Source organism: Chenopodium quinoa, unplaced genomic scaffold (genome assembly GCF_001683475.1).
Source record: "Chenopodium quinoa cultivar QQ74 unplaced genomic scaffold, ASM168347v1, whole genome shotgun sequence".
Taxonomy (NCBI): domain Eukaryota; kingdom Viridiplantae; phylum Streptophyta; class Magnoliopsida; order Caryophyllales; family Amaranthaceae; genus Chenopodium; species Chenopodium quinoa.
Window position 1 is genome coordinate 3199553 of NW_018742577.1, and position 71146 is coordinate 3270698.

At 36.1% G+C, this 71146-nt stretch overlaps 8 protein-coding genes and 1 long non-coding RNA gene across 10 annotated transcripts in view; 4 read left to right on the forward strand and 5 right to left on the reverse strand.

Moving 5' to 3' along the window:
• The first annotated feature begins 14164 nt into the window (after nucleotides 1–14164).
• On the forward strand, nucleotides 14165–15465 carry LOC110720994. The gene is made up of 2 exons (XR_002511380.1): nucleotides 14165–14317; nucleotides 15042–15465. It is a non-coding gene; the product is annotated as an uncharacterized LOC110720994 (long non-coding RNA).
• Nucleotides 15466–25738: 10273 nt separating this feature from the next.
• LOC110720995 lies at nucleotides 25739–27443 on the forward strand. 2 transcript variants are annotated; one of them, XM_021900116.1, is made up of 2 exons: nucleotides 25739–25990; nucleotides 26895–27443. In XM_021900116.1, exons 1-2 carry the CDS (start codon nucleotides 25918–25920, stop codon nucleotides 27290–27292), a joined length of 471 nt encoding a protein of 156 aa, XP_021755808.1. In that variant the 5' UTR covers nucleotides 25739–25917; the 3' UTR covers nucleotides 27293–27443. The 2 variants fall into 2 exon arrangements, with proteins under 2 accessions (XP_021755808.1, XP_021755809.1); XM_021900117.1 differs by having other exon boundaries at nucleotides 25779–25990; nucleotides 26898–27443.
• Nucleotides 27444–28425: 982 nt separating this feature from the next.
• LOC110720763 lies at nucleotides 28426–29885 on the forward strand. Its single transcript, XM_021899805.1, has 2 exons — nucleotides 28426–28608; nucleotides 29087–29885. Exons 1-2 carry the CDS (start codon nucleotides 28542–28544, stop codon nucleotides 29641–29643), a joined length of 624 nt encoding a protein of 207 aa, XP_021755497.1. The 5' UTR covers nucleotides 28426–28541; the 3' UTR covers nucleotides 29644–29885.
• A 605-nt stretch (nucleotides 29886–30490) lies between these two features.
• Nucleotides 30491–32032, reverse strand: LOC110720765. Its single transcript, XM_021899806.1, has 2 exons — nucleotides 31909–32032; nucleotides 30491–31167 (listed from the first exon to the last, which is right to left on the reverse strand). The coding sequence occupies exons 1-2, from the start codon at nucleotides 31976–31978 to the stop codon at nucleotides 30761–30763; spliced, it is 477 nt and encodes a 158-aa protein (XP_021755498.1). The 5' UTR covers nucleotides 31979–32032; the 3' UTR covers nucleotides 30491–30760.
• Nucleotides 32033–38644: 6612 nt separating this feature from the next.
• LOC110720782 lies at nucleotides 38645–39347 on the reverse strand. The gene is made up of 2 exons (XM_021899819.1): nucleotides 39015–39347; nucleotides 38645–38884 (listed from the first exon to the last, which is right to left on the reverse strand). The coding sequence occupies exons 1-2, from the start codon at nucleotides 39345–39347 to the stop codon at nucleotides 38645–38647; spliced, it is 573 nt and encodes a 190-aa protein (XP_021755511.1).
• Nucleotides 39348–42036: 2689 nt separating this feature from the next.
• On the reverse strand, nucleotides 42037–42930 carry LOC110720766. The gene is made up of 2 exons (XM_021899807.1): nucleotides 42823–42930; nucleotides 42037–42625 (listed from the first exon to the last, which is right to left on the reverse strand). The coding sequence occupies exons 1-2, from the start codon at nucleotides 42896–42898 to the stop codon at nucleotides 42234–42236; spliced, it is 468 nt and encodes a 155-aa protein (XP_021755499.1). The 5' UTR covers nucleotides 42899–42930; the 3' UTR covers nucleotides 42037–42233.
• A 14044-nt stretch (nucleotides 42931–56974) lies between these two features.
• LOC110720783 (putative disease resistance protein RGA3) lies at nucleotides 56975–59599 on the reverse strand. Its single transcript, XM_021899820.1, has one exon. It carries the CDS (start codon nucleotides 59597–59599, stop codon nucleotides 56975–56977), a length of 2625 nt encoding a protein of 874 aa, XP_021755512.1.
• A 1763-nt stretch (nucleotides 59600–61362) lies between these two features.
• LOC110720996 (probable serine/threonine-protein kinase PBL23) lies at nucleotides 61363–64797 on the forward strand. The gene is made up of 5 exons (XM_021900118.1): nucleotides 61363–61943; nucleotides 62117–62298; nucleotides 62385–62574; nucleotides 62699–63090; nucleotides 63811–64797. Exons 1-5 carry the CDS (start codon nucleotides 61706–61708, stop codon nucleotides 64111–64113), a joined length of 1305 nt encoding a protein of 434 aa, XP_021755810.1. The 5' UTR covers nucleotides 61363–61705; the 3' UTR covers nucleotides 64114–64797.
• Nucleotides 64798–65160: 363 nt separating this feature from the next.
• Nucleotides 65161–71146, reverse strand: part of LOC110720998 (microtubule-associated protein TORTIFOLIA1-like) — a 7180-nt gene continuing 1194 nt past the window's right edge. The window contains exons 2-6 of the mRNA XM_021900119.1: nucleotides 70250–70441; nucleotides 68478–68571; nucleotides 67736–68337; nucleotides 66805–67656; nucleotides 65161–65601 (exon numbers count right to left, since the gene is read on the reverse strand). Coding sequence (XP_021755811.1) covers nucleotides 65404–65601; nucleotides 66805–67656; nucleotides 67736–68337; nucleotides 68478–68571; nucleotides 70250–70441 — 1938 coding nt within the window. The 3' untranslated portion in view covers nucleotides 65161–65403. The remainder of the gene's footprint in view (nucleotides 65602–66804; nucleotides 67657–67735; nucleotides 68338–68477; nucleotides 68572–70249; nucleotides 70442–71146) is intronic.

Consider the following 71146-nt stretch of genomic DNA (forward strand, 5'->3'; position numbering starts at 1 on the left):
ATTTGCCCCTCACAAGGGTGACGTGGCGTGCCACGTGGTGCCTGTGACACATGTCACTCTGGACTGGGGGAACGGTTTTTAACTGTTCACCTTCTGGGAAAATTACGAGGATGCCCCTATTTTTTACTTCTCTATAAATAGCGTCTTACCCCACCTCCCCCCTCATCTTTGACCCTTCTGAAAAAGTCTAGAGAGAAAAAGAGAGAAGATTGTAGAGAGAGAGACTTTAATTATCGTCTGCATTTGCCTTCACAAAATTTCCGTCTGCTTTTTCCGCTTGACAAAGCCGGTCACAGCTTGAGACTTCTTTGTTCCAGCAATCAACAAGGTAACCGTCTCTCCTTTTCCCAGCTCTTTCAAGCTTTTTATCGTTTGTATATATTGCATTGAATAATGGATTCACCCACAACACACACGGCACAGTCTAGGACAGTAGTCAGCCGGTCTGCTGGTACGGCTGAGTCTGGGACTGGGGGTGCCGTCTATAGGTGTTTGGACCACCCTTGCTCTTCCCCAAATCCGACCGTCCCTGTGCAGGATAATTTGGCTCGGACGATACGGACGACACTTAACCCAGATTATAGGTCAGACGGCTCAGCTGAGGCGACGACTGATAGAGAATATGACTATTCTCCGGGTGTACCCAGCACTCCGAGTGACGACATTTTGGAAGATTCTGATCAAGGAGACGGCGATAAGGCCGTTCAACGATCTGACTCAGAGGCGTCGAGCTCACTGCAGGCGGATGTCGAAAGTGAGGAGTGACCGTCTATGAACAACCCAACGGAGGCGCTTATGTCCTCCAGGGATAGAATCACCTTAGAAGCAAGCTTTCCCGCCTTTGTAGATAAATGCCCAATGGGGGATAGGTGGGAAATAATTGTGCCGTCTAGGAGGACGATATTGAACATGCCGACAATTATTTCGACTGCTATAAGGCGGCATTCAAAGCCGATCTCCGCTTCCCTCTTCATGACGCAATCAAAGCCATCTTAAGGGGCTATGAGATTGGCGTATAGCAACTCACACCCAATTCTTGGGTGAACATCCTTTGCTATATCGCCGCCTGCGAGATGCAGAACCTAACGCCCAGCTGGGAGGCGTTTGCACACATGCACTACTTAAGCCGTGCCCCAGGTGGCTGGAGGGCATGGTATACTTTGACCACGCATCCGAAGTACATGATGACACTGGATAAACCATCTAAGTGGAGCAACTGGAAGAGCAAGTTCTACTTGGTTTCCTCCCCATCCAGACGTCAAAACCATCTCCTCCGCCGGTATAATAAGAAGCCGACTCTCTTGGGAAAGAAGTGCGCCCTTTCGCATATCCCTGAGGAGGCTTGGTCACAAATAATAGAGCCGGAATTTTTTAAAACAACCACCATGCCTCTGGAAGACAGCACAAAAATAATTGTACCCAAAAATTGGGTACCCCATCTGGATTGGCTCAAAGATGAGGCTTTCCTCTCCGCCTGTGGTCTTAGTACCACGTTTGAGAGACGTACGTTGACTATTTAACTGGCACTTTGATGCCGCCTCTAGGGTTTTGTGATTTGTTTTGTATTTAACCAACCGGTTCCCTTTTGCAGAAAAAGCTCTAAAAATGGTGGACTCTGCAAGGACGCCTACCAGGTCAGCAGCCCAAATCCGGAAGGATCAACTTGAGAAGAAAAGGGCCCAGCTGGCGGCCAAGAATGATGGGGTAAGCTCCGATTGTATCCTTTAACTTGTGTAAATTTTATTGTCATCAGACGGCTTTTAACCGGCTGACCCCTGTGTTCCACTTTCAGAGTGGAAGCAAAAACATTCCACGATCCATCTCCAAGATGCTCAAACGGAAGGCGGACGAACCCGCCAAGACTCTTCTAAAGTCAAGAAAGCCCAGCCAACCCAAACGGCATCTTCCTCGCCGCGTGGGCAAGACCGACCAACCTCAGGAGGCAAAAGCCTAAAAGGTCTTGGCCCGGACGCCGACTTGGTCGGCAAAGAGCCGGGCGTCCCTGAGACGCCGAAGAGTGGCGTGCCACTCGACGCTGCATCCAGTTCTGCAGCGGCTGGGGGTGGCGAGACCCCTCAGCCAGTACCTCAAGGTATGACTAACCGCCTTGAACTCCCATGGCCGCTTGAGCATATGCGAGTCAAATCTCAGGTTACCCAATCAGGGGATTCATCTAGCAGCTGGCACAATACAGGTGCCGCTTATGCTGCTATTTTACCACATCCTTCTATTGGTGCAGATGCCTATCCAAGATGGTCGGACCTCCAGCAGTACTCTAGGCGGATGCTGAGGTGCCTCACCCGGTCAATGAAGGAATTGATTCCTGGGGTGCATCAGGTCAACATGGACCGCATCTTCGCTTGCTAGCTGAGGTAACTTAGCTTTTTTCAAATGTTTTTTTTTTTTTTTTTTTTTTTTTTTGGTATGTCAGCTAAATTATCTTTTCGCCGGCTGAGTTTTGCAGGCAATGCTGAGAGTGGACGGGCTCAAAGCCCCGTTTAAAAGAAAGCAGGAGAAGGTAAGAGACGTCAATAAACGGGCGACTGATGCCATTAACTCTGCTCAATATCGAACTACTCTAAATGATATTAAGACTAAAGCCAAAGAGATGAAACATGAGGAGCTGGTTAAGGAGCTCACGACTGCTGTGGAGACGGCCAACAATAGGGTGTCTGACCTTGAGCTTGAGCTTAAAAATGCCCAGTCAGATCTTAAGGCACTTGAGCGGGTCGACCAAGAAAATACCCATCTTCGGGCAGACGCCGGCCGGCTCAAGGATGAGATGGTCCAGATGCCGATTGATCATAAGGCTGAGCTGGTGGCTGAGCAAGAGCGGCTGGTGGATGAGATTGAACGAGATTGCGAGGCACGTATAAAAATAGCATGGAATCTCATCCACCCGGTCTACGACTGGGAGTTCTTTAACCTAAGGTACAAGTATGCAAATGATGTATATGAAGCCCAGTCCCTCGGTCTAAAGGCGCCACTCTGTTTAATGAATGGGCCGGCATCAAGCCGTCTGATGAGGAGCAGGAGGATGAGGAGCTCGATGAGCTTGAGGAAGACCCAGTGCCGGTTAACATTGACCAAGTTCAACCAAGGCAACCTGAAGGCGAGCTCCCCTCTGGCCAGGACCAGTTGGTGCCTCCACCTCAACAAAAGCAAAATTAAGCTTCTCTTCGGCCATGAGTCGTCTATGTTTCCGGCCTACGAGGCGAGTGTTTGAATGTATTTCCAACAATCTTATTTCATTTTTCCGGATGTGGATCCGGTATGACAGTCTTTTTCTCCCGGTCTTTTTATGCCAGGAGCTTTTAATGAAATAGCCGACTGGGTCGGTTTTGACCAATTCTTGGCAAAAAAATTTTACTTTTGCTATATGTATATGCTTGCAACTTTAGCAAACTTATTAATTGCACATGACACTTAACAAACTGGCTGCCTCTTGCCCTTGGACGGCTGTGTGGTTGGTTTCATGGTAGATTGATTGACTGGGAGTAGGGGTGTTAAAAAAAAAACCCGACCCGATTGTCCCGTCCCAAATTCCCGATGACCCGCAAAATACCCGACAGGAAATTTTCAAAATTTTCTGTTTTTTTCGAGCCGGGTACCTGTCCCGTTAAAATATTACTTTCGTGGGCCGGGACATGGGACAAATTGTGCTACTTGCGGGTACCTGAATACCCGGTAAAAAAAAAAAAAGTATGAGTCTTCTGCGCGTATTTGATTAAGGCCCAGCCCACTTAACACTTTAACAGTTAGAAACTTAGACTTAGGTTCCAATAAGGCAAACTCCCAAAAAACGCAGTCACCTTTCACCTGCTTCCCCAATTCTCTCTCTCCTAGGGCTTGGTCTTTCCTCCATTGAAGCAGCTTTGGTGGTTTTGTTCCTCATTGAAGCAGCGTTGTGGACCTTGTGGTACGGTTTCGTTCCTCCATTGAAGCAGCTTTGTGGATCCATCCTCAAACTTCATCAGGTTAGTTTAATTTGTACTATTTTTGTGGTATTTTTGAAGTTTTTTTCATGGTATTTAGTTTAGTTGATATTAATCTAATTATTTTCTTTAACATCAATTGCTAGATCTAAATCATTTCGTGGTCCTGCTCATTTTCATCGGTTCACAACAATCTTCTCACCACCTCATGTTAGTTTATTGTAATTTCTGTTCATTATAATTTCTGTTCATTATAGTATTCTGTTTTTGTTTGATATTTTTTTTACTTCTTGAAATCTAATTAATCTGTTTTCGATTTTAATTTTGTTCTTTTTTATTCTATTTTCATTTTTTTTAATTTTGTTTTCAGTTTTTATATATTTTGTCAACATTTGAGGATGATTCTGATGACTTGATGATTCTGTCAACATTTTCTGGTTTCATCTTCATTTTCATTTTTTTTTTATTTTGATATTTTCTGTTTTCATCTAAACAAGTCATAAATTGTCAAATTTCAAATTCATTTGTTCTGTCACATGACGAGAGTACTTGTTTTTATTTATATTATTCTGTTTTTGTATTCTGTTTTCATATGTGAAATTCTATTATCATTTTGTTATTCTGTTTTTGCTTTATAATAATTTACATCATATGAATATATGATTACTTAATACTTTATTATACTGTTTTCTTTTTTTAACTAGAAAATGTCAACATTTGAGGATGATTCTGATAACTTGATGGAGACAAATTCAAGTCAACCAGTTGAAACACAAGATTCTGATGAGGCAGAGGTTTTGGAGAAGGCCCAAAAACATGGCCTAAGAAGAGAGCAGGGAAGAAACCAAAAGCTGAAAAAGAAGGAGGTAAAAGAAAAAAAACCTCTAATGCTTGGGAACACTTTAAAGTAATTAAAACTGACCCAAACCATGCAAAATGTCTTTATTGTGGGGCAATAATTGGTTGTGATCCAAAGAATGGAACTAATGGCATGAATCGACACATTGATAGGTGTAAAAAAATCTTCGTTTTACAAAGATAAATCTCAAACTATCTTAGATTTTGAGTCTAGGACAAAAATTAATACTTATGGGAGTGTCCAAACTGTTAATGTTCCTAAATTGTGGAGATTTAATCATGATGAGATTAGAAAAGCACTTGCTAAGATGTTAATTGTAGATGAGTTGCCTTTTGCTTTTGTTAAACGTGAAGGTTTTCGTCAGTTTTGTAAAGTTGCTATTCCTGAATTTGTTCCTCCCTCGCGTGCTACCATTACAAGGGATTGTTATGGTCTTTTTATGGAGCAAAGGAAAAAGTTAAAGAATTTTTTCAACAATTTGTCTTCTAGAGTATGTCTTACTACAAATACATGGACTTCGGGTCAAAACTTGTCATATATGTGTCTTACTGCTCATTTAATTGATGATGATTGGAAATTGCATAAAAGAATCATTAACTTTTGTCCTGTTGTCGGTCATTCTGGGGAGCTTACTGGTAAATCTGTTGAAAAATGTTTGTTAGAATGGAATTTGAAGAGGGTTATGACTGTAACAGTTGACAATGCTAGCTCAAATGATTTGGCTATAAAATACTTGAAAAAAATCTTTAATCTTTGGGATGGGTGTGTGTTGAATTCTGAGTTTTTGCATATGAGATGTGCCGCACACATTTTGAATTTGGTTGTTAAAGATGGCTTAAAAGATGTGAATTTTTCTGTTTTAAAAGTCCGAGTTGCCATGAAATATGTGAGGTCTTCTCCTTCTAGGCTTCAGAAGTTCAAGTCTTGTGTTGAAGAAGAGAACATCACTTGTAAAGGTCTTGTTTGTTTAGATATTGAAACAAGATGGAATTCCACCTATTTGATGCTTAAGACTGCTTTAGTGTTTAGGAAAGCCTTTAAGAATATGAAAACAAAGTTCTCTCCTTACACTAAAGAGCTTATGAAGCAACCGGTGGGGGGTGCTCCCGATGATGATGATTGGAATAAAATTCAAAGTTTCTTGCCTTTTCTTGAAATTTTTTATAATGCTACTTTGGAATTGTCCGGATCCCGTTATGTGACGGGAAATACTTTTGTGGAAGAGATTTATGATATTGGGTACACCATTTATGACTATGCTAGTGATCCGAATGATGATGTTAAGAATATGGCAAAACAAATGAAATTGAAATTTGACAAGTATTGGGCAAATGTTCATAATATTAATATCTTGATGTTCATTGTATTGATTCTTGATCCAAGGAATAAGTTGAAGTATACGGAGCATATTGTGCGTAATTCTTATGATGTTAGCAATTCCTATATTTTGTGTCAATGTATTCAAGATACATTAAATTCATTATATGATTATTATGCACAAAAAGTGGGGTCATCTTCTACAAATATTGCCTCTACTAGTCAAAGTGAAAAGGGTGGGAAAGAACAAAAAAAAGGGTTCTAACAATGTATCTCGATTGAGGGATAGTTTTGTAAGGGAGATTAGAAATGATTCATCTTACAAAGGAATGACCGAATTAGAAAAGTATTTAGGGGATAAACTAGAGCCTAGTGATGAGGATTTTGATATTTTGGCATGGTGGAGTGCACAAGGAAAAACATATCCAATACTTATGACTATGGCTCGTGATATTCTTGCTATTTCGGTTTCTTCTGTTGCTTCGGAGTCCGCTTTTAGCACGGGAGGACGTGTTCTAGATTCCTTTCGCACTTCTTTGAGCACAAAAATGGTAGAAGGTCTTGTTTGTGGCCAAGATTGGATGCGTAGTTCTAATGTCCCTATTACTATAGAGGAAAGCTTGCTTGAATTGAAAATATGGAAGAAGAAGGTGATTTTATAACTTTATATATTACTTTATTTTACTACTTTACTATATATAATATATGTGATATGTAATTATTTTATTGCATTATTTGTGTTTTGTAGGAATGAAAGACTTGGTTTTGGAGTAACCGACGATTGTTATTGATGAGACAATGGAAATGTCGGATCTCACAAGTGATTGAATGTTATGTAACATAGGCTGTTAATTATTAACTTAAATTTAAACATGAGTTTCTCTTGTTGTAATCTGTATTAGCAAAGATCCTTTGATTTGAGACTTTATGGTGTCTTCTGAACTAGACATGTATTCAGATTTCACACATGTTCTACTGTGAGTGCTGTCCATTGGTGTCTTCTGGACATAAATTAAAAAATTGCAGGTACTTACTTTACAAGTTTGTAGGATATACCGATTTACATTATACAGGCAGTTGGGCATAGGAGTTGTATTGTTTGCTGTTTAGTGTTTACAGCAGGTTTTTTAATAAAAAATAACAGCAGGTTTTTTAAAAAAAAAAATTACAGCAGTGTTTTTTTTAATAAATTACAGCAGTTTTTTTTTTAAAAAAACTACAGCAGTTTTTTTTTTTTTTTTAAAAAAAAAGATACAACAGCATTATTATTAAATAACATCAGATTTCCCTTAAAAAAATATAGCAGATTTTAGGTATAAACTTATTCAAAAAAATAAATAAATAGAATCCGGGTACCCGTGTCCCGTCTCGGATAATCCTGGTACCCGTGTCCCGTCCCGGAGAATGAGGGATGGGATGATGACAGCTTTAGATTCGTTCAGAGTCGGACGACCTAAAATCATATTATAGGCAGTCAGCTCTTCTATGACTAGGAACCGAACGACCATGTGGCACCCCTCTCCCTTCTCTCCCAGCCGGATGGGTAGATCAATCCGTCTGACTGGGTGCACAACTCCACCCCAAAAGCCAACCAAGGGGTGAATGACCTTGTGCATGCTGTCGGGCATGTACTTTAGCTTGGACATGCACTTGTACATGATGATGTCAGACGAGCTACCAGTATCAATGAGGATCCGGCCAACCTTCTGGTTGGCCACCTTGCATTCAATGACTATGGGGTCATCATGTGGCCGGCGGACTTTGCCCCTGTCCTTTTCAGTGATGACGACCTCAGGGAATGTGTCGGTAGACGCTTGGCCCTCATCAACGGAGCTGACATCCACCTGTCTGACATAGTCCTTGGTGCCCCTGATGGCGACCCCCCACCCGCAAAGCTGCCTGCTATGGTGTAGATCAGCTCCTTGTCAGTGTCCGAACTACTAGTAGGCTTTGCTGGCTTTTTTTACGGCTGTCTGGGGTCCGTCTTCAGGGTCACCTTAGACTTGAGGATGTAAGATTTCAGCACCCCCTTATCAGCCAATCTATCCAATATCCGTTTGAGGCTATAGCAGTCGTTGGTGTCATGGCCAATATCCTCATGGAAGTGGCAGTACTTGTCTTTATTCCGGTTTTTGGCCGGACCTTTCATTGCTGTGGACTTCCCAATAGTCACCCGGTCTTTTATCTCCACGAGGATGGAGTAGCAGTCTTTGTTAAACTCGTACTTTGGGACGTACGGTTTAAATTCTTTCTTTTTCTTCTGGGACGGCTGATCAGAATCGTCAACCGCGTAGATTTCTTTTCTCTTCTTGCTCTCTTCAGCTTTGTAAGCCAGCTGTTCTAGCCGACTCCCTTTTTATTTATCAAACTTTCTGGAGTCCGACTGTTTGCTGGTGGAGCAGAGCTCGGTCGCTTGTATATAGGCTTCCTCCTCCATCAGCGGTTCTTGAAGCGTGGAGATTCTCTTCCGGACAAGGTCGAACTTGAAGGCCGACCCGTCTTTCAGACCCTTGAAGAAGTCTGTGTAAGCAACATCGTCAGAAAGTCCTTAGATCTGGATTCTCACCAGATTGAACCGCCTGAAATATGAGCGGAGCCCTCCCTGTCACCCTATTCTACCGCGCCCAAGTCAAGACTTGTCTTTTTGGGGGTATGTTCATACAAAAGCTTGAGGCAAACAAGAATGCAAGCGTTCTAAAGTTGTTGATGCACCCATCAGGCAAGTTGCCGAACCACTACTAGGCAATGCCCTTTAGTGTAGCTGGGAAGCACCTGCACCATGCGGCATCATCCAACCCCTGCAAGTACATAAGGTGGGTGTATGCCAACAGGTGGTCTTCTGGGTTGGTGGTACCATCATAAGTACCCACCATGACATTCTTAACCTTGGCCGGCTGTATCGCCTCGGTTATCTCCGTGGAGAATGCAGAAGGTTGTTCCCCAAGTTTTAGCAACTAGAGCTGCCAGTCCAGTGGCTGGACGTTATATGCCGCCTGACCCCCAAAAAGGTCAGGCTACATGTAAGGTTGGGCATACAGCCTGTATGGCTTCTGGGGCACATACGGGGCCAAGTCAATTGTTTCGGGGTTTTTTGATGTCCTGCAGGAGAGTTACAATTCCAAGACCGACCTCTGTACCGGCAAAACAACGGAGACTCCAGTGGGTGGGAGTTCTGCCTCCGACGATCAAGTTAGAATGTGTTTGAGGAGTAAAGTGCGGAAAGTAAAGGGTCTATCTTGGATTCCAAGAGAGTATCTGCAATGTGTAATTTCTTAGTTCGAGGTGTCAAGTGCCTGACTTTCTCTGATTGTGAGTTAATGTGAATGTGAATTAATTGTGTTCCCGAGGGAAAACATCTCCCTTTTATAGGGTGTTGAAAAACGTGCCCAGTACTAGGTTTTAGTAAACCTAGGACTGAATGGGCTTTGCTTAGGAATTTGGGCCGTTAGAGGCCAGTTTCCTGGTTGGCTACCTGTCTGCCACGTGTCGTGATCTGATTGGTCCACCTTGGACCTCTCGCGAGGTGACACATGGCGGACTCTGGTTGGTCCACGTGGATGACACGTGGCAGAGCTTGGTTAGTCCACGTGGTGGGGAAAAATCCCCTAATCACCAATCATCTGTGGACCTGTATGAACGGACGGACCGGCTGACAGGCTCTCTTGACCAGATTTAGAATACCTCATCAAGGTATTCTTGAAGCTGTCTGGGAAAGTCGATGTTGAAGCCGACTCAGACAGTTGTTGATTTTTCTTTTGCTCGATGTAAAGGCGAGCATCAGAAAATGTCCTCTTGGTGCCATCCGGCTGAACATGCCGAATGACCTACCTCTTTTCTTTCTCGGGGAAGCGGAACTTGGCCAGATCAATCAAGGGCCGAGTTACCTCCTTTGTTTTAGGATGCGGAGTTGGCTCTCGGTCCCTAACGCACTTGTTCTTCTCAGAATGAGAAGGCTTCTTGGCCGACTGACCCTTGTTGGGACCAACCATCCTCTTGGAGATCAGGTCCTTCATCTCTCCCTTGAAACTTGTCATGAATTTCATGAACTCATCTCGGGTGATGTGAGTAGACTGTCCTGCCGCCTGGGGTTGGCCGGATGGCTTACTCGGTCCTGCCTCACCATCGCCTCGTTCCTTGTTGTCTTTGCAACGGATGCGCCTTGTATTGAGGGATCCATCTGCGACCGTATATGTTTCGACCTCTGGTTTTGTGTCATGGTCTGAATAGACCTCAGCCGTAGGCTACTTATTCTCAGGAAGCGGTACAGTCTCTTGAGAAACCATCTTAGAGGTACTCTCCCCACAGACGGCGCCAAATGTTTCGGGGGTTTTTGTCCCTCGGGAGAGTTATGTCACCAAGACTGGATTCCGAGCACCTGTACCTGCAAAACAACGGAGACTCCGGTTGGGTGGAGTTCCGCCTCCGACGATCAAGTTAGAACGTGTACGGAGAAAGTGAAAAGATGCGGAAAGTAAAGTGAGATCTTCTCGGATTCCGAGGCCAGGTGTTTTTTTTCTGATGTGAGAGAATTGATTGTGTTGTAATAATTGAATGTGTCCCCAAATGGGATAAGTCTCCTCTATTTATAGAGTCATTGGTAAATGTGCCCTTGCCTAGGTCAGAATGACCTAGGTTTGTTGGGTTGCGCCGTTTTGCGGCTTTCTCGAGAATTGGGCCCTGAAGGCCTTCTTTTTCCCTTGCTGATTAGGAGTGCCACGTGTCAACTGGTGAGTGGCCTTTATTGAACATTCCCTGAGTTGACACGTGTCCCATTCTGATTGGGCCACGTGATATGGGTATTTTTACCCAAATCACCCGCATTTAATTTAAAATCCTATATGAACTACCTACCCTCACAATTAGCTTATTAGTCATTTCACATAATCAATCAGCTTTAAGCAACCAATTATTTACCAAACACTTTTATATAATCAGCTAATAAAAGAAGTTAGTCAAATCAGTTAATACAATCAACTAGTCAAAATCAACTAACTCATTCAATTTCAGCTTTCAGCTTTTATCAAACACGGCCTTTATTTCCTTGTTCATATAAGAATTTAATATAAAATCCTCACTTTAATATGATGGATTAAAGAGAGTGACAATTTATTTTCCATTTTTGTGGGAGGTTCAAATTCACTTAAAATTTCACTTTTCTCATTTTTTTTTTTCATCACAAATCAGTGGCGGATCTTGATTGAAAATATTAGAGGGGCCGAGATTTAAATCTTTTACCTCTCGCTTAAAACTAACATTATGTCCCAATATTTTATAAGTAAATATAGGTTATTTAAATTCATTAACTAATTAATTACAATAATTTACGAGGGGCCGGGCTCGAATGGCCCCGGTGGAAGGTCCCCCTCTGTCACAAACCAAAACATGCATAATTAGATAGTCAAATTACTTCCTTTGTCGTACGAGTACAAAGTTTGTCACAGCACAAAAACTGTAAATGGTTATATGGTGATTGGGGTCTTAGGGAGAGGAAGAGGAAAATAAAAAGATGGCTAGAAGTTTATATATATATATATATATTTTGACAATAGCAAGAAGTCGATATTCAATGCAGATTAAGTAACTTTGTTACGATGAACAACAACTCAATTAATTAATGCTAAGGGAATCAGGAAGTAAATTGAGAAAGTGAATTTTAATGTGAGAGAAACCATTAAAATATTAAAGATTCTAATTTTACATTGAATAGTTCAATTTTTCACAACAAATCAAAAATAAAAGAGGAAAAAAAGGAACAAAGTCATTAATGTGGCAATTGGGAAACTAAGAGAGAATATTGATTAAACATTAAAATCATGCATGGAAAAATTAAAATGGTGGAAATTGTATAACAAATAATCTATAGTATAAAAACAATACTCCGTAATAAATTTTGGCACATTCATCAAATAGATAAAGGAAAATTATGAACTTATTTAGATCCCGTTTAAAAAAAAATATATATTTATACTACCGAGTAATATATATGCAAAGATTTCAAGTGGGGATAAAATATTTAATTTATTTAGATCCCGTTTAATTTAATGTAAAACATTTTATGTGAAAAATTAGTTTTATTTTGATTGAAAATATTTTACACCAAACCAGAACTTAATTTAAAATAGGAATTTGGAAGGAGTATTGTTTTAGCTAAAGAACAAAGAGTAAGAGTGTAAGACTGCGGCGATGCGAAATCTACTTCGAATCCAAATCCTGCTACATACGTCATGGATTACGTTTAATTTGTCACGAAACTAAGGATTCAAAGCGCTTTTAGTAATTTATACTTCAGCTTGTTTGTTTTGAGAAAAATACTGAGTTTATCATCAAGTGTCAAAATTATAAATAAATTAATAACTTTTCATTAAATTAGGATCTCTTACTTGTTGATAATTATTACGAAAATGTCATGCTATTTATACATTTTTATTAATTTATCTATATATGTACCGCTTGATAAATCTACGAAGTATTTTGTTCATCAACGTGATAAATTGGGCAATTTCATTTGTTTTTATTGTATACTTCGTATTTATTAACATGCAACTTTCAAAAGTTCAAATGGTGAAGTGTGAACCTCTAAACAATACGTTAAACTCTTCAAATATATACTTCCTTCATTTTTTTTAGTTGCATTATCACTTTTGCAAATTGTGAACTCCGCTTAGGTAATTTTTGGAGTTGAGAGAGACATTAAAAAAAAAAAAAAAAAAAAACCATGTGATAGGAGAGATTATTAATTAAAAGATAAGTGATGCAACTAATTTAAAACTTACTTTTTCAAATAGTGATACAACTAAAAATAAAGAAATTGAAGAATTATTATACATTAAGGGAGCCTTTGGTATGGCTAATGGAAATGGAGTGGAAAGGAGACAAATAAGTGAGAGGAAATGAATCATTTAACTCTTACCTTTCCATTTGTTTGGTTTAATCATGAAAAGGAATCACTTAAACCTATCTTCCTTTATTTTTGTTTGAGGAGAGTAAGGGTAATTGTTACATTAGGTTTTAGAGAGGTAACAAAGGAATTACCATTACTCTTATTGTTAAACAAATAAGAGTAATGGTAATTGTTACCCAAACCTTTCAACCAAACACTTGGTGACGGTAATGGTTTATTTGAATCCGTTTTCAATAAAAAAACACTCCAACCAAAGATGCTCTAATACACAACTTTCTTTTAGCTAATGGTTATATAAATGGGTCACTCTTGATTTTAAATTGATTTAGGGTGTATTTATGTGTTAAATCATTCGGATTCATTAAGGTATTTATTAGTTAGTATCATTCATAACTTTCTTTTAGCTAATGGTTCGTTATATCAAAGTCATGCATGATTCATATCCTTATTTTTAGATTTGATTTTTGAAATTAAGAATAATATATTATACAGCAATAGCTTTGCGATTAACTTTAACATGAAGTTGTGGATTAAAATGTTATACAAACCATATTTTTAACATATATAGTTAAGAAAGCTTTTTTAATATATTATTATAGATTACATATGTGTTGAGGAATGTACTATATATACGAGTAAAAATGCAAAAGTAGTAGGAAAATCCGGTTAATCTACTATACCAATTGAAAATTATGAAAAGATAATAGATTAGTGATGGGCTTTGGAACTACAATTAACAAATAATTTAACATAGACGTAAAGCGAAAGAAATGCATAAATGTTGAACAAAAAGAAGGAAAAAAAATGGTCAATAAAAGTGGCTCATCTGATCTTTAGCTTAAGAAATAAAATAAATTGACACTATTCATTGTATATTTAGTACGAACATCCCCAGGACGTTAGATAAACATTTAAAATATTATCTAAAGTGGTATTAATTTGGAAATGCTTGATAAAATCACGCGTCGATCGGTGTAATTAATGTTCATTTTAATTTAATCTTACTACTTTTAGACTTATCCAACGCTTCCGGGACGTTCGTTACCTTTTCTCATATATTTATAATTTATAATATAATGTGATCACGGAAACTAATATACTATAATAAGTTGATCATCTTGCACTTCCTAGCTTTTATCTATAAATTGAAGTGTTGACTATGAAATGAGATTATAATTTTCATTGTTCATATTCTGTCAACTAGATATATAAGCTTAATTTGTACTGTATCAAAGTTCATAAAAATGGCGAAGATGTCCACCACTTTCTTCATCACAACCATTATGTTGGCAGTTTTTCTATCAGGTAAGTTTGTACTTTCTAGTTACAACTACGAGTAATAATAAGTCAATAACTAGATATTGTACATGTTTTTTTACACTATTTCTTTTATTTTATTTAACCGTAATTCATCGCATATTTCATTGAGAAGGTATACATAAAAGAATAAATGATGCGATTGGGTTAGGTTGATGTGATTATATAGTGGCAAAATTCTTAATTCGGACATTTACTTAAAATTCAAAGCTCGTGTGGATCCAAGAATAGGGCCTAATCCAAGTCTTGGCCCATTTCATGATTTGATAAATAAAATGGATTTTGCTAACGAATGTTCCTAAAGTGTTTAGATTGGCATTTAAAATATTTTTTAAAATGGTATTAATTTGGAAATACATGTTAAAATATCGCATCGATTGATATAATTATTGTTTATTTTAATTTAATAATTTAATTTTAATTATCTTATTCAATGTCCCGCGTTCGTTAACTTTAATAAAATAAGCATGTGTAACTTTATTAAAGTTCAAATCTTAACAATAACCTCCTTTTTCACCTTCGTTCCTTTGGGTTATCATCTCTACAAGTGTCTATAATCTTAGCACCAATTAAGCAACGTACGTGTGTATATTGTTGACTTATTATTAGTTGATGTAATTATGATTATTGACTCAAATACATTAGAAATAAATGCTCTTGTATACGTAATTTTCTTTTTTTGATGCATTGTGTGATGTTCATCATGTTACAGCTCCAACATTGGCCCAAGTTGAAGAGAGTAACGTTGGTTCATGTAAGGTTGCTGGTGAATTTTGTGGAGGATTCGCCGGATTCGCTTGCTGCAAAGGATTAACCTGCGTTCTTGAAGGCAGTTTCCCAGATGCCGGAGGAGTTTGCAAGCGGAAATATTAGCACAATCGTTGAGTTTTCTAATGATCAAGCAGCTTCTCATCTTCTTATTAAGCGATTTTAATAACCAAAATGTTATACGTTCTTTCCTTTCCTTCTGAGTTCAGTTTGATGTAATTCATTTTACTGTTGGTTACATCATTTATCAATATATAAATAAACTACTACGAGTACTATATGTGATATGATGTGTGGAGGTATGTCTAATTTCATTCCATTATGGTGTACTATGATTGTAATAAATTCATTTCATTATTTAATATAAACTATAGTGATCTAGGACTCAATTACCCACGAATCTTAATGACCCCAGTCAATATGTGAACTAACTTAGCACTTAGCAGTTTAGTATTGGGGTGTTACCTAAGACCTGATATCAAATTCATCCAGGTCTATACCATTTGCTCATGGTCGATATCTTCTGAGTTCTGACCATTATTAATACCTCCAAATCTGTAACACAAATATTTGATCTATCAATAAAAAATTAAAAAAAAAAAAAAAAAAAAACTTGTGTATGGTCACTAACCTTCACTTGTTTGCCATTCTTTATCCTTTCCTAAGTAAAATAATTAATTTCAATTCGCTTTCTAGCAAATCCCAAACTTCATAACAGTCACTCCGGACTAAAAATTACTCCCTTGTTACCATTTATTTGCCCCATTTACCAAAAAAGGGTGTACCTTAAAAATTACACTCCATACCTATGTCCATAGAGCCCACAACTCTACTCTCACAAAATTAATTTAGGTCTCACCATTTTTTTCTCTTATCAACTTTACCCAACTAAAACTTAAAAAAGCACAAAATGAGTATGGGGCAAACATTTAAGGACGAAGGGAGTACTATTGAGAAAATAATTAAGAAAGAGTAATCCAACCAATTACTCCAATCCCTTGACTCATGTGTAAGGAACTTCTTTTGGGGGTCCAATTCTGAAACCAAGAAACTTCCAATGGTTGCATACTTGCATGGAAGAAAATCTGTGCCCCTAGGGATCTTGGAGGCTTGGGAATTAGGAACAACTCCATAGTGAATTCCATTTCCATGGCTAAACTATGCTGGAAGATGCACTCTTGTGACAATCTTGCTTCCAAGATCATTTACCATAAGTATGTGGCTAATAGACACTTTCTAAATAATTTCAAACAGGGCTCCCATATATGGCAAGACATGGGGAAGGCATGGGACTTATTTCATGAGTCTGCTGCCTGGGTTGTGGGGTATAATCCCACTCTCTTCTTCTGGTTTGATTCTTGGTGTTCCCTTATAGGCCTCTTAGGCTTCTAATTCAAGGCCCTCTCTCTCCCTCTGAGGAGAGTCTTTGTGTAGGACAAGTTCTAAAGCAGGGCAAGTGGGACCTTTTCTGCTATCTCTATCCATCTCCCCATCTCTATCAGCAAGATTCTTCATGCTATCAAAGTCTTTCCCACCTCTCAGGATGAACTTATATGTGCTAATGTAAGTGGGGACTCCTTTTAAGCTTTAGCTATGTATAGGAAGGTTTGGCTATCTCAAAACCCCATGGCCACTTCTAATAGTATCTGGGATGTTATCTGGCTGCCGAAATACCTCCAACTTAAAGGTCAAAACCTTCCTTTGGCAAGCATGCCATAATGCTTACCTAATAGGGAATCTATTCATAGAAGAGGGATGCCCTCCCCTCCCTCCTGCCCTTTCTGTCAAACAGTTGAGGAGTCCATACTCCATGTCTTGATCTTCTGCCCTAGAGCTACTGAAGTATGGGATACTCTAGGCCACCCCCTCTTCAATTTTTCCCGGCCTATTAACTCTTGACCATCTCCCTTGGTATGTTGTGTTTGATTGCTTTCTCATGTTAGTCTATTTGGAAAAGCAGAAATGCTTGGGTTTTTAATCAAAAGAATACCCCCCTCCCTGATGTTATTAAAGCTGTTAACTGGTTCTCTATTGAGTTCTACTATGCTCAATCCTTCCCCTTGCCTAAGGACCCCTTACACAAACTTGTCCAACCCTTCCAAAACTCTCAGCTTATAATCAGAGTAGATGCATCCTTTAATCCTAACTCCCTAGCTGTGGGAGTGGCTGCTATCTGCTACACTTCTTCTCAGGAGTGGAAAGGAGGCTTCATCATGAAATCAGTAATGGAGGATGCTAATTCTGCTGAGGTGTTGGTTTTGTTAGTAGCCTTAGCTTGGATCAGACAGAAGCAATGGAGTGATGTCACTGTGATCACTGACTCAAGAACAGTTGTTACTAACCTTGATGATAAGCAAAAAATCAGAGATAAGTACTTTAACCAGTCTAATGCTTGCAGGGAATTCATATCAGAGAACAGGGTGAAGAATTTTTAATGTCTCCTAAGATAAGCAGTGCAGCAGGCCCATCTCATGGCACTCCAAGCTAGTCAGGTGTCTAGAGGAAATGACGTGCTTTGGAATCTGGCAGCCAACCCCTTCAATGACTTCAATGACTGTAATAGTGCTAGTATGAGCAACTTTAGGAACTTGTTGTTTGAATCATTTATGTTTGATTGTAACTCTAATGGGCTCCTTATGTCGTATAACAATTACTGTATTTTGTTTCCTAACCTCTTGGGAGAGGGCTAGTTAATCTATTTGAACCTCTTTAACCAAAAAATTAAAAAAGAGATATGTTGAATTATTCTTTAATATAAGAAGAAAAAAAAACACTCATATGACTAGAAGATTCGGAGTATAACTTTAATAACTCCCTTCGTAAAAAGGGAAAATTGTTCTGTTTACCCTTGAGGTTTTAAAAAATGCACCGTGTACCCTTGAAAACTATCAAATATACCATGTACCCCTAAGGTTTGCAAAAAAATGCACCAAATACCCCTAGACTCATAACAAATGGTAAATTTGTAAGTTTGAGATCCCCTAAGCATCAAATTCTAATAAATTATTATAGTGTAATGCTAACGTAATGCTAAACCATTTAATTATCAAGTAACTTAGTTAATAAATCAAATTATAACACCCAAAAGTTTAGGATGTATAATATCGATGGAGTTTAAATTTGGATGTAATTTTTGCTTTTAGTCGATTTTGCTGCATAAATATAAAGTACTATAAGGGAGTCAGTGTGTGGGCATGATTTTAGTTCGATAAGTCAATAATACGTGCATTTGTTAGATAATGAGGGTATTTGGTGCATTTTTTTTTACAAACATCAAGGGTATACGGTGCATTTGAAAGTCTTCAGGGGTACACGGTGCATTTTTTAAAACCTCAAGGGTACACTGAACAATTTCCCAAAAATAAAAACCTCGATCAGTGCATGAATTAGAGTTGTCAAAATAGAAGGGTTGTGCGAGGGTAGCAAGACTAGCTTAGGTTAAGTTGCAGAGCCACATAAGAGAAGATAGATAAGGTGGTCCTAATAAATAGCCAAATTAGATTTTTATATGCCGTGAATAGCCAAATTTCTTTGATTGTTTAATTAAAACTCGATTTAAATAATTTTTTTGAATTCATATGCAATTATGCATTGGATCGGACTTTAAAAGTCGTGAAGCAGCCAAAAAAACAAAGTCAATGAAGTTAGGCCGAAGATTAGATAAGAACATTCAACAAAGTCAGGTTTAAGATAAGCAAACGTATACCAAACCTTTTTTCTTCGTTGCTAAATTACATGTCATTGAATCGCATATCATGTCTATATAATTTACTTCGACTTTGAAAAAAAACAGTTACGCACTACTAAACTAGTAGTCTAGTACTAGTATAATGTTTATGTACCTATCATGCATAAGACTTATCTTTCCAGCTCATTGCTTGTTTATATTAATATTGACAATGTAACATACACCTTATTGTATGTACGTAATTGATCCATTTATATTTCATATTCAAATAAATCAATTCAACTACTACTAGTATGTTGATAAGTATTAGGTGACTCGTACTTCGTAGCTTTGTCCGCCCGATCGGGCGGACATTGCCCGGTCTGACCGGGCGGTGGGGGTTGGATACGTTGAAGCATTCGTATGGAGTTTTCTTCTCGCGCCCGATCGGGCAGACCTTGCCCGGTCTGACCGGGCGGAGAAGGAAAAATGCGGAGACGCGGATTTTACGATTTAAAGTTATCTTTTATGTTATCTTTTTGCCCAAGTATCTTTTATTTTAGGGATTAATATAAAACCTCCCTAATATTAGTATAAGGGTTAAGGGAGAGAGTGTGAGAGCCGTTCTTGAGAAATACAAGAATCATCTTTGTAATCTTTGCAGTTTATAGTGAAATCATTCGATCTCGGTGCCCGTGGACGTAGCTATCACATCGATAGTGAACCACGTAAATTCTTGGTGTTGTTCTTATTGTTTGCATTGAATTTCTTTATTGTTTTCTTGTTTGTTTTCGACCTTTGCTTCCGCTGTCGCACAACAATTGGTATCAGAGCTCAGGTTCAATCCTTGGAGGGTTTCTTGAAGATAACAATGGCAGGAGATTCAACAATAAGAATTGAGAAGTTTACCGGGAAAAATAGTTTCGGGCTATGGCAAATTAAGATGAAGGCTCTGTTAAAACAACAGCAGATATGGCGTCCGTTGGCTCCAAAGAGTACTACTTCGGAGTCAGAAGATGGACCGACTGACCCGCAGTTAGAAGTTATGGAAGAGAAGGCACACTCTACCATATTACTTAGTCTTGATGATCAAATCATCACGGAGGTGGCTGATCAGGAAACGGTGGCTGGATTGTGGCTGAAGCTGGAGTCATTGTATATGACTAAGTCGTTGACCAACAAATTATTACTGAAACAGCGGTTGTTTAGCCTCCGGATGCAGTCAGGTACTTCCTTACGGGAACATCTAGAAAAACTTAACTCTATTTTGCTTGATTTACGTAATTTAGATGTTAAAATTGATGATGAGGATGCTGCGTTGATTTTACTTGTATCTCTACCGTCTAGCTTTGAGAATTTTGTAGAGTCTTTTGTTGTTGGTAAGGATTCTATAACCTTAGAAGAAGTGAAGGCAGCACTTCATACTAGGGAACTCAGAATGAAAGCTACGAGTGATAATGGGGATAATGGTAGTGGGTTGTTTGTTAAGTCCGGAAAGTCTAAAAAGAATAAGGGGTTTAACAAGGGGAACAATGCTGGGTCGGGTGCTGGAAACGGCAAGGATGGATCTAGTAAAACTACTACTAAAACATGTTATTACTGTAAAGAACCGGGTCACTTTAGGAATAATTGTCCGGTGAGGAAAAACAAGTCCCAGGCTGCTGTAGTTGAAGAGAAACCGAATGAGAGCTATAATTCAGAGGAAGATTTAGCATTAGTCAGTTCTGCTAGGTCTGATGATTTATCTGATAACTGGGTTCTAGATTCGGGGTGTTCGTTCCATATGTGTCCACGTCGAGATTGGTTTGATACATATGAACCTCGCAATGGGGGTATGGTTATAGTCGGTAACAATGCTCCATGTAAGGTCACAGGTATTGGTTCCATGAGGTTGAGGACTGTTGATGGGCGGAGGTTAACTTTGACTAATGTACGGCATGTTCCTGCTTTAGGAAAGAATCTGATTTCATTGGGTACCCTGGATGACTTGGGGTACAATGGTGTGTTTTCAGATGGGGAGTTGTGTATTTTCAGAGGTTCTGAGTTGGTACTTAAGGGTATCAAAAGGAACACCCTCTATGTTTTTGAGGGTGTTACACTGCCTAGTTCTGCGGTTTGCGCATCTGTATCTCACCAGGAGATGACTAAGATTTGGCACATGAGGCTTGGTCATATGGGGGAGAAGGGGATGCAGCTATTGTCCAAGAGGGGTCTTCTATCCGGGGTCAAGGTTGCCAACCTTGAATTTTGTGAGCATTGTGTGTTTGGTAAGAAACACAGGTCAAAGTTCAGCAAGGGTGCTCACATTACTGATGCAGTGCTCGATTACATCCATTCAGATTGCTGGGGTCCATCTAGAGTTGAAGGTATGGGAGGTTACCACTATTTTGTGTCATTTGTTGATGACAAGTCCCGATACACATGGCTTAGGTTGCTTAAGTCAAAGGATGAGGCCTTCAAAGTTTTCAAGCAATGGAAAGCTTTGGTGGAAAATCGACAAGGAAGGAAGATCAAGAAGCTACGAACGGACAATGGGCTAGAGTTTTGCAAAGACGAGTTTAATCAGTTCTGTGCAGATGAGGGTATAGGTCGGCATCATACTGTCAGGAAGACACCACAGCAGAACGGTGTAGCAGAACGGGTTAATCAGACACTGCTAGAGAGAGTTCGATGCATGCTCTCTAATGCAGGGCTTGGGAGGAGGTACTGGAGTGAAGCTGTGTTAACAGCTTGTTATGTCATTAATAGGGGTCCTCATTCTGGAATTGATTCCAAAATTCCGTTTGAGATCTGGAGTGGTAAGTTGCCTAATTTTTCGAATTTGAAGTTTTTTGGTTGTGTTGCTTATTATCATGTTATTGAGGGTAAGCTGGATCCACGAGCCAAGAAGGGGTGTTTTGTTGGGTACGGGGATGGTGTGAAGGGGTTTAGAATTTTTTCACCTTCGGAGGGTCGGGTCATTCTTAGTAGGGATGTTACTTTCGATGAAAACACCATGTATTCAATTAAAAATGCAGAGATTTCAGATTTGAGAAGGGAAGGAGACAATTTATTACAGACAGATGGGGTACTTGAGGTACATCAGTCTACCATTGCTGATTTACCTCGGGTACAATATATTGATGATGATGCTGATGTTCCAGTGCCGGGTACTCCTGAACCTGAGATTACTCCTACTCATTCTAACTCTGGGGATGAGGTGGAGCAATCTAATCAGGGGTCATCTAGTCAACCTGACACCATTCTTGAGATGCCTAAACGAGTTATCAAGAAGCCTGTTAGATTGATTGAAGAGATGGAGGGAAGAAATTGCTGTGTTGATGCGATGACAGGTTATGCATTGAGTGTAGCTGATGATGTAGAGTCATTTGAACCTGCCACATATAAACAAGCAATTAGTTGTAGTGAGTCTGCGCAATGGCTTGCCGCAATGGGTGAAGAGATGCAGTCTCTTTACAAGAACAGAGTGTGGGAACTGGTAAAGGTACCGGAAGGGAGGAAGCTTGTGGGTTGTAAATGGATTTACAAGAAGAAAGAAGGGTTGTCGGAAACTGAGCAAATACGTTTTAAGGCTAGGCTAGTTGCTAAGGGGTTCAGTCAGGTAGAAGGGGTTGATTTTGTTGAGATATTCTCACCTGTGGTTCGACATACTTCTATCCGTGTGTTATTGTCAATTGTAGCACATTTTGATCTTGAGCTGGAGCAGTTGGATGTTAAAACGGCTTTCCTTCATGGCGATTTGGAGGAGGAGATTCTGATGAAGCAGCCCGAAGGATTCGAAGTTCCTGGAAAGGAACACTATGCCTGCAGATTGCTAAAGTCATTGTATGGACTTAAGCAATCCCCCGACAGTGGTACAAAAGGTTTGATTCTTTTATGGTTTCACAAGGTTTTGACAGGAATTCATATGATTGCTGTGTGTATCATAGTAAGCTGGATAATGGTTCCATGATTTATCTTTTGTTATATGTTGATGACATGTTGGTTGCCACAAAGAATAAATCTGATATTGCTAGATTAAAGGAGATGCTTAACTCGGAGTTTGACATGAAAGACTTGGGTGCAGCTAGGAAGATTTTGGGTATGGAGATCTACAGGGATCGGGCTAGAGGTAAGCTTTTCTTGACTCAGAAAAGCTACATTGAAAAGATTTTGCCTCGTTTTGGGATGGAAAAATCGAAGCCTATAAGTACGCCAACTACTGTTAGTTGTAAGTTGTCTTTGTCTATGTCACCTCAATCAGAGGAGGAGTTGTCTTATATGTCTAGAGTTCCATATGCAAACGCGGTTGGTTGTTTGATGTATGCTATGGTCTGTACTAGGCCGGATATTGCGCATGCTGTTAGTGTTGTAAGCAGGTTTATGGCTCGACCTGGGAGGGAACACTGGCAAGGGGTGAAAAGGATTTTTCGCTACCTGAGAGGGACAACTGATATTGGTCTTGTGTACGGGAATGGTAGGGAATGCTTGGTCACTGGGTACAGTGATTCTGATTATGCAGCTGATGTGGATACCAGGAGGTCTGTGACTGGTTATGTGTTCACTTTGGGTGGTTCTGTGGTTAGTTGGAAGTCTACATTGCAGTCATCAGTTACGTTGTCAACTACTGAAGCTGAGTATATGGCTTTAACTTCTGCAGCTAAGGAGTCTATTTGGCTCAAAGGCCTAGTAGGTGAACTGGGTATTGCACAGGATTGTGCTACAGTGTATTGTGATAGTCTAAGTGCGATTTGCTTAGCTAAAGATCAAGTACACCATGATCGGACGAAGCACATTGATGTCAGGTATCATTTCTTGCGTACTGACAAGAGGATTAAGGTGAAGAAGATTGGGACTGCTGACAACCCGGCTGATTTCTTCACTAAGCCTGTTCCGTTTAGCAAGTTTAAACATTGCTTAGACTTGCTAAATATTTATTACTACGTGATGTAGTAGGCCCTGAGGGGCGAAGTTGGGGAGCTCCTGGTGTAGGTGTGTTGGCCTTAAGGTGGAGCTTGCCCGGGGCTTGTGATGCAGGTGGAGCATTATGAGTTGTTATACTTGGAGACGAGTATGTGATGGGTCTTGGTTGAAGACTTATCGGGATGTATGGCTTATGCATGAGTCTTGCATCGGGTTTGGCTTGAGATGTTTTTCCACTATGTCTTGATGGGGTCGTTTGCTGACTACGAGTTCTCGTCAAGGTGGAGATTGTTGATAAGTATTAGGTGACTCGTACTTCGTAGCTTTGTCCGCCCGATCGGGCGGACATTGCCCGGTCTGACCGGGCGGTGGGGGTTGGATACGTTGAAGCATTCGTATGGAGTTTTCTTCTCGCGCCCGATCGGGCAGACCTTGCCCGGTCTGACCGGGCGGAGAAGGAAAAATGCGGAGACGCGGATTTTACGATTTAAAGTTATCTTTTATGTTATCTTTTTGCCCAAGTATCTTTTATTTTAGGGATTAATATAAAACCTCCCTAATATTAGTATAAGGGTTAAGGGAGAGAGTGTGAGAGCCGTTCTTGAGAAATACAAGAATCATCTTTGTAATCTTTGCAGTTTATAGTGAAATCATTCGATCTCGGTGCCCGTGGACGTAGCTATCACATCGATAGTGAACCACGTAAATTCTTGGTGTTGTTCTTATTGTTTGCATTGAATTTCTTTATTGTTTTCTTGTTTGTTTTCGACCTTTGCTTCCGCTGTCGCACAACATAGTATGTATATACCTCAAATTTATGCTTATTCTCAATAAAATCTCCTAATCAAATTTTATAATTGCACAAATGGCGAAAACTACACCTACCTTCATAATTTTAACCATTGTGTTTGTGTTAGCAATTTTACTAAATATTTCAGCTCCTACAGTTGCAGTTGTTGAAGAATGTAAGAAGGCTGAAGAATTTTGCGGAGGCATCGCCGGATTTGAATGTTGCGAAGGATTAGACTGCATACTCGATGGCGACGAGTATGAATCTGATGCAGGTGGAGTATGTAAGCCACAAGCACATCATGTCGCCGGAATTTAATGCTGTAAAAGGGCTTGAATGTGTGCTCGATGGTAATTTTCCTGATGCAGGTGGAAAATGTAACAAGGGGAGTCTTTACCAATAAAAATAATATTTAACTGGCCAAATATAATTAAACTATACTACATTGGATGTGTTTCTCATGTATGATTTGATGATGTAATTTTAAGTTGCATAATCTATAATTAAAGTCTGTAATTGTTGATGTAATTTATACTCAATCAATAAATTTAATCAATCAATAGACATCTATTGATTTCAAAGTTTAATCAATGAACTATCAGCTCTTCAATTCCCTTTTGTTTATCTATTTTTAATAGGTTATTATTCCGTGCATATTTTTAATAGACATCAATGACTTTTAAAGCAAGCTTAAATCATTGATGTATATAAGATGAGCACTTTATAATCTAGATATCGTTCAGATTAATTCAATATATTTTCATCATATTAAATTGATCTTAATGTAAACTTCCATTATTATATCAACTCTTCATATATTGAGCATGCATCTTACTAAACGTGTGGTTTACTTGTAGTCTCGAGTCAGTTGAGAGCTAGTCTCCTTTTTCCACTTTGTCAAAAAAAAAAAAAAAAAAAAAAAATGTCTTCATATAAAAGTATAATTATTCATTGCATAGCTTGTTAAAGATATATATGATCACAAATACGTACACATAAACGAGAACTTCGCCCCACATTAGCCGTAAGTGCTAAGATAGGCCTTAAAAAGAAATCATTTTTTAAATTAAACTCAAAAATAAATCCCATTCCGATGATGAATGCAGCTAGGCATTAGGATCCAGTGTGCACTCCGAAAATCATAAAAATACCAAGTTGAAGAACAAATCTGCATGCTAATAAAATCGTGATGCGGAAAATATGCAAAGTCAATGAACGTAGGCCAAGATTAGATGGGTAACATTTAATTTTGATTCGATCATATTATAGAATATCATATCTTAGTCATATTTATACAGCTACTAGCTCATAGATTAATTTAAAATGACCGACAATGTAATGCCGTGACTACTTTATTATCATATTATAAATGTTAAATGTAATACATATAGTCCATAAACTGTATATATGCTTTTCTTCTCATCATAGTTCTGCCAAAATTATTGTCAACATCACAAAGTAATGTTAATGACGAGAGTTTCTTCACCCACATTCATCTTGATACCTATACTACTGGCTTTGCTCACCTTATCAGGTAAATTTATTTGCATTTGTTCTTTCTTAAGCTTCCTTAAATTTATTTCTTAGCTATTTGCACTAGTAATGATTTCCTTTCCCATTTCAAATTAGAGCTGATCAAGAGTAGTCTGACTCAAAAACACACACGAATTTAATAAGGATTTTTGGGCCTGACTTTTGGCCCAGCATCTTTTAGTCAGGCCATTCTTGAGAAAATTATTGGGCCTTTTAAGATATCCCAAAATAACTTTTGGTTTAATTTCAACCCATTCCTAGATAGCCTCAAAGCCTATTCTATTTAATCGGCCCAAAATCTAATGAAGGTTTAGCGCGAAATATTTAACTAACACAAGCCCAACTCAATGCCTGGACTCAAATTGGGCCATATTTTGTTCAAATGCATTGAATGGGATATAACCTTTAGATGGAGTTCAACTCGTTTCATGATCACCTTTACCCTTAAATATATAGAAGAAAACTCCAACAACTACCTAGTTTTTCACTAAAGTTAATAATATTAATTTTTCACAAAAGCTACTCCAACCACTAAACTCTACTCCCACCTTTACATTGCCAAACGCTCCTATTTTTTTACTAAGTAATGGCTTGAATAAATCAAATCACTAAAAACTACTCAAAAGCTATTGCTGAATACGCCTATATAAATTAAAGTACTTGTTTTTTTTTTTTTTATGATATTAAATTCCTTTTTCAAATTAAAATGAATATTCCGTATGAAATATTGGGTTTGGAATAAAAATGAACATGCTTTACGTGCATATATATTCATGGTAACTTTTTGCACACTTTTATTATCAAGAAGCATTATCTAGTAAGTTGTGAGATTAAAAATTTCATGTAATAAATTCTCTAACGTACTTATGTTAAACTTGTTCCTTTCATACGTAACGTGGCCCTAGCAGCAACAGCTGAAACAAGAACATGTAAGAAGGCTAACGAGTTTTGTGGAGGCATCGCCGGATTTCAATGTTGCGAAGGACTGCAGTGCAACCTCGAGGGTGACTTCCCGGACGCAGGTGGCAAATGCAAGCCAACGATTACAACATGTAACAAGTGTGGCCAATTTTGCGGAGGCATAGCCGCGTTTCAATGTTGTGAAGGATTAGATTGCGTACTCGATGGTGATTATCCGGATGCCGGTGGAGTTTGCAGGAAACCGAAACAAAGATCATGTCACAAGGCTGGACAATTTTGCGACGGCTTCACCGGAGTGCAATGCTGTAAAGGATTTATTTGTTTACTTGACAATGTTAATAATCCGGATGTTGGTGGTAAATGTAAGCGTGTTCACCACTAATAATAGACCAAATAAAATTAATTAATTGCATTTGTTGTAATGTGCTGCTCATGTATTACTAGTTTCACATCTTGTAACACTCTTTTTGTGATTTTTTTATGGCTTTATACATGAATTTTATAATAAGGTGATGATCATCATTAGTTGTATCTATTTCAGGCAAATATTTTAGAGATCGTTTAGACAAATGTGCTAGACACGTAGTAATAAAGATATGAATATGCAAGCTAAGTTATTAGAGAATATTCAAGATTATATCTTATCAAAATCTTGGCCACGCCTACAAGATTTAGTCAATTCGGCACTATATGTTTATTTATTTATTTATTTATTTATTTATTTATTTTATTACCCCAATTAGACTGGAAACACATGTTGTTGCATAACTTAGACTAATAATATTAGAATTTTTTTTGAAATAAACTAAAAATATATTAAATTATCTATAAGTATAAATTATAAAAGATGAGATCTAAAAACAATGAATGAAGGCATTGTAACAAGTACATGCATATGATCACATTTATCCTTATCTTTAAAGTATCAATATTTGTCAAAGTGGATAATGTGAATATTGCAAAAGGCAAAATTTATATGTTGTTTGAACAAATCTGGAGGAAATAGCTAGTGTATTAATTAATTTATATTGTTTACTCCATATAATGTAAGATCCAATCCAGTTCTAGCCTTTGATCAATAATTAATTTATTAGTTATGTTTGGTTGAAAATTTTTATATACACTTCGGTGTAAGGTAAATCAAAGTGTATTTTGCTAATTTTTTCTTTAAGCTTATTTTTAATCATAAAATAAGCAAAATGAGCAAAGATTGACTTTGGGTTCACCTAACTCTATGTGCACCCAGGTTAAAAAAAAAAAAAAAAAAAGTTCTCATGTTTGGTTCATTGAGATGGACACATTTTTTTTTTTTAAGTAATAACATTATTTACGCTCACGGAGTAATACTTTTGCAAACAAATACGAAGTATATATTAATATCCTAAGCTGTAGGCATGACAATTCTATTACTTCGTATACTTGAGTTTTGGATGCATACAAAATTAGTAAAATACAAAGATAAAAAAACCTAAAATTCGTGCAAATCAGTAATACTTAAGCAAAATCTTTTATTAAGCTAGGACAAAATATAGGAATGGTCAATCAGTAATCTTTATAAACAGCTCTTAGGCTTCTTCAGAAAAATACATTTTCTGATCATAAACTTTTTTCTACCTCCAAACTTTAAGCAAATGGAAATAAATTTCTCCAATAAAGTAGTCTTTGTAATTGCATTGTCTGTCATCCTAACATTATCGAGTAAGTTCTAATCCTAGCAACATTTTAATTAATAATCCTTTTTTTTTCAAATTTTTTGAAACAAAAAGTTTCAAATTCTTATTTTTTCTCCAATTACTTTTAGTAGCGTTGATTAAAATTTAGCAATAAGCATATACTTACATTTGACCACTTGCGGCGATTTATATGTATGACAAAATAAAAAGAAGCATGCATAATTTTGTTATATTGGTCCGTATAATTTCATAAAATCAATATTTATCAACTTGACTTTATGAAAATATACGGACCCAGAGATACGGACCAATCTATATCAATTTCATAAAATCAATATAGATTGGTCCGTATCACCTGTGACAATTACTTGTACAATATTTACTAATTTGTAATTAGAGATATGAAAATTTTAAATTATATAATGGTAAGCGTGAAATTTAGAACATTATTGTAGCTTGAATTAGAGTAAATAATGTTCAATTTTATTGTTGCTTAACTTCAGGTTCGATAAGGGCAGTAGAGGTCGACAAAACCCGAGCTTCGGTAGGGCAAAGAACATGCCGGACTGTTCAACAATCTTGCGGAGGAATGTCAGCATATCAATGCTGTGAAGGACTAGAATGCATTTTCAACGGTGACTATCCAGGTGCAACAGGAACGTGTATGCGACGAACATGTAAGACCGTTCAACAATATTGTGGTGGCACCTCAGGGTATCAATGTTGTGAAGGACTACGATGTGAACTCGACGGTGATTATCCAGGAGCAGGTGGAGTTTGTAGGCCGCGAAAACCATGTCGAAGGACTTATCAACTTTGCGGAGGCATCAATAGATTGAAATGTTGCGAAGGATTAAGATGTGTAATTGATGACGATTATCCGGAAGTTGGCGGAGTTTGTATGCCAGGAAGAAAATGTCAAAGTGATTATGAATCTTGCGGTGGTAGCACTGGACTTCAATGTTGCGAAAGGTACGCGTGTGTTTATGATGCGAGTAGCTACGCCGGTGATGGTGGTGTTTGTGTTCCAACTTACAAGCAGAGTTCTTCGTCGAAATGATGATATTATTACTTATTAGTCCATTCATGTGGATGGCTCTCTCATTTTCTTGAGCTATAATTGTGTTAATTTGAGTTGCATATGTGTATTTTTTTTGTTGAGTGTTTGATTTCTTGTATTAATTTTTATTGTATTGATTGAGTTTAATAAATAATACGGAGTTTTATAAAGAAATTTATATGTTATGTGTTTGGGTACAAAATGATTTTTATGCCACTAAACTTCAAGCCAACGTACACACTCTAATTACTACCCCACAGGTATAAAATGCCAAATGAACATCCTCTCGATGTATCCACAAATTACTTAGCATTTATTATACTTGCATAGCACTATATACTCTCATTAATATTTTCTATACGTATTGATTTTGACATCGAATGACCTTTCTTAAGTACACTCTTTGAGGCCAGCTAATTAACGTTTTATTCTGTGTAGGTATTCTCGGCCCAATTCACCAATTGGACCAAACTTGTCTTTAACCCAGTACTAAAAGTCTTAGTCTAGATCATATTGTTTTTTTCCCCAGAACACAATGTATGAATATACCATATAATTAGTTGTAACTTTTTCAATTTACCCCTTGTTTTGTTTAAAATATAAAAATAACTGATACTTTGTCTCTTTCATTGCACAATTTTTAGTTTCACCTTGCTAACGCACATAACAAGTGTGAAAATGCATTCTAACCCGTGAAACATCACGTACATAAGACTGAATTAAAGGGATCTCACAGGTGACTAAGAGTATTGAAATATAATTCATGCCTAAACAATACATGTTCCATAATGCATATTGATGAAGGAAACAGAGAATTAATCAATTAAACACACTTTATTAGTGTTGCAAGTTAAAAGAGATGGAGTAATAAACTGGCTTTTATAAAACTTTACTCGTGGACAGACAATGAAAGGATTTGAGGGTATGTAAACCAACTACAATCAACATAATATATAAATAAATAGTGCAAATTAAATCAAAATGTTGTAATTAGAAAACAAAATGAAAAACATAATGTATGCTATATATAGGACAATACATGGAAACACTTGATGAACAAATAGTAAACTCAATCAGTATGAACTAATGAGTAGATAGAGGGGTAATGGTATACATATTATAGCTTAGGATAAGCGCATACACCCGTACCAGGAGGAAGCTTCTTCTTTCTAGTTTTAATAACAGGTTCGGTAGGAAGGTTTCGAGGATGAACGCAGTTCAATCCTTGACAACATACGTACGGACCATAAAGTTGACACTCTTGAAGGTGGTGTCTACAGTTATCTTTCGACGGAGGTTGTTGATTATCTAAAGGTGTACATAGTCCGAGACCACCTGGATGTTCTGGTGTCCAACCAAGACAATATAGTCCTTCACAACAAGCGTAATCACCATAACCTCCACAAAGTTGGTTCTGTTTTCTACACGTAGGGTTAGGATGCGGTGGTGGTGGTGGTGGTGTGCTCGAGGTGTCCGGTACATACGATGCTTGTTGATTATAGGGTCCGTAGCTATTTTCCATGGCTGCAAGAAAAACATGAACATATTACCACAAATTTGTTAGTAACAATAATTAATCATGTCTCAAAGAGAATTAAGCTATGGTTTTATCATCTTATGAAGTTTAGGCACTTCACTATTTCACTTCATCTCACACTCTTCCTATATCAGATTACTTGCAATATTTTAACTTAACACGGTTGCCGGTCAATATCTTTTATATACCTCTCAGATGAATATATACATTATAATAAACCTAATATATTAGCAATTTAAACATATGGTCAAATTGGGTGTATGTGAATAGTGGTGAAAAATCGTTATGATGATGTGAGCATTAAAAGACGAAGGGAACATTCATTTTATTAAGGCTTGGTCAAAGAAGCACCATACGAGTTGGTCTTTTTATGCACATTATGAGGCATATTTAAAGATTAAAGGGATACATCAAAATGGCACCATTGTGAAATTTTCACGAGGATTAAATAATTTGGGACAATACATGATTGCAATTATTATAATATATATATTTGTATGTGTAATTTTCAATAAAAGTACACATCTCCAAGCATTTTATAATCAATGTGCTTTATAAATTTCTAAAAAAACGAGGGTAAAATGATTAAATTAGAACACCATAAAAGAAAATGAAAATATCATTTTGAGACACCCTTAATGAAAACAGAAAAAAACGTAATAAGACAGAGAACATTAGGGCAAAAAAAAAAAAAAAATAGTAAGAAAAAGTTGCAAATTAAACTAAACCTGATTCAGCCAATGCCAAAAGAGCTAGCAAGATTGACAATACAAATAAGTTGATAAAAATCCTCTCCATTGTGTCGATTAGATGTTTCAAAATTAAATTAAAGTTTGATTATATTAGCTATGTTCACCATTGCAATACTTATATAGTGCTTTCTTGTTTTAGAGAGTCTACTTATTAGGAAGAAATAATTACGAGCGAGTCGTGAGCCACTTAATTTAATTTCTATGATTACTTTCTTAATTATTGAGTTGTTGCACACGACTAGTTCACTATGATAAAATTATTAATTAAAAATTTAGATGGTTGCAGCCACGTCTTTGGATTATTATGTTTTGTGAGTTACACGTAGTCGTGCTAAATATACTGTTAGAATATATGTTTTATACTCTATCACTCCCTCTCACACAAGAGCTTGTTGGGCTTGAAGTGTAGATGTAACATGGGCCCCATCATACCCAGTGTTTAATATTCCACTTTGAAATGAAGGGTGGATGAGATTCGAACCTGTGACCTTTGTGTCACGCTGACTCTAACTAGCTACAAACTAGGCTAAGATATATACATTTATCAAACTATAATACAATATCAATAGATCATATTAACATACTTCCTCCGTTCTAATAATAATGCAACAACTAGACTTCTGTACTATTCACCATGCTTATTTGACCACAAATTATGATTTATACGCAAAGTGAAATATAGTCATGTGGGGTCTTGTTAGATTCGTCTCGTAAAATACTTTCACAATATCAACTTTTTATAATTTTTAGTCTTATATAATTATAGATATTTAACATATAAAATGTGCTTTGAGATGCGTAATTTCATCCTTGTTGCAATTTTTGTGGAACAGAGGAAGTATATTATAACATATACTACCTCTATTTTTTTTTAAATAATTAATTAAAAAAAAAAAAACAAGAAACATCTATTGTTAATCTAGTTTATATTGTCTACAAGAATTACCTTTTTGTTAAAAACGATATATTTACATAATTTTTCTGGCGATTCCGAGCTCAATTTGGGCGTTAAGGGCTAAAATGACCCCTAAAACCTTACCCAAATAATTTTCCCGGCAAAACAATGGTTGTACGCAAATTGATACATTTTTAGACACGCAAAACGAGACACTTACACTATTTTTTTGCTAATTCCGAGCTCAATTTGGTTCTTAATTAAGTTCTTAAATGACCCCCTAAAACCTTAACGGAGCATTTTTTTTGGCACGCAAATCAAGGAAAATAATTTAATGACTGACCACTAACGGAAAATGTTAAGTGGTAGCAAAATCTCTTTTTTATTTATTTTTGGTGATAGTAAAATAAAATAAAATTTTAAATAGGTAACAAAAATCAAAGTGATGCTTTTTAGCAGTAGTAAAAGTCAAATTTTCCTTCATAATATCATAGCGTTGATTTTGTTCGATCTTGGCTTTTTTTAAACTGTTCAATGCGAACTGTATTGATTGTTGATTGGTGTACGTACATCAAATTCAAATATAGTAATATATTTTATCTAATTAAACGAAATCATATAGAATTTTGTGATTGATTATATTAAGATCATCCATTGGAGAAACGGCTAGAAAGCATGGGTGTATGTATTTTAATGTCACTTACATACTTCTATATTATTTTGTATGGAAACAACTTACAAATAAGCAATGATTATTTAGCTTATGAAATATGGATATATAATGATAGCAAATTTAAAAAAACTCAAAGAACGGGCTTCCCTATGTTTTTTTCTTTAATATAGTATTAATAACACATGTACACATACATCAATAATTAGGGCCAAGCTTAAGTAGTTCAAGAGTTTTGTTGGAGTGATAACAGTGATTCACGTACTTATACGAACTTAGCAAATCATTGCAATTCGATCTAGTGGTTTACTGCTACACCATCCATCCAGTTATGATAAATGCAAGAAAGGCTATAGGAAAAAAAAAATTAAAAAAAAAAATTTGGGAAAAAAAAAATGTTTTACATGTTTCACAAATAATGTAGTAGACTATATATGCACAAAATCAACAAAATCTATGACTAAAGATAACCAAAGAAGTGAATAATGCAAATGCATGTAAAGATGTTACAAGTAAAAAAGAATGGAGAAGTATAAAGTAACGTATAATTAGTTCAAACTCATATAACAATACATATTTGAATAATTCAATTTTATTCTAAAATGATTAATTGTATTCAATTTAACTTCTACAAGTACATGATTAATCACTATGTTACACGGACTTTTTATATGATGATCTTAAGTAGTTATGCCAAAACCTTGACACTCGGACTTGACACTTTATTTTAGTTCACAATCATAGAAATTTTTCAAAAATTAGTCGAGCTGGACACTTGAACACGTACACGTGTGTGGACATGCATGTACCCGAGTCCTAGTAACTATTAATGATAATAGTTTAGTGCTATCATACAACATTGATGAGTCTAGCAAAGCAAATACATGGTTGCACGTAGACCTTTCAATTGGGTTGAGTCAAGGATCATTTCAGGTCGGATCACTTTGGGTCAGAAATGCTCAACCCTTATCCCAGTGTTTTCAAGTTCAGGCCAACCCAACAAGGGCGGTTTTATAAGAACAATTTTTATTTTGTTGTTAAATAAGGAGAAAATATGAGAGATTGAGAGAGAATAGATCAGTTTTTTTTTATTCCATAGAATGTGGATATATATACATACAATATAAATAGGGTTTGCTTAGATAACAATAAATCATAGATCTAGAATATTCCGGAATGATACAGGGAGGATAATTGATAGCCACAAATATTTCATAACACTCCCCCTTGGATGTCCATTATCGAAGAGTGTGCCTCGTTAAAACCTTATTAGGAAAAACCCTGTGGGATAAAAAAAAAACCTAATGAAGGAAAAAGAGTACAACATGCTTCGTAATACGCTCGAGATGCCGCCTCATTAAAAACCTTACCAGGAAAACCCAATGTGGGACAAAACCATGGTCAAGGGAAAAAGAGTGCAGCGCGTATTTTCTCCCCCTGATGAATACATAACTTGAGATCTTCTAGTGCCGCAACAATGAATCCAATATGATTGGATATCTTCTAATATGTAGTCAAATATCATTCTTGGTCTTCGATACTCCTAAACTGAAAGTGCATCTCCAAGTCTTCAAGTGAACATGTGAAGTGTCTTCATTTCACCATACATGTATTTATCTCTATATCATTCCAAACTCTGTTTGAATAAAGTTACTTAAAAGTTAAACTTATGCGGTTAGGCCTTCTTCTGGAGGTCGTGAATAATAGAAATCGATGATCATTATTTGATCAAACATTCATTAATAATAATTTGATGACAAAACTTGATATTATTAATGTCGTTCTTCAATCTCATCTGAATTATAATATAACACATGTAATTAGATACGCTAATCATGGTTCTTCTGGACCATAAGAAAACATTCTCATGCATAAGTATTCCATTGATAATCTTTAGACGTTTCGTAATTGACACGATAACTCTCTTGCAAATACAAAACAAATCTCACTAACTTTCATATGCTCAAACTTCAGGTTGAGATGTCAATGATGTAGTCACATAAACTTTTCAAGAGTTTGATAATAATTGTAATATTTAAGATATAAAATTTGTGGGGCTATAAATACGTTGCATATAAATTCTTCGGGAACTTCTCTTACATGATTCATAAATAATATTAGATCAACGTCATATATAATTTTATCATAATTATAAGCCCATTGGAATATAAATATGTCTTTCTAATTTTCCATCAAAGTTGTAAAGACATGCACATACACCACAAATATTGGGATAGAAACTAATGCATGCAATATGAGATATATAAAACATGATAACAAATTAGGCAAAAATATATAATAAGTAATGCATCTAACAACTACTGACATATGTAATGACCAACCTGTTAACCTATGACTTATACGTGCATATAAACATACATAGGACTCAAAATAATGCAAGACACTTTACAGTGTGGATTTAAAAATCCATATTACATTGAACTTCTAATCCATGATAAACTTTTGATCATTATCATTATGTCGACATCAAAATGGACATATATATTTCAGATCCCTTATTCACTAGTCCATTCTATCATACATATGCATATTATTTATCGGTTCCCTTGTATACCGGTATCATAATATTCCATTAACGTACATTTCGCATGCTATTTTACTATGATATCTGAATACTTTTCTTATTGGTACCATCATAACTTCCTTACATCATAGGCCATCTATTGTAATAATTCAGATATCTATACCACTTTTAGGGTATTTCATACACTATGGTATTTATATACTATTACTCTATTAGTGTTAAGTGCACTATCTTGCCATATATCATATCCATTAAAGATATTTTTATTTTGGAACCGATCATACAACCTACACTTCAGGTGTAGTGATTCAAGTATAATTGGCAAGACTTTATCTCAACGTATACACTTAATATGACCAAAAATTATCTTCAACGCTATGCAACATGAGTCATAACTAAATACAAATCAAATCATAAATGTGAAACATATATCTTGATAATATATAGACAAAAGTTGGCATATAACTTTTCAAACTACCTTTTATAGGGATCATCAATTATATTTTCCGATTTTTCCAACTTTTGCTAATTCTTCTCCCCCTAAGTTGGTAAATATCTTATTTATAGGGGCGTCTAATTCTTATACCAACTTAGTATACAAATTTGCAATAAATTCTTTTCATCGGGAGGATCACAATCAAAATAATTATCTCAGAAGATTTGTATTAAACAAGTTTTATCTCTTCTAGAGAACAAATTCAATGAAGAATCATTTCTTCATTAACTTTACACTGCATGTGTATTTATTGTTACACTTTCTATAATATGTTCTCTTCTGGAGATCAATGTCAATGGGGAGACATGTATCGTGCAGTTGTACGTTTTTCTTTCTTTTCCAACTTCTTATGTGCTGACATATAATAGCCTCAATCAAAAGAATTATTATAATAATATAAACTTGATTGTAATTCTACTAGGTGATGATCTTCTAGATCACTAGAAACCTTGATAGTATGATACTAATTAAATATTCAGAATTTTCTCATACAACTTGTATTTGGTGAGCTTCTGGTCACCATCATGTGATAACATATAAGTTATTCTGGTGAACTTCTAGTCACCTATTATTCGTATGAAAATTTATTCAAAACGAATATATTATCTCTTGAAATTTTCTTCAACACAAATCATTGAAAATCACAATCCAAATATAGTTCAATCTCAATGTTATGTCGTGCCATTCAATTCACTTCATATATCTAACATTGAGAGAGTGTCAGCACATTATCAAATGAAACTTCAGGTTTCTATAACGGATATTTATTGAACCCGAATGGCCTAATTTAATTATCACATCCAATCATTTATCTAAATTTATATTACGGTTAGTTTTCCAGGTGATCACTTTATGAGACATAATATAATGTGATATTAGAACACCAACATGTGTTTCTTTATATAATTGGCAAGACAATCAACTAATACTTGATCCAAGATTTTACACTCTGCTGGAGCTTTGACTACAATATATCCATTTTACTAAATATAATCTCTTATAAAGGTCTATAAAAAATGTATCACATCCTCAAATTTACTATTGTCAATAATTGCTCTTTTCCTGTTTGAATATTCTTATCTTTGGAATCTATTGGGCTCGGCTACGGATACCACGCTTCAGGCGTGCTTTAGGTTCATTAGCAACTAATGTTGTCCTTTTGGGACATCAATTTTAATTAGAGCATTTACAGTTGGTATATAGCTAATGACATCTATTCATATCCATCTTCAGGATGGTATCATTTTGAAATATATTAATTAACATGTGACCACTTTTATTAAATAAAACATTAATATTTAAGTTAATGTATGTATCAGACTGACCATCAATATGTTTTATTAATTATGTGCAAGGATTACATAAAATAATGAAATAAATATTATCCCCCCCTAATCCTTGCATGTGGGGGCATTAAATAAATCCAACTACCTTTAAATCTCTTGCACCTTTCAAGTCACAAATTCTTTTATCAATGCATGTATAGCAAAGTAAAATGATTCTTATAAAACTTATATTCGTTCTTCTTGCCCAATTATATGAATCTTTATACTAAAAATTCTCAAATTAATATTCTAATAGAATTAAAGGAACTAAAATAAGATTCACTAAACCAAATAACTTAAATTAATAAATGACTGATAATAATAATAATGAAATATCCGAAAAACATAAAAATATCCAAAAATATAAAATTGTCCAAAAACAAATGTCCCATAAAGCATAAAATCATAACACTAAGATAAAATACTATTAAAAAATGCAAGCTAATTAATAGAGTTTATTCGCCAATGGATCATCACAATTTATTCAATTATTTTATTCAGGATTAGGAAAGAAATCAGTTGCTTCCAGGTGAGTTTTATCACCGTAATCATAATCACCTTCGCCATCCTTGTACACCAAATTTGTTTCCACTTTCTTTCCTTTCTGTTTGATTGATTGTTGATAGAGGTCTACTAGATGTTTTGGTGCGCGACACACACGAGACCAATGGCCTTTTCCTCCACAACGGTAGCATATATTTTCATTTTTATCCTTCTCATCCTTATTTCCATCTTTATTGTCCCACTTCTGGTGAGATTATGAGTTCCTAAAATGACCACCTCAACCACGATCATGTCCACGTCCACGGCCGCGACCACGACCTCGACCACGACTGCTGGCGTGATCTCTAGCCTTTTTCTCTTTCCCACTATGGGATGTCGCATTCGCTTCAGGGAATGGAGTAGAGCCAGTTGGGCGTGATTCATGATTTTTCATTAATAGTTCATTATTTTTCTCGGCCACAAGGAGATAAGATATCAATTCAGAATATTTTGTAAAACCCTTTTCACGGTATTGTGTCTGCAGGACAACATTGTTTGCATGAAAAGTAGAGTATGTTTTTTTCTAACATTTCTGCATCCGTGATTTTCTCTCCACATAATTTCAATTGTGATGAAATTCTAAACATGGCTGAATTGTATTCACTCACAGACTTAAAGTCTTGTAATCTTAACTGTAACCAGTCATAATGAGCTTTTGGTAATATCATAGTTTTCTGGTGGTCATACCTTTCCTTTAGATTACTCCAAAGGACTTGTGGGTCTTTAACAGTCAAGTACTCGGTCTTAAGGCCTTCATGAAGGTGATGGCGAAGGAATATCATAGCTTTAGCCTTATCTTGTCTTGTTACAGTGTTATTTTCTTTAATAGTATCACCAAGTCCCTTTGCTTCTAAATGTATTTCAGCATCTAACACCCAAGACAGATAGTTGTTTCCAGTAATATCAAGAGCAACAAATTCGAGTTTTGCAAGGTTTGACATGATTCACTAATATATAAAATAATATTATAAATTAGGACCTAAGATGGTATAATAAATATATACATACTCCAAGTTTCAATTAAGATAACTAATTTCAAGTAAGTAATTATAACAAGATTTGCGTATTGAACTTTGAGAAGGTTACTGTTCATGAGACCATAATTAAGTCTACTGATCAATTATCATAACAAAACATGAACCTTAATTTACCATAATAAACACAAACCTTAAACAAAAAAACAAAAACGTTATCTTGGGACAAGTAAGTTGTGGAAATACGTATGTAATCGGATTATAAAAAGTAATGTATCAATAAGGTCTTTGCACGCAATGATTGATTCAAAGCATTTCAATGACCAGCTTGCTTATTAATTAATACACTGTAAAGATACATCCACTTCTCAAAAATTTCTATAAAAAAATTCTGTTAACCGTATTATTCTCGATAATGTATAAAAACTCCCAATAAAACATACAATATTTTCTCATTACTAATATCCCGCAAATATTAGACCGATCAATCCAAAAGAAGCAGTAACAATCAACAAAGAAAACGATCAAAAACCCCAAAATCATCAAACCAATTGAATGGATTAAACAGGATCCCGATCCCGATCACAAATTATGCAAGACGATTAACGCAAAACCAGCGGCATAGGATAAGCGAAGAAAGACGAAAGCAGAAGACGAAGCAAAATACAGAGCATTAATGATTATAACTTCTTGGATATAATAAATTCTTGGATGAGTACCATATTATAACAAAAAAAATTAATGATTAAAACTTTGTTATCAATTCTTTACAAATATTCCACCTCAGATAAACTATAATCAATCAACCACTCGTTTCTTAGCTCAAAATTTCCGGACTAAAACTAACACAGTATGCCAAGAACAACACTTTACTCTAGTTGAACAATTAAAATATCGATTTCACACATGAAACAACAACAATTAAAGAGCAACTAGCAACATTAAGTGGGTGTTAAAATCAAAAGGGCAACATCATAAATTTAAAACAAACAAATTAAACAGCACAGAGAACGGGTAATGCTAGAAATTGCTTAAAATCAAAACTTAATACTGTCGAATTTTGACCTTAGATAAACCCTTGAGCACAGAGAACGGAGCACGGAGGCCACGACCTGATTACGCGTCACGCCGTCACGGACTGCGGGACTGTTAGTCTATGAGTGAAAGTGAGTTAGGGTGTCGAAGGAGAGGAAAGTTGTTTTGGAGTTTGGGTAGCCTTGAGAAGCAGTAATGCTCTTGATCTTATGAATCAATAATATTGTTTCAGATCCAAGAGCAATGGTGCTGATAACGTGTTGTAAAATAAGGAGAAAATATGAGAGATTGAGAGAGAATAGATCAGTTTTTTTTTTTATTCCATAGAATGTGGATATATATACATACAATATAATTAGGGTTTGCTTAGATAACAATAAACCCTAGATCTAGAATATTCCGGAATGATACAGGGAGGATAATGGATATCCACAAATATTTCATAACATATTTAATTTATTTTTGGCTTTTTATTAGAAAAATCTGGTTTCTTAAGCTCTCATTGTTGTTTATTTTTCGATTTTTAAATCGAGCATTCTCACCAACATAATTAAATTGTCATCAAAGCACATCCAATTTCTAACTAATCAAAATGATAATAACATGAACAATAAAATCATGAAAAATTATAAAATTAAAGGAAGGAGCCAACATTAAATACATGGAGAATAATATCTCTTGATATAACTTCTTGATATCACTTAACTTTAAATCATATAATTTGTATTTGACACTGTTATTATTTATATCTATATAATCCCTTTAAATTGATTAAAAGGGATTAGTTATGTATGTAAATAATATCCTTATAGAGTTGATTGTTATCTCCCATGCCTAAATTAAAACATTACTTTATTCTTCACTATCTATCATTGTAATATATATGTCCTCAAAATAAAAAATATAACAAATAATGTACAAAATCGTTGTAATATACATTCATATCAATGTAATACAATTCAACCTTAACTTACAAAAATAATGTTATAGTATAAAAGATGTTGGTAATACAAGATTTAAACTAAACACCATATGAAAGTGGCCGGTGGCGAATAGATTGGTGTGGGCTATGCGGTCGATGCGTGGCGTAGGTTGCGCGGATGTAGTTGGTAGGTTGGTGTGCGTGGGTGGCGATTGGTGTGGATCTGAGAAAGAAAGGAATAACAATGGGTTGGTGGATCAGGTCAGGTTTGACGCAAATTTACGGATTAAATAGATTCATATTACATTGGGTTTCAGGTTAAAAAAAAAAATTGTTCAAACCCACAAAAAACAGGTTAGGTTTTTGGGTCGAGTCAAAATTTGAGGGGTCTAGTTGCATGTGATAACTGCAAAAGTGATGCATCTAGAGCTATCATATAGATATATTTCCTCTGTTCTAGTAATATTGCAACAACTAGAATTTTATACTATTCATCACGCTTGTTTGACCACATATTATGATTTATACGTAAAGTAAAATATAGTCATGTGGGTCCTGTTAGATTCGTCTCGTAAAATACTATTACAATATTAACTTTTTATAATTTTACTCTTATATAATTATAGATATTTAGCATATGAAATATGCTTTAGGATGATTAATTTCATTCTTGTTGGAATATTTGTGGAACAGAGGAAGTACAACATTTTGATATAGGCATATATCAATGCAAAAGCAACATACAAGAGAGTGTGCGTCCAAATAAAATAAAATAAAATAAATACTAGTAATGGCTCGCTGCTCCAGACCCCAACACCATTACACCAGGAGGAAGCTTAAGTAGTAGAGAGTGAATCACATTGTACATACAAATGGCAGTGATCTTAGATTAAAATTTAATTGGCTAGCTGCTCGCATATCCCAACACCAGGAGGAAGCTTAAGTTTTTCAGGTTTAATGCCTGCGGCCGAAGGCAGTGTTCGGGGATGAACACAGGTTAACCCCTCACAGCAGTCATAATCACCATAAGGCTGACAAAGTTGTTGCGCAATTTGACACTCTTGTGGTGGTTGCGCCGGTGGTGGTTGATTCGAAGGCGTGCACAGTCCAACTCCTACAAGAAGGTTATCGAACCTGCCTGTGCAAGCAAATCCTTTGCAACAACTGTAGGCACCGTAATTGTTACAAAGTTCAAGTGACTTCCTACAAGTAGGGTTCATTGGTGGTGGCGGTGGTGGCTCATTCGACGGGGCATACATTGATTGTTGCTCATCATATGAACCATCAACTGGAAGTAACACATGAAAAAATATTAATTCAAACATAAGTTAATTACTACCTCTGTTTCTTATTATTTGTAAACAAAAAAATCTCATAAATAATACCTCGGTTGTTTGTTGCAAAAAATAATAAAATAAAAAATAAAAATAAAAACGGATTGCAAATAATCAATTACATGAAATCAGTTAGACAAATTAAACCAACCTGATCTTGTAAGCACCAAAACTGCTGCCAAGAAAACAGCGGCCATGACAACGAAGTTGATGGTAAACCGCGCCATTTTTACTATGTTGGACAAATAGATTATTGCTAAGCTTCATGTTCACTAGCATCGCGATATATAGTATTTATAGTGCTACAAATGGATCTACAAATTCACCATGATATCTTGTTTTTCCGTTGTTATAAGATTTAATTATTCAATTATTAATCAGATAAGTTGACAAATTGATGATAATTCATCAGTTACGTACATACTTCGTATATATATGGTAGTTGTAGCCATGTCTTTTATGATTTTATTCCAAAATCCCTGAATAGTATTAAATTAAAAAGTTGAATATCAGGGATATAATTGATGATGATAACATAATGTATTTAAAAATTCTTATGATCGCATACTTTGTAATTAAATGTATGTTAAGTGCTGAAGTCGTGGCATTCCTAGCTTGTTTATAGACAATTATTTGGTGTTTCTCTCATAAAACATGGTGCAACTTTAATTTAATCAGTTTGATTATTTTATGTTTCATATTGCTCCTTCCAATTCTATTTGTCGTTAGCCGCCTCACATTCTACTTGGGTCGTCCATTAAAATTTGTATATTTTCTTATTTAGTATAGTATGTAGCTGGTCTTTTAGCCCGTTTCAATGCACATATTATTTCTAAGATTATTGTTATTAAGGTGTATTTTTTTTTTTAAGAAAATGAAACAAATGATTGAAGTCTAGGATTGGTTTATATACTCTATCATGCCTCCCCAGTCACACGAGAGCTCTTTGGGCTTGAAGCGTAGATGCTGCATGGGTCCCTCCTAACCCATCCAGCGCTTAATATTCCACTTTGAAAAGAGGTCGTGGATGAGATTCGAACCCATGACCTTTGTGTCACGTTGACTCTGATACCATGTTAGTGGATCATTTCAACCAAAAGGTTAAGCTGATGGTTGAAATCCAGAATTGGTTTATATACTCTATCAAATAATCCCAACTATTGGCGAATTACTTCTAATAATCCCAACTAAGGTAATCTAATAATCCCAACTATGGGATCAGTTTGCCTCCGGTGGTCCCAATGACCGTTAACCTGCTTGCAGGATAAATTTTATTTATTTATTTTTTAAGAGCCACGTGTCAGCACGTGATTGGTGTAATATTAAAAAAAATTTAAAATTTTTTTAAAAAAAAACAAAAAACAAAAAACAAAAACCATTCCCAGCCACCCCCTCCCCTTCCCCCACCGTGAAACCCTAGGCAAACCCCTAGCTCACTGAAAACCGGTCGGCAGGCCGGCCGTCTCCCACCTCCCTAAACCCCCCCCCCCCAAAAAAAACGGTCGTCCGTCTACTCCTACCCCTAAAACGAACTCGTCGTCCAGCCTTCTCAATCCCCTAAACTCCGGTCGCGCGTCAAGGGTTTCACTTCCTTTTGAAGCCTCACTCCTGCCGCAAGTCAGAGGCCGCTCGCCACGAAGGAATTCTGGCTAACAATTCTTTTTTCCACCTTTTCACTGTCACTCAAGTGACTTCCGATCACAAATTGCGGACTGAACATATTTGGAACCTCATTGTTGCATGTAAAAATGGAGGAGCTAGAGAGAAAATGGGAGAAATGAAATAGGGGTGTTTGGGAGATGGAAGAGGCAAGAGGAAGAAAGGTTGAGAAAGAGGGTTTGAGCGCTGGTCGTTTACGGGGGTAAGGGTGGACGGCTGGCGGGCTGGGGGTTGCCCTTGGGCTTTGCGGTGGCAGAAGGGGAGGGGTGGTGGCTGTGAGGGTTTTTGGTTTTTTTTTTTCCTTTTTCATTTTTTTCTTTTTTTTTATTTTAGACCAATCACGTGCTGACACGTGTATTGGTTACCTATTACAACAAGCTAAGTCATTGACTTGGTGTTGACCGGTTGGGATCACTGGAGGCAAACTGACCCCATAGTTGGGATTATTAGATAACAAACCTTAGTTGGAATTATTAGAAGTAAATCGTCAATAGTTGGGATTATTAAAGTGTATTTTTCCTTTTGTTTGTGCAAGTAATCTATATTTAAGTTAGTGGGAATGTGAAAGGAATAATGTTAATTACATGTAAATGATGAGTGTGACATGTGGATATGTGATTGTTTGTGTTAATATACTAAGTATAAAAGTATAGATATATGTCTCAACCATTTACCTCACTAACATTATATTTATCTATACACTCATAGTTTTCAAAAATTATCTATACACTCATAAAAGTTTATAAAATAAAATAAAAGTAAATAAATAAATAAATAAAAAGAAAAAGAAAGAAAGAAAGAAAGAAGAAAGAAGAAGACACCACTTTGCATAATTCTAATTCAAAATTTTATAAAGCAGAATTTACCTATCGGACAAACAAATAGGGACAGTGTCACAAATAGTACATATGGTACACCCTATGTTGTAGCCTTGCACATCCCAATTTATGGACCCCAAGTCAAGTTTGATAAATCTCAAAATAAGCAAAGATGATTAGACGGACGTGAATAATGGCAAATGTAAACATGTTTCAATTAAAAGAGAGTGGAGAAAGTATCAAGTAGAATAACATGTGGTTTCATCAAACCCAAATAACATATTCAATAATTATAAATTTTTATTCTAAAATGATTAATCAGGTCAACTTGCTACATGATTACTTATGATATAGCTAATGTTAGTTTAGTGCTATCATGTTACAGTGATATGACGAGTCCAGCAAAGAAAAGACATGGTTGCACGTAATTACTATGAAAGTGATTAGTGATGCGTCTTAATCATTGATCAGAATATATTTTTTTGGTTTGTCGATCAATAGACAATTGGTTTTCATTCCATAAGATAAGCTATATAAGTAAGAGCAAAGCTGAGGAATATTCAATCACTCGTCCAAAACAACATTAAACAATAGATTGAAGTGCAACGATCTCCCTACATTCGATCTCTTCATCGATCATTATTTCATACGTCGAAATGGCAAGTCTTCGTATCAACTACACTGTTATGTCAATGATGTTCTTAGCTATTCTTCTACTTAGTGTATCAGGTATGGCTCTTCTTCTCCTACAATACTTGTTTTCTTCTACTCAAATGTCATTTTTAATTCATTTATGCATGTTTGATTACTCTATAATGTAATTAATTTTTTGAATTAACGGGTGACTAATATCATTGATTTAATTTACTTCAGTTCCAACATTCATCGATGCAACTGAACCATCCGGAGAAATAGAAGAATGTCAAGGTTTTGGCAATATATGTGCTCGTAATGGTATATATGCTTGTTGTGAAGGACTAGTCTGCTCAAATTCCGATATTGTTATTGGAGTTTGTACTGTACCTCTACCTGGTCTACATATTTAATTTACTATATTATTGAAATTCATGTATCAAAGGTATACAAGCAACTCTACCTAGTATATATATGGAAGAGTTTCTTGTATGATGTACCGCTTTTTAATTTATTTCCAACTCTTTAATGTTACTCATTTATGTTTTTTTAATCGGCATTTGTAATATTATGGATTTCATTTTGTTGCTTTAATGATCAAGCTTGGCTATTATTTTATGTTTAATTTTATTATGAGAAGGTATTGGGTGCGGCAAGCCGCATCAAACAATTCGTGCGTCAAGTATATATGATATGCAGTATTTGATATATGATATGTATTATTTGATAGAGGATATGTACAACTTATTGGAGGATAAGTGTTATTTGACAGAGGATACGCACAGTTTGTTGTAGGATATATATTGTTTGTTATAGGACATGTAGTATTTGATAGAGGATATGTACAATTTATCTTTGATAGAGGATACTTACAATTTGTTAGATGATATGATGTAGTATTTGGTGGAGGATAGGCGTTAGTTGATAGAGGATACGTACAACAGTTTATTAAAGGGTATGTAGTATTTGATGGAGGAAGTATTTGATAGAGGATATGTACAATTTGTTGGAGGATGTGTGTTACTTAATAGAGGATACGTAAAGTTTGTTGGAGGATATATATTATTTGATAGAGGATAGGTACAATATGTTGGCTTACCTATTGCTTTTGTTTGCTGATTTCATCCTTTTGTTGGCTGATATGTTTTATTTGTTGGTTGATATGTTCAATCTGTTAGTTGATATTTATCTTTTGTTGACTGATATGTTCCTTTTGTTGGCTGATATGCTTCATTTGTTAGCTGATATGTTCCTTTTGTTGGCTGATATACATAATACTACATCCTGTTATAAGGGATATCATCAAACTTATAGATGATATTGTAGCTTATTATAAATGATATGATCTAGACAATAGAATTTATTTTATAAAAATAAGTAAAAGGTCAACAATGGCGGAACCGCCATTGAAGGTCCTGTACCTAAGCTCATGGGTATAACATAACATGCTCATTTCTCAACCAAAAATACATGCATTTGTTATCAAAACGCTCACAATTCAACATACAATCACATAGGACAATCAATTTCAACAATTATAAATCACACAAGAAAGCCTCAAATCGATTTTTTTGGGCATTTTTCGAAATATCCGAGAATCTCAAGCAATTATCAAGCCAATTCAAGCATAAATCATGGACAAATATAATCAACAATCAACGAGTTTCTCGCTGTCAACGATACCACCGCCAATAACAACGCCGCCGATGAGAGCGATAATTGGTATAAAGCAAAAACCCGCTAGACTGACAAAACATTTGGTCATGCTGGACTGACGCAATAGTTTGTGTTCTATTATATTTATCGATTTTATATAGCAATAAAATTAATCTCCAATTGGAATCACTCAGAAATGTTCAAAAGATATAGGCGTTTGAAGTTCGATCTTTGCAAATCAAGTGCACGTTTCTTCATTACTTGTTCTTTTATGTTTTATATTTCTTCAATCTTGAGCAATGAACTTATCCAAGTAAAAGAAGAAGATAAGGAAAATGCATAGTACTAAATGTCTCCTTTCTTAAAAGTAAGCCAACTTATTAGGAACGAAAATAAAAGAAATTCCTCCGTAACATATAATTCCCTACAAAAGTTCAACTTAGTTACTGTAAACTCTTATTTGTGATAGTGTGTGTAAAATAAAAGTTTTTTTGTAAAAAAAAGCGAAATAGAATAAATAAGGTGGGTGAGTCTATGAGTGTAAGAAAAAGGTGGATATATAAAGTACTTGTATGATAAAGTGTGTAAAAGGATGTAAATAGGTGGGGGTAAGAAGGATTTTTTTTTTTGGTGTTCCATCCGCTTCACCCTTTGGGCTAATTCAGATTCGAAACTCAATTCTGAGTGATTTGGTTCCAGTCTCTCCCAATTGTCATTGCGGGGATTCGAAAACGTGAAAAAGATAGTAAAAAAGACATGTCATATTTATCTGTACAATGTACGAAATATAAAATGAGACATGTCGTTATTTTATCTTATGCAATGTACAAAATATATTGGAAATAACTTGAAATGAAAAGCAAGTCAAACTTTAGTTACACATGGGGAAGTATTTATTTTTATTTCTCTCTTGTAAATTCATTTCCTCGGCCAATTGACCTTAGTATAAAAAAAATACTAAAAAGTCAAACGCATCAATTTAAAAATCACAATGGGGAAAGCTTCTTCCATCAACTTTGTTGTCCCGACCATTATGTTAATGGCTTGCAACAAAAAAGTTTTAGCTAATGTAATGAAAATACAAATTGTCGTTCCAAACACTCCATCTATTTAAAAAAACTCAGAGATGAATATGGATGGTCAGGCGTTGATGGGCACATTGAACTATCCGTGTGGTTGAGAGCCCTCACAGCCCAGGCACAACGACGCAATTATTAGGGGCGCGCGCATAAAGAAATCGATCTCTCTTCGTTTTTTTATTCTTTTTTATTAAAGAAAATGTCGTTTTTCACATGGATATAGAAAAAAATATATGGAAATATACTGCGTCCAATAGGATTTGAACCCAAGATTTGTAGAATTTTCGATTTTAGTGAAATTACTGTCGTTCGTGATAGTTCTTTTACTGAAACTTTCGCTGGTATTTCCACTTTCATTAAAAATGTAACTCAAAATGTAACTATCACTATAATTATCACTATCCGATCATAGATCCAATATGTATTACTTTATTTTTTCAATTAAAGAAATTCAAAAGGAGGATTTTCAATGCGAGATTTCAAAACATATCTTTCCGTGGCACCGGTCCTAAGTACTTTATGGTTTGGGTCTTTAGCCAGTATATTAATAAAAATCAATCGTTTTTTCCAGATGCGTTGACATTCCCCTTTTTTCATTCTAGTTATTAATACGGAAAGGGTTTAGCGAAGATTCGAGATAGAATCAACTACCTGTGAATAATCTCTACCCTTTATTATTTATTCTAAAAAAGAGGGTCGCCACTCCCTTTGGCAGCGCCCACTAATTCGGAACTTAATTTGAAAGCCATATTTCGACCCGAACGTTTTCGGGCTACCCCCAGTAACCATATATCAGGTATATATTGCCATTGTACCTTAATATACTCATCATATACTGTTTATGCTAAATTTCGTCAAGTGGGATTGAATAGCAAAATCTAGGTTACGAATCAACTAAATAAAACCTTAAACGAAAGCAATGAAAAAATAAAGAAAGGATACAAGGAATTGGTGATGCGGAAAACCCAAAAAAGGTATAAACCGCGGGTAGAATGAGTATTTACCAAACTTTCACTACGCAAAAGATTGAACGAAAAGGATTACAATGTACATTCAATATATCTTAGTAGCTGGGTTGCCGTGTGTTTAACATTGATGATAGTTTCCCCTTATATAGATTATTTGCTAGGGTTTGTTGTAGTCGTTGTAAAGTGATAAGATGTTCCCCTTAATATTCGGTTTTATCTCGCAGCTCCTTGACTCTTGGCACTCAACTTTATCTCCTTGACTCTTGGCACTCAACTCAGCCCACCAACGGCTTGACTTAACTGGAAGAAGACCGAGTCCTTGAGGCTTATTCCTTCCTAGAAGGAAAACGAGAAGAAGAAGGAGAGGACAAAGAAGGAGAACGTCAGGGAAAAAAAAGGAAAGAGAAAGGGATAGAGAAAGAGAAGGGAGCAAGGAAAGAAAAGAGGCAGAAAACGAGGGGTATTGTTAGAGTTTTATGTAAAACCTTTTTTTAAAACAATTATATTCCGACGGGAAATTTCGTCGGAAATTTCCGACGGAATAAAAATCCGTCGAAAATTGTACTTTTCGACAGAAAAATTCGTCGGAAGGTACTTCAATTCCGACGCACTTATTTTCCGTCGAAAAATTCCGACGGATTTGCGACGGATTTATTGATGAATTCGTCAGAAATATCCGACAGAATTAAAATCCGTCGAAAATTCCGATTTTTCCGACGGAATAATGTGTCCTTTAGAAATCGACTTGATTCTAATAGTGCAGGTTCTTTAAGCAATGAAAATCATGACTAGGGCTGTGCTTGAAACTCTCTTTATTTCCTCTCTTTCTCTCACTTATTTACTTCCACGTAGTCGTTTACTCACTCTACTGACAGCAAGTAAGTAATACCAATACCTTTTGTTGCCTACACAATTTACATGATAAAGGCACACCAAAAGTCAACAAAAGAAGTTTCTTTGAGAAGCTACAAAATGCTTGGGTCAAAACTATCAAGTTGCCCCCAATATTAACCACCAAATGAAATGGGTTTCTCCGCATAGGAAGGGACCCATAGTCCAACATTATTAGGTGGTACAAGTGATTGACTATAATAGGTTTAATCTGGTTGATCTATTCAATCTAGATCCATATTGAAGAGAGGGTTAACCATCAAAATATTGTACAATAAAAACTTTCAAATCAATATTTATAGGATTATTATATTCGTTATGTTACTTGTTAAGTTATTATTTTCTTTTCTAAAAGAAAACAACACATTATAATCTAGCGTTAATGCACATGTATGATCATAAATAAATAATAGACCCACTAAGCTTGAGATTAAACATAATGGTGAAAAATCTGATTTATTACGGTATATAATAAACTTCTGAAGAATTAAAAAAAAAACATCAATTCCAATACTATTTATATTGTATTATAATTTTAGGACAAAACCAGAAATGCAAGTATTAAACAAAGAAAATTTGAGTTTATAAAGGTCAAATTTAATGGTTACATAATCTTTAAAATTTTAAAAACAACAAATGATCAAATGATACAACAAAAAATGCAAAAGAATTTTAAGGAAATCATCAATTAACGCCAAAATCGCTGAAACAATACGCAAGAATAAAGGCAGAACATATTACAGTTCTACCGCGCAAACTCCAACACCAGGAGGAAGTTCAAGCTTTTGGGTGTTAACACCAGCAACCGGAGGCAGTGTACGAGTATCGGCGCACTTCAATCCTTCGCAGCATTTGTACTCGCCGTAAATCTGACAGAGATGATTAATTCTTCGACACTTGTCATCTGATGGTGGTTGTTCGCGTATAGGTAAACATGAACCAGCACCAACAGGAAGGATTGGATCTCCCAAAATGCAATTTAATCCTTTGCAACAAGTGTAATCACCATAAGCTAAACACAGTTCAGTTTCGTTCCTACACATGGGCGACGGCGTTGGTGGTGGTGGACCTGGTGGTGGCTGCTCATTGTATCCGGCAGATTCGTAATTTGTTGCCATGGTTGGAACTGGAAGTACTGAAAACATGAAATCAAACGTTATATATACTTGTATATAAACAACGATATGTTATCCTGACTCTTCATTTCACCTTAAATATATATGTACCCTCTCGGATATGGATAAGACACTTAGACGACATTTCATTTTAATTTAAAAATTAAAATCATTAAAAAAAACTTCACAAAATAGTCAAGTCGAATACTTAAAATGTACCCGCCATGTTGGACCTAATACCAGTCCAAGTAACACAATTAGTCATATTGGAAGTATTTTGTGTAGTACATACTAATAAAGTCATGCATATGCACGCAATGTACTTAAATCACGTACACTACCCAAACACAACATGGAACTTTACTGTCTTATACAGAGTAGTAGTTGCCTAGATCCATATATGCACGTAATATTTACAAGCATGAAAATTTAAAAATATACTTCGTATTGGGTGTATATAGGCGCATACCAACTATTTATTTAGCATGTATATAGGAGGGCGTTTAGGGGTTTTCAATTTTTTTTCCGTTTGATTTTTTTCTATAGTGGTACATTCATGTGTACTATTATGCTACAGTGGTACATTCATGTGTACAATTATGCATGTATAATGTACCATTAAGTATAAGTTGTCTTAATAGTACTTTTTGTGTACTATTATGCACGTAGTGATGATACTTTTTACCATTATATTTTCCACCAAAATTCCTTCTACTTTGTCCCACTTTCATGTGACAAACTTCAACTTAATTTCAAGAATGTCATCCTATATGTTTGCTAACATATAGGTGCTATGCGCCTATAGTTATTCCTTCGTATTATCTTCGTTTTATAATAGATAGAAGATGTATTGTTTTGACTTTTATACTTTCTAAGAAACCACTTTGACCATCAAGTTATATATACAATAATTAATAAAAAAAATAAAGAAAAATTAAGGGAAATTTTCAACGATAGCCCTCTCCTATTGCTTATTCCCAATGGTAGCCAAATTATTTTTGGATTCTCAATGGTAGCCTTCAACTTGTTAAAAGTTGCAACTGTGACCTTATTAAGTCTAAACCATTAAATATCCGTTAACTTTAACTATTGTCACCATTTTCTCTCCCTTAACCATTTTCTCTCTCCTTCCTTTCATCTTTCATGGCAGCCACCTCCAACCCCAAAACCCTCCACCCGCAACACCCTCCACTCCAACAACCACCACATCTCCGTCCCCCCTCCACCGCAACAACCACCCCTTCTCCATCCCCCTCCACTCAACCGCAACAACCCCCCGCAGTCCCACGAAATTGGCCACCAACCCCAAAACCCACCATGAAATCAACAACCCACCAAAACCCCACCCACGAAAACACCCCCATGGAACCTCCGCCCACCAAAACCCCACCCAAGAAACCCGCAACTCACAAAATTACCACCTACACCTACTGAAACCCCTCTTGCACAAAATACCGTTATGAAAACCCCACCCACCTTAACCCCTCCTAAGACACCCCCAACCCCACGAAAATCACCACCTATATATGTTAGAGTAGTCTTTATAGTAGGTTTTGTGAATGATGGGAAATTAGTCCCACATTGGTAGAATAGAAGTTGGTTATATAGGTTAGTCTATATAGCTAAATGTTGGATGGAAGTCCCACATTGGTAGAATAGAAGAAGTTAGCTTGTTCAATTCTATTTAACTTGTTGTTGGGAAGAAGCTCCCACATTAGTTGAATAGAGGATATTAGCTTACTCTATTCTATTTAACTTGATGTTAAGAAACTCCCACATTGGTTAAATAGAAAAGTTTAGCTTGAAACTAGTCTATAAGTTACTCTATTTTATTTAACTTGATGTTGGGAAGAAGCTCCCACATTGGTTAAATAGAAAAGTTTAGCTTGGAGCTAGTCTATAAGTTTAATATTTGGAGCATAACAAAAATGTTAACGTGTGTCATGGTTTATGACCACGGACCCGATCAGGCGGGCTTTGCCCGGTCGAGCGCGAACATATACTTAGAAAAATAATATTTTCTCGCCCGATAGGGCTAAGTTAGTCCGATCGGGGGCGCGAGAGCAAACTTATTTTCTAAATATAGATGGCCAGACCGGGCGGGCTTGGCCCGATCGGGCGAGCTTAAGCGATAAGTTTCCTACGGTTAAATTGATTAGGATAATAGTGACTATTCATTAAAAGTCAGATTATCTTAATTAATTATTTTTTTTTTGGGGAAATAGTGACTCTTGGATTACAAAGGCTGTTCATTATAAATTTTAATGGCTCCAAAAATTATAACTTACTTTTACTTTTATCTTCTTCTTCCTTTTCTATTCTAATTGTTCTTAAAGTGTTCTTAGGGAGTTCAATTACATTGCTTTAATTGATCTCGAACTTAGGGAAAATCCTGGAAGCATATTAACCGGTAATCCATAGCAATCATAGTGGGGGGTTAAAATTGCTTTAAGGACAGTGTAAACACGTCCCTAATTCTTCATCCCCATAATTATTTTCTAACAATATATGCACAAAAACCCCATCCACGAAAAACACTCCCACGAAAATGAAGAACCCTGTAATTTGATTGAAATAAAAAAGGGGGAGAAATGAAGAGCACTTCAAAGAATTAAACAATTAAGAGTTTGGAGGTTGATGGACATTTACAAATTTATCAATTAATGGTGATGAAGGTGAAGAGATAAATCTATGGAGTTTGGAGGTTGAAGGAAGAGGAGAGATAAGGAGGATGGAGGTATTTGTGGGGGTATTTTTCTAGGTTTTTTTTTATTATTGGAATAGTTAACTTGTTTAGTACTCCGTAGACCATAGTAAGTTAGATTTAACAGAAAATCATCATTAAGGTTACAGTTGTAAAAATGTGAAAGTTTAGGGCTACCAAAGATAATCGGAAAAAAAAAATTGGTTACCATTGGAAAAAAGCAAAAGTAGAGGGCTACCATTGAGAATTTCCCAAAATTTAATTATATTTTAAAATATGTGTTGAAATCAATCCAACAATATATTAAAAATAATATTTAATTTTTACATATATATGTATAAAGTCTATGTAGTTAAAGTTAATAAATATATAATACAGATTAAAAAGTCAAAATATTATATCTATTGTGAAATGAAAATAAATTAGTTCAATTCTCTATCCATCCATTTTTGTTTTTTACATTTGGAATCTTTATGTGATAGAATAATAATCAAATTGTAAAACCATAAGGAATAGGGAAGTAGTTTATTTGTATACATATGATGACTTAAAGGTACATGAAAATAATAACATTGAATACATCAAAAACATATAGAATAGACAAGTAAAGAGCAAAGGACAGCTTATGCATTCGATCAAAAACTTGGGACACCAAGTTCTCAAGAGTTATCGAAAAAACTTAAGAACGTATATGATATGTATATTAAGGTAAAATGGCGATATATACCTGATATAGTATGAATGCAAGCCATTAACATAATGGCCGCGACAACGAAGTTGATGGAAGAAGCTTTCCCCATTGTGATTTAAGATGCTAAGTACTGTTGTATTATGTATTTGATTCTAATGTTTGTTGCTGCTTCTTCTGCTCACCGTTTCAATATTTATAGTACTCCCTAATGCGCTAAAAATATGTACTTTGAAGATTTTTTATTTGTATATTTGTGTGATATGATAACTTATTGTAATGTCTTCACTTTGTGGTAGGTGTTAGCCATAATTGGCATGTACAGCTTGCGCAGTTGCTTCTAATGACTTGCCATTTTTGTTGTTTGTTGCTTCCATGTCTTTTGATTTCATTATTCACAATATCTCATAATTTAATTATTATTAATTATATTCTAATCAAGAAGTTTGTTGGGGATTCAACAAAATCCAAAAGACATGGCAGCAACAACATCCATGAAAGTCATGCATCTCAACATATTAGATTACTTTACTTAAGATTAATTGATTGGCAATTAGTTGTCATGTATATGCTTCAAATGTACATAGCAGTAATCAAGCCCCCAAAGAAGAAGCTAATGATGCAATTTAATATTACTACAACTGATCATAACATTGCGTAAATAGATTGTTATAAATACCCAACATTGGATGAACCTTTAATCATATCGACATTCAACAATATATAAGTTTGAAGTGCATTTTCACATACTCTATTCATCCTTAAAACACATCCAAATGGCTAGTGTTCACATAAAATGTTCTGTTATGGCTATGATGTTCGCGATTCTTTTGCTTACTACATCAGGTTTCTCCTCTCTAAAAGCATTAATTAGTTTTAGTTTATGAAATACATAGTAATGTATCTATGGATTATTATATATATATATATATAATATCTTGATTAATGACTTGTTATTCATGCTTTGCTTTCAGTTCCAACATCGGAAGGTATAAGGCCGTCGTCTTCTTCCAATGAACCAATAACATGTCAAGCTAAAGGCCAACTATGTCCTGGAGGAGGTCCATACACTTGCTGTAAAGGACTAAGTTGCATTCGTTCTGAAGATATAGCTGGTGTTTCTGTAGCCGGTGCAGGTCTTTGTCTCTAAGATATATCGAGCAACCCTACTACCATTTTACCTGCACTTTTTTCATTAATTGTATTACAACCTCGAACTCTTTGATGATTATCATTTAAGTTTTCAGAAATGTTTCCAATTTAAGTTATATGTATTTTATGATTGACTGGACTAGTTTGAGTTGATCAACCTCGGTCTAGTGAGTGTTATACTCTGCATCAAGGGTTTCAACTTTAACAATTCAATTCAAAGTTGATTGAGAAATCTTCAATATTATTATTACTGCGTACATATCTTCACCTGTTACGTACTGCAGAAATACCAGTTACGCATTGGTTAAATGATTTGCATAAGATTAAAGATTAAAATATAAAGGAAGGGTGCGGTAAGATTGATGGATATCTCAATCCAATAACAAATTCTAATTAGTTTTGTGTATGATCTTGCATCAGCAACTGTCTATGTCAGTAAAACAGAATGCCTGTAAGCTCAAAACTGTACAAATCTTTGATGCTAGAGACATTGCTGGTAAAAGACGCGAACATAAAGAAAATAACTGACCAAGACTTGATATATGTATATATTAGAGAATTGATCAAAATGATTTTGGTATGCTCAATTGTAGAACTCGGAACTTGACCATATAAATTTGGTGTCAGAACACCAGCATAGCAAAATGAAAGTCAAGAGTCTTTTAAAAAAGAAGAATAAATCCACATTATTTTTCATGATACTTGATTGTACGTTATATGTGAATACATAAAACTTCTTGATACAAAATACACCATACCGTGATCCAGCCTTTCGAATCATAACCTATCATCTGATACACCAGTTCACACAAAGTGCAGTGAAAGGAGTAGATCATGGTTGCAGAATGACTCTGATCTGTCAAAATATGCACAACACAAAAGGAGTCTAAAGTATGCAATGAGCTTATTGAAAACAATGAGACTAGGATTAGAACCTGATTCACACGGAATCAATTCCATTGATGTGGATTTCATCAAGGTAAACTTCAGGCACATGTGAAATATGAGAGTAATCTTCGCCTGTATATTTTGCACATCTTTTACTGAGATGGGGGCAGTCCTTAATCAGAAGCTTCTGCAGACAATTGAGCTGACCAAATCCCTCGGGTATAGCTATTAAATTTAAGCAACTGTAAATGAGAATCCTCCTGAGGGAAGTGAAAATCTGCAACCAATTTGGAAGCATTGCTAAACTTATACAGCTATCAATCCAGAGATATTGTAAAGAATTTGCAGCAGATTGGATTCCATCAGGCAAATGTTTTAGCTTTGTAACCCCGGTAATTTCCAAGGTTCGAAGGCTTTGGAGCCCACATAGGTTGCTTCCTTTCTCCAAATCGATCTCTTGACAATCACGGATGACTAATGTCTCGAGGGAGACAAGGTGTTTCATGCTATCCGGAAGACAAGTCAATCTAGGACAGTTTACAATGTGAAGTTCTAGCAGGGATGTATGGAATTGAATAGACGATCCATTCCATAGTGATGTTAACTCTTCACATGAATATAATTCTAGTCTCCCCAAAGTACTTAACCCACATAATTTGGTGCTAGTTAAGCTCTCTTGGTTTGTAGTCACAGAGAAGTACCTTAGGCTTACCAACTGATCGATATTCCTAGGTAGCTCTTGTAACATCTCACAACCAGGCAGAAACAAAGACTGTAGATTCAATAACTTGCATATTGAACTTGGAAGAAATTTGATGATAGGGTTGTATGACAGGTCAAGATAACTGAGATGCTTCAAGTTCCCAATTGACCTCGGCAACTCCTCAAAACTACTCTGATGAAAATCTAATACACGCAAGCATCTAAAGTTGTGTATAATACCTTCAATAAATGACCTGCTAACATAACCCATTGCATAGCCAAATCTGAATGTTCGAGCCTTCTTTGCTCTGAGTAGCTCTTTCGGAACACCCTTGTCTGACAAAACTTCACCTCCATCATATCCCCATACAATATGTCTGCATATCTCTGAAACGTTAAGCTGATTGCTAGTTACAACAGCTATCTCTTGGCCAACAATATCAGTTGCCAAATCATGGAATAGATCATGCATTCTAAATTCACTTACAGTTTCAGTAAACACAATAAATGCATCCTGAAGAAGAGATCTTGACAGTAGTTCTTCACAGTACTTGTATCCGACTGATTCCAACTCTTCGTTGTTGGATCCCCCTTGCAGAAGGCCAAGTGCACTCCACAAACATGATACTATCGGTGGATTAAGCTTCTTATCCTTCACAAACAATGAACAATAAGCAAAACACGCTTTCAAATGATATGGGAGTTTGTTATAGCTCATTTTCAGAGCTTGTTTGATGTCATTATGTTGTGGATGTAGGTTCACAAGGTTATTTGTTTCAACAATCCGCCTCCATTCTTTCTCATCTCTCTCACTGCGTAACAGGCTCGCAAGTACCTTGACAGCTAGAGGAACCCCGCCACACTTGACAGCAATGTTCTTCCCAATTCTAGAAAGATTAGGATATCTTTCCTCTTCACCACTCTTAAATGCCAAATGCTTGAATATGGACCAACATACATCATTAGAAAGACTATCTAAACAATATGGCTCAACATTTCCAACTACCGATGCTACCATTTCACTTCGCGTAGTGACCAAAATCACACTCCCTTTTTCACCTATGGCTAACAAATTTTCCAAGTCTCGCCATACTTTGATGTCCTCAATCCACACATCATCAAGCACAAGAAAATATTTTCGACTATCTAATATCTCAGAAAGCCTTTCATGTAACTGTCTTATGCTGAGGTTTGCTGTGTTTTCATTACTAACAGAACTCAAAATTTCTTCTATTGTCTTTTGCAGATCAAAATTTTCAGAGACACAAGCCCACAACTTAACATCAAAGTTCTTAGTCACCCACTCATCATTGAAAACAAGCTTAGCCAACGCTGTTTTCCCAATCCCTCCCAATCCAACTATGGGAAGCACAAACAGCCTACTAGCATCTCCTACACAACTACTCGCTAAACGTCTAAAAATTTCACTTTTAGCTTCATCCCTACCAATGATTTCTGTTTTCTTCACATAAGCAAATGCATCTAAGGGATTCCTCTCAATACCGTGTGTTTCGACAAGATAATGATCATCCAACCCAAGATCCCTTCTATTAGCAGCTATGTCATCAAAACATTGTAAAAGGTCCCTAATCTTTTGACTCCAATAAAAATGACTCAAAACAGGATTTGAAGACGAAAGATAGTACCTGACTTGCTGAAGAGCATGACCCTTGTTCACTCTCCGCCGCAATAAATCAGTCCCAACTTCATCCAAGAGATCATCAATATCATAAACAATAGTTTTAAGATCTTTCAACCAGATTTTGATGGCTTCACTGTCATACTGCTTTTTCTCTGCATCATGCAGGACTGCACGAATAGCAATCACCTTGTTCTCGATCTTCTTCAGATCGTTTCGAACATGTTGTGCTGCTAAAATCCCTTCAGTAGTATAACTGCAGGTAAGATCACCTGCAAAAGAAGCAATCTTTCCTAGAATTGTTTTTGTGACAGCCCACAGAAGTGCTTCTGACATTTTAATGATTACAGAAGATTAAGTTAGAAGCCGAGGATTCAAGGATTTTTTAGAAGAAGCTGAGGATGTTACTGAGGTATGGATATGATTTCATCAGGATTGATGGATCTTGACAATATGCTTCTTTATGTCAAAGAACAGCAAAAGTCAATGTTCTTCAAAGTCAACAAAAGTTGCTTAAGCTGAGTACTTGTAACACCCTTCATAGTATAGTTTGATTTCGGCTAGTTTTTACTAATTTTTACTTATATGAACTTTTTTTGCTGAACCAAACATGTTGCTTTTTTTTTACTAAACTAATCCAAATGCTTTCTAACATAATTGATTGGTTTGAACAAATCCACTTTAGTTTTGATTAAGATTTATGTGGGATAATTAGAGTTATGTTACTTGTGTAAGAAATATGGGTTTTTGTTTGTTGGTATAAAATCTCGAAAAACCTTCTTCATGATATAAACCAATTAAATTAGTCGACATTCACAGCAAATACAGATTACAACAAATACAGATTGATGTCAAGTCTAACTTATTTTTGGATTGTAGTATCAGAAATGGGTTGGGCCACAATGCCACATATTATAGCCATACATTTCCACCGACGAAATTTCAGAAATTTGTCGTTGCCTTATAAACCAAAAATAAAATCAACGGCATTGGTACCAGTCTACCAGCCAAACACAGTTGACCATATCAACTGTTTGATGGTTTGAATGTTTAATTTATGTGGGAATAATAAAACCAATAAGATTAATCACATTTATGGAATACTACAAAAAAAGACCAAATTCCCTATTAAAAATATAGGGAAAAAGGAATTTTATTAAGTCAAATTCAAGAGCTAATATGTCAAGCTCCTGTATTGCTTGATCGATTATTGTCTGATTTGTTACATCACTTGAGATTTGAGAACACATGTAAGTACTTACACGCATAATATATTTTCAACATGGTTTTATTTTTGATGTAGCGAGAGTCACGAGGAAAAATAATATAAACCGGATTTGGTCCTAATTCTTAAGTACAACTCTTTAAGATTTTGATCAACTAAGCTAATTAATCATCAGCTAATAGACTTTCAATGCACGTTTTCATAATAGATTTTAAAAAGAAGAAATATCATTGTAATCCTTACTTGTTGAGTAAATATTTAGTTGGTTTGGTTTGAACAAAACGTTCAAGGAAAGGAGTCCCACCTAAAAACAGTTTCAATGCTTCATATCATGCATAATAAGATCTATTTGACATAGAAATATTGGTCCATCAAGAATTTCCAGGATTCTGCATCTGTTACGGCATTGACGAAACTGCTCAATTTTAAGAATGTTAGATCAACCTATAAAATGCAAAATTAGCATCCAAGAAGAGAAATGTTAGATCAACCTATAAAATGCAAAATTAGCATCCAAGAAGAGAATTAAATGAGAGAATCAAGATTGGCTTAGCGGTGGAAGATTTCCCTTTTACTCCTATGAGAGAAGCAAAAAAAAATAAAGAGAGAGGATAAATGTATGTAATGTAGGGTGAAGGAAGATCTACCACTTTTTTCTCACGCATTTATTTTAAATATGTATTTTGTAATATCAAGACAGAAAAAAAATTCTAAATATAGACACCAGATGAGATCCAATTTTTTTTCGTTTTCCTACTAATTTGCTTATGAAAATCTCAAACAACTGTATTCATTCTATAATCTAACCAGTTCTTTCGAAAAGCCGTTAAAAACAGGTAAGAGTAAAATAATTACATTGAGAAAATTTAGGCCTTTGATTTTCCAATTCTGCAAATTTGCAAAAAATCAGGGCAATTGTTTTTCCAGAATCCATTTTTGTATGGGTTTGCAAAGTTGGGACAAACTTGGGGAAGGGGCGGAACGAGGGAAGAGAGGGGGAAGAAACCAGTAGAACAACAAAATTACTGGAATAAAACTTCTCTCTTCCCTGAGAAAACCGGAAATTTAACCTTTCGATCCTTCCTTTCGCTTCCCTTCCCCACCTCTAAGGATCTGTGGGGGTTCACCGCCTCCTCCCGTGGCCTATTACCAACATTGCGGTTGATGACTTGGAGAATAAATTTCCATAACCATACATTGTTTGGCATTGTCTAGCAATGAGTTGTTTTTCATGTTGCGGAACACTAGCCAAAAAAAATGATGGGAAAGAGATACCTGCAGAAGAGCAGCAAAATGAAACGGAGGGAACCGGTGGTGAACCTGTTGTTAAGCCATCAGTCGCAAGTAAAAGAGCATCAAAAATGGCATCAATAAGGGCCTCTTTGAGGGCTAGCGTCAAGGAAATCCTATTAGTCAAATCCAAATTGTCATTCGCAAACATATCTTTCAAAACAGGTGATAAATGGCTTCTCTTTCATACATTTCCGCGTCTTATTCATGATTATGTTAGGCAAGAACATTTTGGGCTATGAAATTTTGAGCCATGTCTAACAGAAAGTCACAAGAATTGTATCAGATATATTTTGTGAATGTGCTAAGGTCTAAGGACACTTTTCTTTCTGTATCAGACAGCAGCAGGCACAGATACATCCATGAAGAGATAGCTAAATATGGGAAGGGGAACATCACCGCCAAGATATTCACCTATAGGGAACTATGTGATGCAACTAACAACTTTAAATCTGAGAATTTACTCGGCGAGGGAGGTTTTGGTAGGGTTCACAAGGGATACGTAGACAGCTTAAAGCAGGTAATACATTTCTATCCCTCCCCTTCTTTGTGCACCTGTTCAGCAACAAAACAAAAATGACATAAAATGCATTATGTCTGATTCAGGTTGTCGCAGTAAAACAGCTAGATAGAAATGGATTCCAAGGGAACAGAGAGTTCCTTGTAGAAGTTTTGATGTTGAGCCTTCTTCACAATCCTTACCTTGTGAATTTGGTAGGATATTGTGCTGAAGGCCCTCAAAGACTTTTAGCATACGAGTTCATGGAAAATGGATCCCTTGAGGATCACCTTCTTGGTAATGCCAATGTCTGAACTCTGAACCCTAAAATGAATGAATAATGTTGCTGGCTTCCTGCCTTTCCATATCTGACCTACCAAATTATTTCTTCTGTTTCTTGGCTTCCCCTTTTTTTCTACAGAACTAAAACCAAACAGGAAGCCGCTAAATTGGAAGACCAGAATGAAGATAGCAGCAGGCGCAGCAAAAGGTCTGGAGTACCTTCATGATATTGCCAACCCGCCAGTAATTTACAGGGACTTCAAAGCGTCAAATATACTACTAGACAAAAACTTTAACCCGAAGCTCTCAGATTTTGGCCTGGCAAAGTTAGGCCCCACAGGAAACGAGACCCACGTGAGTACAAGGGTTATGGGAACATATGGCTACTGTGCCCCAGAATATGCATCAACAGGCCAACTGACAACAAAGTCTGATGTCTACAGCTTCGGGGTTGTGTTCCTTGAGATCATCTCCGGGAGGAGAGTCATCGATACTAACAGACCAAGTGAAGAGCAGAATCTAGTGCTTTGGGTAATGTTAAAAATTACCATTACTTTGGTATGATTTTTATTGATAATTCAACTTTGATTAACTTGCTGAGGTTAATCCATGCTATGGATCATCCAGGCTAACAAGTATTGGAATCTTTGTCAATTGCAAGCATCATTATGTATAGCATAACAATGTGTTGTCAATCCTCATTAGTTAATAGAAGCAGCAAAGACATCTAGCCATTCAAAAGAGGGAAACTTAGACATATCTGTAGACACCCGTTGCGCTAAGAAAAAGGGATTCACACAAGGAAATAGCACAGAGATTAAGGAGATAGGAAAACAGTAGCAAAAGGCTATATTCTTACAACCAATGCTACAAATGATACATCTAAGCTGCAAGCATGGAAATGCATCAAAACTAGCTTATTATTTATTAGTAACTGACTAGGTCAAATACCACAGAGTATAATATAGAAGTTCTTGAGTAACAGATTTTCTGCAAATTTTATTGTAATTCAAGTCTACTTATGAAAAGCTATCCCAGCTAGCATATCATTTAAAATAAAAATAAAAGAGTTTACATCTTCATCAAATTGCCAAAAATAGGTCCCTGCATCTATTGGTATAACACCTTTTTATGTTACATGAACAGATGAGCTTACAGCAGGTTCAACTTATACAATAACTATCAACTTTCAGCTAAAACTTGTTTGCCAGCTAGATGTGCTAAACTTACAACCTATTTCTGTGATTGCAGGCACAGCCTTTGTTCAAAGACAAGAGTAAGTTTCACTTAATGGCCGACCCTTTACTTGAGAGTGACTATCCAATGAAGAATCTCTACCAAGCACTAGGAATTGCAGCTATGTGTTTACAAGAAGAAGCTAGCACACGCCCTTATATCAGTGACGTGGTTATTGCCCTTGAATATCTATCTACAGAAAAATCTGTGAACTTGGAGGATTATGAAGAGGAAGGAGATGACAATGATGAAGCAAAGGATGGGAGAGAAAGTGACCAGCCAGGCAACGGCACAGCAAAAGAAGGAAAAAAAAGCTGACACAATGACATCTTCAGGTGCTAGATGTTTGAGGTTATGCTACAAATCTACAATTGTACAGAAACTTCCTGACTGTCTTCTATTCTGACAGAATGAACTAGTGGAAACTCAATCTGCTCTTGTGCTTGGAATAGCCTTTCGAATCTTATCCTCTCAAGGCAAAACTGTGGTCAGATTATTGTACAAGTTGTATATGTTCTTCAAATGTGAAAGACCTTATTTCTAATCAAAGAACTTTCAACCTTTGGCTCTGCTCGTATTCAGCCAGCAAGATTGCAATAGAATATTAAAATTTAATACATACAGGAGAGAGGAATTCCACTGATCTAACGTATTTCTTGTACCACCACTGGTTTTTATCGATGTACTCACTTTCCATTTTAAGGCATTTTATTTGATGTTGCCAACTTCTACTTTATTCTATTCTTGGCAATCAATATTTACCATCTTTTTTACAACAAACTACACCTTTTTCACCTTCTCTTACTTAATTCACTTTTTTGTTATACCTACACACTTTTTTGCTCTCTACTTTATTTACCTTTTTCTTACATTCACTCACCTCTCCTAGAAACAATAATCTACAGTAACTGGGTACATTAATAGAAAATGGATGGAGTTATATTAGCACCTGAACTGCACAGATTCTCCTAAAACAAAGTAAAATTCATAAATAGCTTTAGATTTACCGCCCAGGTATCCATGTCTGGATCATAATATAACAAAGAAACAACAGCAGAAACTGACAATCTACTTCTAAAAAAGGAAAAGTAAGCATCTGATGAAGAGAACAGTTGAGCTGTTCAATGATGAAAACAGAATGTAATTTCAAGGACATCAGTGATCAGCCTGAATTCAGAAAATCAAAAGGCATTTGACATTTGAACACGATCAAATCAAACAATTTCAGAATGACAAATGCAATACAAGCAACAATTTTTTTACAATAATTTCTTATATCATTGAACTGTGAACACCATTCATGGAGTTATACAATAACCAACACAATATATGCATTTTAAAAACCAAAAATTACGAGTAAGAAGTGAAAAGATAGTGAATATTTATATGACTATATGGAAATTGCAATCAGTCACATCAATGGTTGATACACTTGATAGTAAAATACAAGCTTTCCGGTTTAGTGGGTACCTCAAGCGCTTTTGCCAAGGTGAAATTTTGCTGGATGATGGCATCTAATCACTAAACTTCATAAAAGAATTTTTGAGAATGACCAGGTAGAAAGTGCACATGTTTGACTACATGCAAATTACCATCTTATTTTAGCTACTAGCTCCCAGGCTGTTGGAGATCAATGTCCCAGGCTGAAGCCAATTGCAGCATGAGTTGATCTGGAGTTGCTCCTTCCCATTCCTCAGGAAGCTCTATGGAAGAAGAAGCATCATGCAAACTAAACAAAAGGTCCCTCTTCACTTCAATAGGAATATTAAATATGTCGGGTCCATTTTCCACAACCAAATCCAGCAACTGCAGTGCAAAATCAATGTGCAATTAGCACAAGGAAATTTCATGCTGAGAAATTTGATGACATTGCTAATGCAAAAGTTCAAAATCAGAAAATAACAAATGACAAAAGACCTTTTGTTCCTTCAAAAGACAGATAGCACATCACATTTTTTTTTAGAGTAAGAGCACACAACATTTGCCACCAACTCTCATATTCATTTGTTATTGATTTCCGTATAGCTAGGAAGACAGTGAATGGTAAACAGATGAGCCAGACACAGAAGTTGAAGAAATTAAAACCAAACTGCCTGAGATCAAAATAAATGATGATGCATTAAACTGTAAGTGACTTTCTGGCCGCACAACTGAGCACTATCTATCATATAACCGACCTAAAGACAATTAAAACCCAACCTCAAAACCAAGTTATGCACCATTTGTAACATTGTCAGAAATAAATACTGTACTCAAGCAACACATTGGACCAACAATTACTCCTCTAAAGGCCTAAGAAACTCCACATTAAAGACCTAAGAAAACTCCACATTCAAGAATCATTCCCCACTGTTTATTACCATAGTTATCCCAACTAGATGACATACACGTTCCCTTCAAAGGTACAAGAAATGTGTGTCTGAGCAGACCATCAAATTAACAACAAAACAGTGACTGCACTATTCAAGCTTCACTCCACCCAATCACGACCTCACCCTCTTGCCACTATTCTTCTCTATCCTTAAATATCCTCATTGATTTTGAATAGTACTTGAGATAGTAGCAGTTTCTAGCACTAGGAAAGTATCACCAAACTTTAACTATTGTCTCTAAAACAACCATATAATTCATCAATTAAGTTAATGATCAACGGAAAAAAAAAAAAAAAAAAAAAAAAAAAAAAAAAAAAAAAAAAAACAAATTTAAGTAGTGGACAAGATCAGAAGAACCACAGCCTGAATGTGGCAGAGTCACAGAGTGCAGGAAGGTATCCAGACTCACATATAATGAGATAAAAGAGGCAGCAATGTTGAGAAGATAGAATGTCACAAAACACTTGGAAACAGTCAGAGAAGACCACCATACTACATCTATCAACAGACATTTATGTCCATTGGAGCAAGCAAGCAATCAGTCTAGCTATCGCATCGAAAAAACAAAAGATTTTTACGCGGAATATAGAAACAAGAAGTTCAGATTGGGCCGATACAAGAAATGTTTGAACCATACCTGTTGAACCCAAGACAAACTTAAATCATATAAGTTCTGCTCCACCACGAATGGCATGATAGCATTCATAACCTCAACTGCCACCTCATTGGAGAGTTGATCAAACACAGGACCAGATTTATCCATGAGCTTCACAAGCAAAGAATCATCCCCTGTTGATACAACCTCAGCATACGCCGTATCCATATCACCCACTTGAACAGCATCCATTGCATTGCTCCAAGAAGTCCAAACAGGATCACGTTCGGGTTCATTATTGTCACAGCCCATTGCCTCCAGTTCTCGGACAGCTACTCTTGTTGGCCGTACTGTTGCGCTGTCTTCCCCAGCACCTCGAATTGCGGCTAGCGTGGCCTCGTCCTTTGAAGCCTGCCAAACACTTCTTGCTGAGGGACCTTCACCAAGTCTGACATTTCCAGTCCCTTTGTCCCAAGCTCTACGAGCACTAAACTGCTCGTTCTCATGCTCGGATCTTGGAGATCTGCCATCAACAGAATTGCTGCCAGCATCTCTTCTATTACCAGGTTGACCATTTTTAGAAGCACCATATGAATGAAAGTCCCAGGGCTCCTGATGTTCAGATCTCCAAGGTCCTGCCCTACCCCTCATGCTTGGAGACACTCCTTCAGAAGCAGTAAACCGATCACCAAATGGAAGCCTCCCTCCATAGTCAAGGTAGCCATTATACCTGCCAGGACGATTGGAAGATCCATCATAACCAGACCGAAAGTTACCAACCCGCCTGCTTGATGATATGGACAAATCATGTGCCATATCTTCAACCACCCTCTCCAGACCCCGTACTCTATTCTCCAGAGTCACCATGCTGTCGTGTGATCCACCCATGAACTCCTAACACATAAATAACCTTTAGTCATAAGTTTATAACAGATCCATAACCTAGAGTAAATATGCAGCTAAAAATACGCACCTGCAACATATTCATCACATGAGCCTGTTGTCTCTCTAACTGCAGCAACTGCCTCTGAATAGCCAGCCAATTTCCCTTACCGTTCATGAGAGATCCATCAGTTTGCCCATCGACTTTAGAAAAACTAAGACCCCTATCTTCAAGGCCAGATGTTCCTGGTCTCAAATCTTTCCCACTTACCACATCATCAACACATTTGACTCTCATATAACCATCATTCTCTTGTTGTCTAGAGGGTACGTTGGCAGGCATTTTATCTGTGCTATCCTTGTTTTCTCCTATGTTTATCTCTACCTCCCCACCATTAGCATTTGAGGGATTAAGACATTTACGTGGAACAACAACTTCTACTGGCAAATCATCTGAACCTCCTTTTTCAAGTTTTTGAAAGAATTCTGGATTCAAATTTTTATCAGAGAATGCAGGCAACTTTTTCTTCAGAATTCCAACAGCTTTATCTGAATAGTTCCCGATCTTTGTTTTCCCAACAGAATCAGATAATGTGGCATTATTTGACAAATCACGGAGAGAAGACTCTTCATTCCTCTGGTCAGATTTCATATGTTTCTGCTTATCACTATCTGGCAAATCATTTCCAGTGACTAAAGAATTGTCATAGAACAGATAGAAGTAATCAGCACATAAAATTGTACAATGAAAAAATGTGATCACTTTAAGACTACAATGAAAGAAATGTGATCACTTAAAGACTACAAAAAACTGTACAATAAAAATTTTGGACCTTTCCTATCGTCCGAGGCCACATCTACAGCCTTTCCTGACAGCTTCTTCCAATGCTGTAGCGCTTCTGTCATGCTCTCTCTAACAGGCTTTATCTGGTCATATAAGATAAAATAGATGGCAGAGTGTTACAAAAAAAGATTTTAAAAAAATACAAAAACTTATAAAAGAGCAAAAATATACATGAAGGTACAAGGAAAGAGTCAAATTCAGAATGCAGTGAAAGCTCAGTAAAGAAAACTTAGATAACACTGCTAAAAACACTACAAAATGAATTCAACAGCAAAACAATTGCGATGCAGAAACAATTGCAACATTGCTCCAATTAGGAGAGAGAGGAACCTAGGCTTTAACTTGTTCATAAGCTACTCGATCTTGTCTCAGTCGAAACTCGGCTGACATAATGTCCATTAAGGAGCAAAGCTTGGCATGGAAAGCTCATGAGCAGGCTCAAATATATCAATTTAGTAAAAATTTCCATTCTTTTTGTTCTTTGCTCTTCCGCTTTGGGATGTTCTGTTTAATTCTTCCAAGTTCTGTAGTTTTTTTCCTTTTGTGGCAAAAATTTTCCCAACTTTCTCACCAACCTTAACGAAGGGAATAAGAGTTAATTATATGTAATAATCCTTCCATCCCTAATTACTTGCCCCATGACCATTTGCACATGATTTTATGCAAGTGAATAAGCAGAGACAAGAAAAAAAGAGAGAGAAAGAGAAAGTGGGTGAGTATGGGACCCAGCTCAAGAAAAAGTAGAGAAAAAAATTCCTAAAAAGAGATGGGGCAAGTAAATTGAAACACCGCATAAAGGAAAATTGGGCAAGCAAAGTAGGACAAAGGAATGAATGCTCAAAGTATTAGCGAAGAGAGATTCATGAATATCATAGCTTAAAAGAAAAGTAGTAAATTGGATTTCATGATTTAGGCTCGAACTATTTTAGCTCGGAACTCAGCTCAGCATGTTATCACCCCTAGCTTTTAATCCCTTAATGTTCACCATGATTCCACCAAAAAAAATTGCAACAGTTGTATTACTCATATCCTCCCTAAACACTTGATTAAGTAGGATCTAATGGAGAATCCAACCATAAGATTTATAAACTATATGTAATTTAAAACATGAAACAACCTTATCCAGACATTCCAAACTAGCTTGACATGACAACTAGAGAATAATTAAAAACTCACTTCAATAGCTGCAAAAACAAAAGAAACAAAATACTTTATAGCAGCAAATTTCAACTACTGCAATGTTTCATACTAGCAGTCAAGAATAAAGATAGGCAGCCTCTCTGAAACAGATTGCCTTCAAGTTACCTTCTAAAATTACACAAGCAGCAAGTCCCACTTGCAGGTGTTATAGTTAAGATTTTAAACTAGCTTTATTTTACGTAGTTCCACTAACATATCATATTTAACTACACGTTATCCATATTCCTTGGACTAGAGAAGTAAAACTTAATTTAATTTTTTTTTAATAAAGGACCAATACTTCAATCAGTTAGTAAAAATAAGGTGGAAGCAACTACTATGATCCACAGTTACATAGTACTCAAGTGTTCCAGGTTCCAGTATGAGCGACAAAAGGAGGAAGAAAGGTACAGGGTCAGGTAGTATCTTTGTTCAGTTAGGTGGAATAAAATGCAACAAAAAGCTTGTGTCAACATTCCATTAGTGTGGACACTAAAATCCAGAGTAATACAAGATTAACCACAAAAGCCACATAAACAAGGATAGTAATGCAAAATTTCAGTTAATGTTCCGTGAAGCTACCTTGTCAAAGCGACAAGCCTCTAAAGCAGTCAAGGTCGAGGATGCTCCATTTTTAACCAAGTCAGTTGAATGCAGTGCCAGTGCTATCAATGCCTCAGCAGCAGCCTTGCGGGTAGCCCAATCTGTGCTAGCGAGGCAATCATGAATGCTTTTCAGTAAAGGGTCTAAGTTTGAGGGTGTTATAGCCCCTACCTGAAAAAGAGTTTGCAAACAAAGACATTACAATTTAACACCTTGAACAATACAAAAAAATATTAAAATTTGCTGTGTAACTAGCATAACAAGAAACACAGGCTTGGTTCATATTCTTAATATGATGTCTTTGCAACTTGCTATACAAATACAAAAATTTCTCATTTTGTTGCACCCTTTTCTTGATTCTCAATACCCCTCTTCATCCCATTTTTTAGATGATCAACTCACATGCATCCCTCCTAGATAAATAAAAATCACAGCATCATCAATCTTCAAAAACCATTTAGTCCTTCCGTAACCATTCCAACCACTAAAAGTATAGAACACAACTAACATGAATGCTTCTCTTTCCTCTGGTTCTTTTTCTCTTTTCCTATCTATAATTCTTTCAATCATATCAAACCCAACAAAACTCCTAAAACCCCTCTTCATCCCATTTTTTAGATGATCAACTCACATGCATCCCTCCTAGATAAATAAAAATCACAGCATCATCAATCTTCAAAAACCATTTAGTCCTTCCGTAACCATTCCAACCACTAAAAGTATAGAACACAACTAACATGAATGCTTCTCTTTCCTCTTGTTCTTTTTCTCTTTTCCTATCTATAACTCTTTCAATCATATCAAACCCAACAAAACTCCTAAAACCATTGCACACTAACAATTCTCAATTTCAATTCCATTCAATCATAATTAGTC

What these genes read in the sequence shown, in the direction of transcription:
- LOC110720995 (XM_021900116.1), top strand. Translation starts at nt 25,918, where the DNA reads ATGTTAATGACGAGAGTTTCTTCACCCACATTCATCTTGATACCTATA. An exon ending in GGCTTTGCTCACCTTATCAG is followed by an intron (nt 25,991 to 26,894) that starts GTAAATTTATTT and finishes ACGTGGCCCTAG; the next exon opens with CAGCAACAGCTGAAACAAGA.
- LOC110720763 (XM_021899805.1), top strand. Translation starts at nt 28,542, where the DNA reads ATGGAAATAAATTTCTCCAATAAAGTAGTCTTTGTAATTGCATTGTCT. An exon ending in TGTCATCCTAACATTATCGA is followed by an intron (nt 28,609 to 29,086) that starts GTAAGTTCTAAT and finishes GCTTAACTTCAG; the next exon opens with GTTCGATAAGGGCAGTAGAG.
- LOC110720765 (XM_021899806.1), bottom strand. Translation starts at nt 31,978, where the DNA reads ATGGAGAGGATTTTTATCAACTTATTTGTATTGTCAATCTTGCTAGCT. An exon ending in TTTGGCATTGGCTGAATCAG is followed by an intron (nt 31,168 to 31,908) that starts GTTTAGTTTAAT and finishes TTTTTCTTGCAG; the next exon opens with CCATGGAAAATAGCTACGGA.
- LOC110720782 (XM_021899819.1), bottom strand. Translation starts at nt 39,347, where the DNA reads ATGTCAAACCTTGCAAAACTCGAATTTGTTGCTCTTGATATTACTGGA. An exon ending in GATTACAAGACTTTAAGTCT is followed by an intron (nt 38,885 to 39,014) that starts GTGAGTGAATAC and finishes GTTGTCCTGCAG; the next exon opens with ACACAATACCGTGAAAAGGG.
- LOC110720766 (XM_021899807.1), bottom strand. Translation starts at nt 42,898, where the DNA reads ATGGCGCGGTTTACCATCAACTTCGTTGTCATGGCCGCTGTTTTCTTG. An exon ending in TTTGGTGCTTACAAGATCAG is followed by an intron (nt 42,626 to 42,822) that starts GTTGGTTTAATT and finishes TGTTACTTCCAG; the next exon opens with TTGATGGTTCATATGATGAG.
- LOC110720783 (XM_021899820.1), bottom strand. Translation starts at nt 59,599, where the DNA reads ATGTCAGAAGCACTTCTGTGGGCTGTCACAAAAACAATTCTAGGAAAG.
- LOC110720996 (XM_021900118.1), top strand. Translation starts at nt 61,706, where the DNA reads ATGAGTTGTTTTTCATGTTGCGGAACACTAGCCAAAAAAAATGATGGG. An exon ending in AAACATATCTTTCAAAACAG is followed by an intron (nt 61,944 to 62,116) that starts GTGATAAATGGC and finishes TTTCTGTATCAG; the next exon opens with ACAGCAGCAGGCACAGATAC. An exon ending in ACGTAGACAGCTTAAAGCAG is followed by an intron (nt 62,299 to 62,384) that starts GTAATACATTTC and finishes TGTCTGATTCAG; the next exon opens with GTTGTCGCAGTAAAACAGCT.